The sequence below is a fragment of the Sceloporus occidentalis genome, unplaced genomic scaffold (assembly GCF_023333645.1).
Source record: "Sceloporus occidentalis isolate IW3139 unplaced genomic scaffold, rSceOcc1.0.p SCAF_44, whole genome shotgun sequence".
NCBI classification, from domain to species: domain Eukaryota; kingdom Metazoa; phylum Chordata; class Lepidosauria; order Squamata; family Phrynosomatidae; genus Sceloporus; species Sceloporus occidentalis.
In genome coordinates this window covers 391,203-463,291 of record NW_028317024.1, presented here as the reverse complement: position 1 = coordinate 463,291, position 72,089 = coordinate 391,203, and the positions used below count along the sequence as shown (strand labels likewise).

At 38.9% G+C, this 72,089-nt stretch overlaps 2 protein-coding genes across 5 annotated transcripts; both read right to left on the bottom strand.

Moving 5' to 3' along the window:
* Positions 1 to 2,766: 2,766 nt before the first annotated feature.
* Positions 2,767 to 11,582, bottom strand: LOC149289558 (protein FAM8A1-like). Its single transcript, XM_089490386.1, has 5 exons — positions 11,234 to 11,582; positions 10,571 to 10,763; positions 9,468 to 9,591; positions 4,670 to 4,809; positions 2,767 to 2,908 (listed from the first exon to the last, which is right to left on the bottom strand). Exons 1-5 carry the CDS (start codon positions 11,580 to 11,582, stop codon positions 2,767 to 2,769), a joined length of 948 nt encoding a protein of 315 aa, XP_089346512.1.
* A 7,993-nt stretch (positions 11,583 to 19,575) lies between these two features.
* On the bottom strand, positions 19,576 to 50,840 carry LOC149289557 (adenylyl cyclase-associated protein 2-like). 4 transcript variants are annotated; one of them, XM_089490439.1, is made up of 13 exons: positions 50,717 to 50,840; positions 48,055 to 48,155; positions 43,272 to 43,349; positions 30,504 to 30,647; positions 30,165 to 30,250; positions 28,926 to 29,032; positions 25,060 to 25,086; positions 24,206 to 24,373; positions 23,823 to 23,998; positions 21,978 to 22,101; positions 21,527 to 21,609; positions 21,003 to 21,143; positions 19,576 to 19,659 (listed from the first exon to the last, which is right to left on the bottom strand). In XM_089490439.1, exons 1-13 carry the CDS (start codon positions 50,838 to 50,840, stop codon positions 19,576 to 19,578), a joined length of 1,443 nt encoding a protein of 480 aa, XP_089346565.1. The 4 variants fall into 4 exon arrangements, with proteins under 4 accessions (XP_089346565.1, XP_089346564.1, XP_089346566.1 ...); XM_089490438.1 differs by lacking the exon at positions 25,060 to 25,086 and having other exon boundaries at positions 24,206 to 24,413; positions 28,927 to 29,032; XM_089490440.1 differs by lacking the exon at positions 43,272 to 43,349.
* Positions 50,841 to 72,089: the final 21,249 nt, after the last annotated feature.

The following is a 72,089-nucleotide window of genomic DNA, read 5'->3' as shown; positions in this document are numbered from 1 at the left end:
TAAATTTATTAAGGAGCTTAGTTTACATTTGTTTAATAATATTTGGTTAAACGCTAAGCATATCCCAGGGAAGAAGAATGTTATAGCTGACGCTTTATAGTGCTTTGATTTCAAGCTTTTTCCATTTGTCTTTGGCTCAAGTCAGTCACTTGCTACTTTAACTTTACCGGCAGCAGCAGCTCCATACCTGGAACTTTGGTTTTAACCAGACTCCAACCTTCAACATGGGGTAAGAGTCTGTTTGCTTGTTTTCCCCCAGAACAATGTGACATGAGATTCTGTGGGGGTCCGGATATCTCTTGTAACTACCAGATACCGCTACAGATGTAATTGTGTTGTCAAAAGGGTCCTATAATTTTGTGTAATTTATTCCTACATCACATATATATCAATCTCTTTGGCGAGAAAATATTTGTGTAAGGGTGTTTTTGTTTGTTGAGAGGGTTGTAGAAACCTTACCGCAGGTGTGGTAGAGGTAAATACAGTGAGGCTAAAGCAAAGCAGAAATTTGACATTGGAGCAGTTTTGGGTATTTTTGTATAGATTCTTCTTGACTTTTACTGGTCTGACTCTGTTGTAGATATTTATGTTTTGTATATTTTTTTCCTTTAGTGCTACTTTTGTAAAACTGAAACTCTCAACTTGTCCAAATTAGTTAACGTGTGTCATGGTGGACACACCACATAGAAAGGGCACCTGTCTAGATAGGGTGATACTTGAATATTATATGTTATTAGTTAAGGGAGAATTTGGTGAACTTCAGGGACCATAACATGGTGGCCCCTGGGATTAACGGGATTCTATACACACAAACCGGCTTCAGCATAGAGAGGCAGAGTAGCTACCACAAGTACCGTGTTAATTGCAGCAATATTTCCTATTTGAGCAAGTACCATTGGAGACAAAAAAACTAAAATCTGTTGTAAACATTTGTAAACTTCAATAAAACATGTAGCAAATATAAAAATAAATTAGTTTATTAGCCAAATCAAAAATGAATACAATTCTGAGATGATATAAATAGTTGGGGCCCTATATGATGTTTTAACTGTAAATATTTTTTTTTTTTATATAAATTGTGCTATGTTCAATAACATTTACATACAAATGTGAATTACTGACAATACTGCAAATACAGCAGATTTTTGCTGTAAGAAATCACAAGAAGATTAAAAAGTACACTACATGTGCAAGACCACAAAGACCAACAAAGTTTAAAAAAAAAAAAAAAAAAAAAAAAAAAAAAGCAACCTTAGAGATTCAGTTAATAAAAACTATACAAAAAAAATTAAAATATAGTGCTGTTCTTAGCGGTCATTAAGATGGCAATGCTTCTTAGGCTGGTATGGTCATTCCACATTTCCAAGTACCCAATAGTTTATGCACAGCAATATTAACATAAATGTCGCAATAACAAATCATTTGTCTGGAAACCCAATTTTATTACATATGTTGTGTACTAATCCACTCAATTTATAGCGTTGCAATATAGCCAACAGATGTATATACCATTTTATTGGGTGATCAACTAGTCAAAGCCTGGTATTGTTAAACTTTTGGAGTGAAATTGAGAGCAATCCCGAAGCACACAACAAATGCAGGTAACCTTGGAGTGTGTGGGAAACAAGTGTGTGGCACATTATCAGCAAAAGTATTAAACCCAATAGAGATAAATTGTATTTATCTAATCTGCCCTAATAAAAAACAGCGGTTCACAATTTTTGTTTGATTTCTAGCAAACAAACTAAGCTTTGATTGGCTGTTGCAAAAACAGAAAAAGGGGGTGTTGTATAAAATTATGTAAAGATAAACACGCATTCACTGCTTCTCTGTCAATGTCTGCTCCATAGTTTCTTTCTTGCACTTTATATCAGTATATTAGGCAAAGTGAACAAATGGTATTCACAGATACCTGTATTTTGCCTCTGCACCTATGGATTAAGATGCCTGATTCGCATTCATACAAAAACTATTCTTACCTCTGCACTTATCTTCTCCTTACCACCTTCCACCCTCAGGGACATTGTGGCAGAGAATTTGAGCGCAATAATGTGATCTGAATTATTTTCCAAGTGAATTTGCCCAGTGCTGATTTCGGCAGGACTATAGCGGCTCGATTTCACCATTCTGTTTAAGGACCAGTTTAGAAGCAGCGGTGGCTGAAGCACATCACAGTCCTATTCCATAAAATCTGCACCTGCTGCAGAATTACTTCACATGCACCTTGAAACACAGAGCTCAAGGTAGCCCAGAATGTGGGCATCTGGCACCATCCATTAATACCAAATGACACAAAACTGATTTACAAGAGGGCAGGATTAGTCAAAACTCATATTCCTGCACCCATTTACTGTAGTAACTTGTGATTGAACTAGACCGGTAAAAGTGTATTTACATGCTTGTAAGTGTTAAAACCGTGGGATAGATAAGACTGCCCCGGCAACATCTGCCCATCTGTTTATGAATATATATATAAATATAAGCAATTTAGTTAAGTAGGCAACTACAAGTGGCAGACAAAAATTCCATGTGGAAAACAAAAGTTATTATACTGTTCAATACTGATTATCTGCAATGATTGCTGGTATTAAAACAGGACTCATACATGCAGTGTATATTAGGGCCGATATCTGAGATATTGTAAGCTGTAGGGCACCACGTAGAAGACTCATCAGCTGTAAACTCCTTTGTTATCGCTGACTAAGACAAGTATCATTCGCCTCCAAGAAATGATGAAGTGTTCTGTCAACTTAGATACAAATTGGGTCATCTTGTGTTCCGTCGTACAACTATTGTGCCTGCTACAATGTCATAAGCTGTTCTGTTATGTTGGAAAAACAGCAGTGTAATAAATGCTGGGAAGAAGAATGCTATGGAAAAGTTCTTGATCACCGCTCGTATTGTTGACCTAGGGAGGGAAAAAAAATAAAAAACTGTTCAAGAAGTATTAAATCTTACCTTTACTCTTACCAAAAGTTAGATATCCTTCCCAGAATTGCCATCATAAAAGTGACCCACTTCATGTTAAATACAAAGCATTTCATGTCCGATTAAAAATTTCACATTCCTCTATACCCAATAAAAAAAAAAAAGGTTTGTCTCCCGATGAGAATTTAAAAAACGTATAACAAGTATTTTTCTAAAATCCAACTGTAGGTACAGATACACCGAACACATACACACTTTAGAATATGAAATACTAAGCATGAGCATGTATATACACACACACACACTATGACCAACAGTATTCCATCACGGTCTCTACTCTTCCAGGAAGGCGTCTCACAAGATATTTGAGAGGATCTGTGGGAATTTGTGAGGTCAGGCACAGATGTTCGATGAGGCAGCCTGCTCTCAAGTGATGATTCAAATGATGCTAAAGTTAGGGCCCTGTGGAGGCCGATTGAGCTCCTTCACACCAAACTTGTCAAAGGTCGTAATGAACTTTGCTTTGTGCACAGGGGTACAAAGGGCTTTCCCAAACCGAGTGGCACAAAGTTGGAAGCATACAACTGTCTTTGTATGTTGTAACATTTCTGCGGTGCTGGTGTTTAGCTGTAATTTTCTTCTTTCCCCCATTTATTTTGATTGTATCATATAATTTACTATAAAAGTTAAATCGAGGGGAAAAATCTTTTACTCATCAATAAAAAACGTATTATTATTATGGGGCAATAATTACAAGCAGTGTTTTGCTATTTCAAAACCATTTTTTCAAAATCTGGTAATTCTGTCCCCACGTGCTATTTGGAACATCTTTAAAGCCGGCCAATACCCCAGGGTATTTCAAATACTAGTATTTTCACTATTTCCATGTGAGAATAGTTTGAAGATACAGCGCTAATTTTAGGACTTGCTTATAAAAATAAACACATTTATTTTTGTAAAATTTTGGGGGGGGGGGGGTTTAATTTAAGGTTTTTTTTTCTTATTAATATCTTTAATTTTTGTTTTACTAATCACATTGTGATTAGAAAGCTGGGCTCCATTGACTTGCATTACAGCAATACTGGTTAGGTTAAGGAAGCGGGCGTAGAGCGCTTTCTACACCCGTTTAAAGTCATGATGGCCCATTGTTGTCAAGGGGTTAAAGTCACTGAGCTCTGTTTGTGTATGTAGATGGCGGCCTATGTGCATGATTTTATACACCTGTTAACAATAAGTCTGGCTGAAACATCCAAACTCAATAATTAGGAGGGGTATCCACATACCTCTGGTCATATAGTGTATTTCCACCTTATTGTCACAGAGATGCAAAGCATACTCCAATAGTCAAATTTAAGGACTTTAAATTTAATGTTTTTCTGTGCTAAGAAAAATAAGTTATGTGCTTATTTCATCCCAAACAGTGGCTAGAAGGTTCCATGTCTTCCCCAAACTGTCAAATAAATTGTGCCTAAAATAAGGAACTGCAATCTCACTTTCTCCAGCAGACAAATTATAAATCCCATAATTTGGTGAATTGGCGAACTGAAGGTTAGGCCTAAACAGGGTTTGGTAAACTGATGCTCCACCTCTGCTACATGGGCACGGCTCACTTTTATATGAGGAGTACTACTTTAATAATTACCGGTACATCTCAGTGTTTCTAATATTTATGAAACACACTGGCAGGATTTGTCTAGGGACTATAAAACATTTCAGATGAAAAACCAGGATGATTACTTACGCAGTCATATTAACATTAGTGGACGGAATCACTAGGACTCTGTTTGGAGCGATTAGCACAGAACTATCACAGGTGACCACTCGCAGCCCGAGCAGGAACTTTCCCGGGGTTGCTCCACCTGCTCCCCAAATGCAAATAATCTGATATACAGAAAAAAAAAAAAAGAATAAATGGGACAAAGATCAGTTGAAACAAAATGTACATGTTTTACTTTTGAGTGACAAGCATGTAATTCACAAAACGCAGTTACAGATCTCACATCTACAAGCAATCAACTAGCTTGATCACATGAAACAAAGCTTACAAAATGCTGGAGAGGTAAAATGATATCTTACAACAGGCTAGCAGCCACAGAAAGAACCTCATCACCCTAAAATCTATGCACACATCTAAGCCTTTGGTACCAAGTGGATTAAGCAATGTCATGCTACATGAGTGAATTTATTTGACATGTCTTTTCTAGGAACGCATAAGTATTAATATTAGGGCTGAAACAACGAATCGATAAAATAGATAATAATCGATAACAGAAATCGTTGTCGACGATTTCCGTTATCGATTAATCGAGTGATCGATTCGTTGTTTACTTACCTCCGCGAGCGTTCCCCGCTTCTGCAGTCTCCGCCTTCTTTTAGTTACGTGACGCGTTCCGGAGGTAAGTATTCTTCATGTCTGTGCGAATCGCTCTGTGCGAGTGGCTCCACTCGCACAGAGCGATTCGCGGGGGTGGGGGTGGGGTTTCAGGGGATGCAGGGCAGGGTGTGAGTGTGGGTGCAGGGCAGAGTGGGGGTGGGGATGCAGGGCAGGGTGTGAGTGTGGGGGCAGGGCAGGAGACTGGGTGCAGGGCAGGGTGTGAGTGTGGGTGCAGGGTGTGAGTGTGGGTGCAGGGCAGAGTGGGTGCAGGGCAGAGTGGGTGCAGGGTGTGAGTGTGGGGGCAGGGTGTGAGTGTGGGGGCAGGTCTGGGTGCAGGGCAGAGTTGGAGACTGGGTGCAGGGGCACAGTGCAAAGTGCCAGGGCTGGGTGCAAAGTGCCAGGGCTGGGTGCAAAGTGCCAGGGCTGAGGCAAAGTACTGAGTGCTGGGTGCAAAGTGCTGGGTGCAAAGGGCTGGGCGCAAAGTGCCAGGGCTGGGCGCAAAGTGCCAGGGCTGGGCGCAAAGTGCCAGGGCTGGGCGCAAAGTGCCAGGGCTGGGCGCAAAGTGCTGGGTGCAAAGTGCCAGGGCTGGGTGCAAAGTGCTGGGTGCAAAGTGCCAGGGCTGGGGCAAAGTTTCTTTAACAGTAATAGTCCACCTCTTTTCAGAATGTTTGGGGTTATTTTGTTTCATAAATATTGTGTTTGGGTTCTTGTACTTTGAAAATATTGTTTTTTATTACATCATAACAAAATAAGAATGTTAATGTAAATTTTAAGTTGTTTTTTAACATCCAGTTCATTAAATTATTTTAAATAAACGAAAAATTTGCATATTGTTTTTTTTTATCCGATTAATCGATTAATCGAAAAAATAATCGGCCAACTAATCGATTAAAATAATCGTTAGTTGCAGCCCTAATTAATATATGGCCATCTGATCTTTGTATATGTATCCAAAAGGTATTGCAAGTGATAAGGATTGAGCAATAAAACAGAACAAGAAAATTGCAGATTAACACAGAGGTCGACAAACCCGTGTCATGTACAAATTGATACATCACCTAGGAATACATATTCCAAAGGCAACCTGGGCCCAGATTATAACACAGAGATAACGCCATTCTTAGCAACCATATAATGCAATAGAAGTGGCCTCTGATTTTCAGCTCTCAGTGAAGCGGTATGGCCATAAACTTTTGTCCAAGACTATTTCACACCCAGTCTTGGAGCATAAATATCTATAAGTAGACACGCCATGTTCATTTAAAGGGATACAGTTACTTAACAATACCCTCGGATTCCAAACTTGGCTCCCTTAAGCAAAAAAAAAAAGAAAAAAAAAAAGTACACAAACACTTGGTCCACTCAAACCCTATTTTCATGTTGAAAGAATACTGGTGCCCATTTTGCATGGATTCCAGTATATGTTACTGGATTAGAATTGATTTATTGGAGTTTGAAAAGGAGAATTGCCCCCTGTCTCCCTCTGCTGAAAGCAGTGAGCATTCAGCTGTATGCTTATTGCACACGCAGAAGTCCTGAATAGAAGTCCTACTGAAATCAAGAGGCGTAGCAGCAGACAATCACATGTATGCCACCTGATCACGGACATCCATGCAAGCCATCAGCGGCTGCCTCAGCGCTACCGAGCATATGCAGTAGGATTACACAGTAATGCTTCCTGGTATCTGTAGACGCAGCCAGGAGAGGACAGGGCCATGTTCTAACTTCAGTAACTAAAGAATGCATCAATGTAATGTAAAATCAACTAAAACATGCACTCAAAAATAAAAACACTCCTGGATCTATCTTTTGATGCTGTTCATCACCACCTCCAACTTGACTCACCTTGTTCTATAGATATACGGGATTCAGCTCTCTGTTGGATCTCGTCTAACTAATCCATTTATTTGGCTTCCAGTATCACCTATATGCAGGTAACTCCAATCAAATCTGCCTCGCATGATTTTTCTCATATCCCACATTACTAACGGCCCGTCTGCTACCTGAAACTTAATCCGTACTATATTGTCTTATATTCAGTGCTGAGGTCTTCCTAACTGCACCATGTTTAACGAGCAACTCACATTAATGAGGCTGGTTTAATTTACACAGCAGTGCTCCCGACAAGGGATCCTAAAAACGTGCACGTTTTCAACAGTTTGTTTATCTGAGGTTCAGATTCGTTTAACCCCTTTTAAAACATACGCCCGCAAAAGCTGTACTGTTATATAAGGAATGCCTGATCACGAAAAACGCTATAGGATACTATGCAAGGGATGAACTTAGCCCTCTAGAACACAAAAAATACATGCTGCTGAACATAAATTGGGTTATTGTTCATTAGTGGCACCTACTGTGTTAGAAGATATCCTAAGCAAAATTTATTTTAGTTGAGTACTAATTCTATTACTCACAAGTAGGGCTGAAACAACGAATCGATAAAATCGATAATAATCGATAATGGAAATCGTTGTCGACGATTTCCGTTATCGATTAATCGAGTGATCGATTCGTTGTTGGAGCACTCGGCTCCTTTTACTTACCTCCGCGAGCGTTCCCCGCTTCCGCTGCACTCTCCGCCTTCTTTTAGTTGCGTGTGGCTCCGTTCGCTCTGTGCGAGTGGCTCCGTTCGCACAGAGCGGTTCGCCCTGTGCGAGTGGCTCCGTTCGCACAGAGCGGTTCGCCCTGTGCGAGTGGCTCCGTTCGCACAGAGCGATTCGCGGGGGTGGGGGTGGGGTTTCAGGGGATGCAGGGCAGAGTGGGGGTGGGGGGGCAGGCCAGGGTAGGAGACTGAGTGCAGGGCAGGAGACTGGGTGCAGGGCAGAGTTGGAGACTGGGTGCAGGGCAGAGTTGGAGACTGGGTGTGAGTGTGGGTGCAGGGCAGAGTGGGTGCAGGGCAGAGTGGGTGCAGGGCAGAGTGGGTGCAGGGTGTGAGTGTGGGTGCAGGGTGTGAGTGTGGGTGCAGGGTGTGAGTGTGGGTGCGAGTGTGGGGGCAGGGTGCGAGTGTGGGTGCGAGTGTGGGGGCAGGGTGCGAGTGTGGGGGCAGGGTGCGAGTGTGGGGGCAGGGTGCGAGTGTGGGGGCAGGGTGCGAGTGTGGGGGCAGGGCTGGGTGCAGGGCAGAGTTGGAGACTTGGTGCAGGGGCACAGTGCAAAGTGCTGGGTGCAAAGTGCCAGGGCTGGGTGCAAAGTGCCAGGGTGCAAAGTTGTGGGTGCAAAGTGCCAGGGCTGGGGCAAAGTGCTGGGTGCAAAGTGCCAGGGCTGGGTGCAAAGTGCTGGGTGCAAAGTGCTGGGTGCAAAGTGCCAGGGCTGGGTGCAAAGTGCCGGGTGCAAAGTGCCGGGTGCAAAGTGCCGGGTGCAAAGTGCCAGGGGTGGGGCAAAGTGCTGGGTGCAAAGTGCCAGGGCTGGGTGCAAAGTGCCAGGGCTGGGGCAAAGTTTCTTGAACAGTAATAGTCCACCTCTTTTCAGAATGTTTGGGGTTATTTTGTTTCATAAATATTGTGTTTGGGTTTTTTTACTTTGAACATAGTTTTTTATTACATCATAACAAAATAAGAATGTTAATGTAAATTTTAAGTTGTTTTTTAACATCCAGTTCATTAAATTTTAAATAAACAAAAAATTTGCATATTGTTTTTTTTTATCTGATTAATCGAAAAAATAATCGGGCAACTAATCGATTATTAAAATAATCGTTAGTTGCAGCCCTACTCACAAGTATCAATTTTGGTATGGTTTCAGATGAAAACCCCTTTTTTTTGGGGGGGGGGGAGAAGTATACTTGTTTTTACATCAAACACGAAAAAGGGGAATCTTGATTAAACCAACGTATGGTAAAAATGGCAAAAAACGTACAGTACTTGGGGTACTAAAAAAAATAAAACCCTATCAAAAATGTGTAAAAAGGTACGTATTATACCTTGTTTCAGAATGAGCGCTTTGCTTCCAATGTAAATCTCTGGTAGTCGGATTTAAAGTTCCAGAGGGACCTCAAAGCTGCATAATCAGACTCCTCTGTCACAGCACGCTGCCCCTGATAATACTGATAATGGCAGCGTGAGGGACAATTATCACCCTCTCGGAGACAAAGCCTGCTTAATTAATACCCAGCTAATTAGGTCATACAGTTCTACAAAAAAAGTATAGCTTTCAAGCAGCGTGATCCTACCTCGTAGAAGCAAACCAGCAATCTATATAAAAGCGCCACCACCATCATTTTCTGCAAGTCTTCCATCGATGTATCTTCATCTACTTCTTCAATTATATAATGCATTGCAAACTTTGATATATCTCTGGGAAAGACAAAAAACAAACAAACATACACATATATATATATATATATATATATATAACTACAGATGGAATAGATGAATAGACGTTTACTCCCTACCGAGTTAGACGCAAGCATCCTCTACAACAAGACCCGGGTTGGTCCTGAATAGTTAAATCTTTAAAGAAATCTCACTATTTAGCAAAGTATAACAATTATTCATTGCAACGCACCTTGAAAAATGTGTGCGAGAAAAGTCACACTTTCTCTGATGAGGAGTTGCATTTTGTTGACTCGACAGGGCTTTAGCCGCCAAGGATCCAAAGTTTAATGGTGTTTCCGGTCTATGATTTCTGGGTAACAAGCATGCATTTGCCCAATTTTTACAGATCTACTGTTTCCAGGTCAGTTATCTCTACTAAAACATCTGCACTCCAGTATATAAAGGAGCAATGCTGCTTTTATAAACTTATGCCACAAAAACAAAGAAAAAACAAAAAAACCCCCAAAAAACGGAAGCCCCCATCCCAACAGTACATTCGAAAGGGAACACGCATATTATGATGTATGTTCATGAAATCTGCAGACAGAACTAACATGATGCAACAGGCAGTAACACTTAAACATCCGCCTGCCGGCATTGCACAAGTTTACGTGAAGCCTTTCATTAGACCTGTGCAATTAATTGCCACTGGGAAAACACGATGGTTTGACAAGCGCATTAAAAGTTCTTACGGTATCCAAGACGGCACATTATGGACAATACACAAATAATGCGTTTGTCACGCTCTTAAACACAATTCACTTTATTCATTAATGAGAAAGAAAAAAAAAAACCAGAGGAAAAAGCTGTACGTCAATCTTCTTCACAGGACTGTCACATTCGGCTCGCCCCGAACAACACCTATATTGTTTTTGGGGATATTTGGGAGGGAGCGCCTGGATGGCTTCCTGATTGGAAAGAGCAAAATGTGTATCGCCGTTTTCCGGCAGCTACTTACTTTATTCCGCTGAAATGCATTATAGTTAAAATAACGGCTGCTTTAATGAAAAACAGGATGAAGAAATCCACCATCTCAGCGCGGAATCTTTGTGCCAGGGTTGGAATAACGTACTCACGACCTGCAGAAGAATAGCGGTTATCAGGTTGTCCTGTCCAGTCGCAAAGCTGCCCCACCAACAAGGACAGAAAATCTACCTTAATCGTCAAGATTACACAAGCACCAGAACTCGATGCCACATGAGAACCATTTCGGCCCATTCGGACTGCCCGTGTTTCCTGAAGGAACGGCTCAGTCAGTAGATGCAGGATAGACTGATGCCTACCCCAGGCATGTTTAAATTCCCTTAATGTGACTTCTGCTGGGAGGCTGTTCCACTTATCTGCCACCCTCTCAGTAAAGCTTCCTTACGTTATATCTTTTAGACTATGGATTCTTGTTCCAACATTTCTCCCCCTTTGAGATAAACCTCTCTGCATTTTGTTTAACCCATTATGTATTTCACGGATTCTATCAATCTCCTCCAAGATATACATATAGGGATCCCTCAGTCCGTTTACATCCTGCATTCACCCCTTGTTGTAACTGCGCTATGGAATCTGTTGGGGCTCTATATACAACATGCAATGCTACTGTTATCATTAAAGAGTTATAGTGTGTCACCTGCAGCACTGGCCGCCGGGGCTGTAGTCGCCGTCCCTGCCTGAGTTGTGTTGGCAGTTGCCGGGGAGGTCCCTCTCCCTGCACCGCCGCCGCTGCCCGTTCTGGCCAGGTCCTCGGTGCTGCCCGAGGCCGTATTCATCATGACGAGCGCCGCAGCAGTGGCGCAGCTGCTCTGCCAACAAATGGAACCGCAGTAACACTGCCACAGCCATTCCTGCAGCCGCCGGGTATACTCGGCCGCGCTAATGGAGGGGTTCACCCCGGTAGTGTCCGCTCCTCGCGTAGCCTTCTCACTACTGCATGTCTTCCTTTCCCTGACACCTCCAGAACTCTCCGAAGCTTCCGCCATGTCTGACCCTTCTGATAGTCTGAGAGCCAGAGCTATAAACACAAGAGACACACTCGTCTTTATCCACCCCGGGATCCACTTCAGTATAACCTGGTGGAGAGTTGTAAGTACAGCACGGTCTTCACCTTTATAGCGCGAACATTGTGTCTCTGGTGTATACAGCTTTGTGCCTCTTCAGTGGGATCGTCATTCTTGCGGTAGTCTCCAATAATCCCTAGAAGCACAATCTGGATCCATGTAATTGGTGACGATCCGTTGTGACGCGTTACCTGGCTGTGGTAGCCAATTAAAATGCAGCGTGGCTAGGAAGCCATGTGCCCCCTTGTGGCAGGAAAGTAGAAATTGTACAGACATAATAAGTGGCAGTATGTGGCATCTTTTTAAGGCAGCAAAACGTCATAACAACAATAACTACGTGTTACAATGCAATACACGTACACACGTGCTCTGTAACATCATCAGATGTCATTGTTATTAAATGGAATACGTTTTTTGTTTTTTTTTTATTATTTTTTTCAACTTCTTTTTATTTGCATTTTAACATTAATACAATCATATACACGATTGTGATGATTCCTGGTATTAATGTTTCAGTCTAAACAACAGTAATATAACCATGGGAGATTACAGAGTTTTCACAATATAGACAATGTAAAAGGATTTACCCTCTGGGAGATTACAGAGTGCTCCCAATAAAGACCATGTAAAAGTATTTACCCCTCTGGGAGATTACAGAGTGCTCCCAATAAAGACCATGTAAAAGTATTTACCCCTCTGGGAGATTACAGAGTGCTCCCAATAAAGACCATGTAAAAGTATTTACCCCTCTGGGAGATTACAGAGTGTTTGATATATAGACCATGTAAAAGTATTTACCCCTCGGGTGTACAAAGCATTTGCAATATGGAGCTTGCAGCTGAAATGTCTGCACGAAAATAAATGTATGTGGTATACATTTCCAAGTCTCTATATTCCCCACTTACATCTTTACATGTGTTTTCAGAAACCTGTAATATTGAATCCCGACTCTTAGTTGAATGTTATCCCGGACATGAGTCTTCTTGGGTGTGAACCTTAGTAACTCTAGATCCAACTGATTTTAATATAAGACAAAGACACTGTGAGTAAACACAAAATGCAGCTATTATATGATAATTGCTTTATTTGAGCCACATTGGAGGCACAAACTGCCTTTTTAAGGTCATGTCACAGCATCTCAATCGCACTCAAGTCAGGGCTTTGACTAGGTCACTCCAAAACCTTCATTTGATTTCTTTTGAGCCATTCAGAGGTGGACTTGCTTGTGTTCTTCGAATCATTGTCCTGTTGCATAACCCAACTGCACTTGAGCTTTAGGTCACAAACTGACATTCTCCTTCAGGATTTTCTAGTAGAGAGCAGAATTCATGGTTCCATCATTCAGTAAGTCGGCCAGGTCCTGAAGAAGCACAGCAGCCCCAGACCATCACACTTCCACCACTCTGTTTGACTGTTCTTATTGTGGAATGCTGTATTAGCTTTATGCCAGATGTAACGGGGCCCATGAATACTATCCCAAAATTCTTGGGGGTCATCAAGATGTTTTTCTGGAAACATGAGACTAGCTTTTGTTTTCTTTTTGGTCAGCAGTGGTTTTTAGCCTTGTAACTCATCCATAGATGCAATTTTTGCACATAATCTCTTATTATTCTGGAATTGTAAATTCTGATCTTAACCGAGACAAGTGAGGTCCGGAAGGGGACAAATAGTTTTTCACAGGATTGTGTAATATATTGTTAGTGCAAACAGAAAACTGACATATTAAAAAAAGACCAAAATCTATTTTATATATTCAAGTGCTTTCCTAAATATGGTAACACTGTTTTTGCAATATATACTTTTCAAATATTTTTTTTCATAATTTGAGGTCAAGAGAACATTATCTGTTCTGACTCTTCGCCTAATATCTAGATAAAACATGTCCCACACTTTCTGGTATATTTACAAATGTAAAAATATAGTGTACAAGTTTGAACACTTAAAACAATAAGTGTACATTTAACACATTTGCAGGTGTAAATAAAAACAAGTTAATTATCTAAGACAAGTGGTTTGCAAATAGGGTAACATATTGGACCTCCTATGTTAACGTTATTCCCCATATACAAGATAGTAAATGTGAAAGTGTACAGCAGGGCTATCCCTAATTGACCTCCATCCTTATAAATTGTCATTAACGAAGAGGAGGAATTTAAGATCAAAGAAGAATTTAAATGATCAAAAAACATATGGTAACATTATTTTTTGACCATTTCTGCTGTGTCCAAAATTACAATGTGAAGCCATCTTGTGGATGAATACTACAATAACAGTCACTTCCTTTGGCCAACAACACCACAAAATGTTTTATTTATTTTGAGTATTTCAAATGAGATCGTTTTTAAAATCACCATAGGGTTCTATGTTAGCTAAGGGACGATCAGGTTTGTTTACACAGGACACCCAACTGTCCTTTTTTAAGCAGCACAGCCCCAATTTTTAGAAGCTGTCCAGCTTTTGCAGGATATCATTGGTCAGTAAGGGAGATCCGAAGGTCTCGCCTCTCTGTCCACGGAGCTGTGCAATCAATCAATGTTTGTGCTATGGCAGTACAGACCTCAATGTCAGCTCTGACAGGGTCACTTTGCGATGTATTGAAACACATCATCACTATTTGATGTCATATCCCAAAGTTCTGCTAAAGTATATTGTAAGGTGTTTAAGGCAGGTCGATGGTCTCCCCACCTCTAATGGCACGTCCAAACTTTGGACATCTGAAATGTCATCACCTTGATTATTTAAAGAGAATAGATCCTAATTCTATGTGTAAAATCACCAAAAACAAATAGGGATACTATATATTTGTATCATTCACCCCTGTGACAGGCAAAACGCATTGAAGAAATAGGCATAATAACAAACTTACGATTTTAATTGTGTTTTATATATACCTTATTTATTGGAAATAACATTGCAATCTTACATTCTGAACTTATTTCTGGCACCTATTATATCTACTGCTGTACTGTTACTTTGGGCGCATCTGAGCCCTAATTAGGTTCTTTTCAGCAGCCTTCTATCTCTCTCTCCTTTTGTTTTTTTTTCCTTCTTCTTCTCTTTTGTCCTCCTCTTCTCTCTTTGTATTCACTAAACCCACTCCAGGCGCAGGCCTAAACACATTATCTTATTCATCAGTATATAGAGCAAGAAAGCAAAATGCTGGTGTTGGTCAGCAATACAAAGTATCTTCCCTGTCCAGATCACCCTGAACTGTTTTGTATAAATGCTAATATTGTAGGATTAATAGTACATAAAGCACGTTTCTAGAAACCACATGGAAGAGAATATACTTATTTAAGAGCATAAAAGATTTACCTTTATTAATAAATGTGCTGCATGGTAAGGTCTATGTAGACATGCTTGATTCTGAACACAGAACATCTGCAGGATCAGATACACACCCAGTCCAAATACACTGAAGGCCTGTGCGCATAGAGGAAGTACCGCGCATGTCTATTCTTCATGTGTAGAATGCCAGCTTTATGTGGTTCATCTATATGTTTTAAAGGGCGCAGTTCACTATTTTAATTGGGATCTATTTTAGTACATTTTGTAGGCCTGCTCCATTTCATCATCCGTCATATCTGGACTTATTTTTAGATCCCTAGTTTGATGACGTCCAATACCCTTTTTAGTCCCCATCTAAATTGTCTTCAAACACATTTTCTACGTACTATAATGAGAGTGATAGCTTGTTGCAAGCAAGGTATGCTGGATCTTCAAAACACTAAATCATTTTAATATTTCAATCACTAGGGGAGGAATCATGGCCATGTACAGTGGACCTCACAGTGCCATTTGCGAGGAGGTAGCAACAGTACGGTAAATCAGCAACACTGTTTAGATCACAGTGGGAAAAACGTGTTAATCTCCCTTTACAATTCATTATGTACCAAACAGAAAACAGCCCAAGAAAAACAGGAATTCACAAAAATCTTTATTCAGCAAGTCATTTTCAATCCAGATTTAAAAAACAAACATTCTGAAATATTGACTTGGTGTGTATGTGCTACATTGCCATACTTTCAATAGCCAGATCATATGCCAGTCACTTAAATCTATTTTGTGCATGGTGGGCAAGGCAGTCTTTATGTTACCTTTTGCCATCATGGTAAAGGCTCGACTGTTTACATGATTGATTCTGCCAAACCTAGAATTTAGCTAATTACATGCAAGTCCAAAGCATTGCAGTGCATAATAAACGCATAAACCAACATCAAGCCATTGCAAATATTGATGTACGTAATGTATTTACCGCCCCTGACAATTTAAAAGGTTAATCCCCCAACTCTTTGATAGAATGTGAAAAATGAAGGTTGATGTCCTTACCATCCACAAATAGCATAGTGAACACCTATACAACTTACATGTGCTTTCCATACATTTTACTTCACAGCGCAGAAACACAGAAACTCTTATTTTCCCTTTACAATAACATTTTACCAACATAAAGAAACCCCACCTCAATTCACATGGACACTTATTTTAAGGTGATTACTGTTTGTATACAGTATTCCAGGTCCAGTTTGCCATATAATATATTGGCTTTGTTGTAAGATTAGACTACCCTTCCATTTCTGTTTCTTACATGGTCAATTCCCTTTGTAATCTGAAGATTCTACAATTGTAAATTGTAAAATTACTTAATTTGATTATGTCATAGAGTAAACTGGATTAATTCAATATCACTTTCCTTCCACTACCAGAAAGATTTGGAATTTGCATACACATGACAAGCAAATTTTGTGATGATTATACCTTCAAATGCCTTTAAACTGTATTAGATTGCAAGCTTTTGAGAACATGTACGTTTCTTCTTCAGGTATTATGAAAAGCGCTAAGTAGTCTCACAAGTTTACAATCTAATGTAATTAGTTAGCTAATAAAGGTATCATCTTCACCAGCTTTTCTTATTTCCATTCTACAGCTACAATAGCACTTTACACCGCTATATACGCAACAAGAGAGTTATAACAGTAATACTACTCAGTGTTTTACATTTACAATAAATTCAATTGGCCGCTATGTCTCCAATCTGCATAATACTGAATGGTTCACAATGATAAAAAGATGTACTGGACATGTTTTCATTCATATAGTGACCGATATTCTTTAAAACCACATATTGCACATTTATTTGTGCTTTCTGGACTTTTAAGTATCTTTATCTTCCTATAATCCCCAATAATTTTGAATATTGTATATTTACCATATCTAAGAAAAGCCAGAGCCATTAGCCAGGGCCATTAGTACAAAAAAAAAAATTACATGTTTGAAATTCATTTTAAGGTGACTAATCTAATCTTACAAAATGTATCAAAGTTACGTGTTTTTTATTAACAATCTACATGGATTACATTATACTTTTAAGTAAATCATTTGATTTCAGACTATAATATGTTATGCAGAAAAAAAACCCCACATGGAATGGCTTGAATTTATAAAAAAAAAAAAAAAAATATTGACCTTGCACAGTATGTAAATAGTTTATTATTACATTTCAGGGCAAGATAAACTTCAGAAGACTCTTAATTAGTGATTTGATTTTGTTGCTTCCGTTGAAACCATTTCATAAGCATGCTGTCAATGAGCAAACTTTACCCTGTTTAGTATTCTTTACATTTGGCGCTGTTGAAAGTAACTGCTCAAAATTCTATATTTTTCAAAACATTATAGAAATACAGAATCACACAAAAATGTAATTTTTGAAGTTCCAGAAGTGCTGGCCAATAAAGGCCAACGTTTTGGACCAGAGGGGTCTTAAAAATAATTTTCTGATCACAGACTAACTCAATAACAATTGGTGATCATTCAAGACCCTTGTCATCTCCAAAATAAGAAGAAAACAAAAACGGAATGCAGTTAAAATTAGAAAATTTAACAAAACATACAATATTTTGGCATGATAAACAAAAGCAATTCTAATTAAAGTGCTATCGAGTATTTTTCATTATTTCATTATTGATGAGTGTTTACTAATGGAAGTGAAAGACAAGTGAAAGACAAAATAGTAAGGAAAAAAAAAAAGGGAGAAGCTATAAAAAACCTCTTGGTTGTTCTTGTTTTACATCTGTCAATTAAAAATGTTCTCTCAGAATAAAAAAACCCTTCAAAATAGGTTTAAATAATGTTTAAATAACATTATAACTAATGATTTTTTTTTCTTACAAGGTAATGTTTTATTGACCTAGTGAATCCAACCCCAGGCCATGGTAATACCAAAGTTAAAGACTACTGTATTGTTTGTGGGTGCATAAAGCTCTTAGAACACCCGACTGTTGGGGTAAAATATACATAAATGTCATGAGGAGGCACAAACGGAAAGGACAATACATGTGCTTTTGTGCGGTCCTTTTATCATGGTATGTATCAAATTTTAATATTAGGGATTAACCTTCATATTTGTAAGGAAGTCTATGTCCACTGTCTGGGTACCAACAAGCTATCTCATCACTTTACATTTTGAGGCAACTGAAATGTCCCCCCCCCATCATGGGGATCTGTAAGTCCCTGTAGAATATACAGTAGATAGTACATATGATAACAGATCTTAGTCACAACTCAAGTTCTAGTGTCTTAGACCAAGGTTCTTCCAATTTGGGTCTCCGACTTTGCGAGAGCTTTGTAACTGGGTCATACCAAGGCCTAATAGTGGCCGTTCCTCTCATATTGTTACAGTTCCCTCACTTGGTTATGTCACTAGGGTGTGACATCATGCACAATCACATATGCAAGTGCATTAGGCAGATACAATGGAATTCTTATTTACATTGCTTATAGTAACGTGTAAATAACATTATGGCTTTAGTATAGCATAGTATACAACATGTCATGGAAAGCCTGCATTATTTGTGATATTTCTGATGAATGATTTCAGCTAAGTTGCACATTAAACAAATGTATTTGTGGATTTAGTGCTATTGTGTGATAAATGAATGCTGAAGTTAATTAGTGACTGCACTGGGAATCAAAATATCTTTTCGCCTTATGAGTTCACAGTGTCCATGTATCTTTATACTTCCAGATCCAAAGCATCAATGTGTTTCTATGCTCCCAGAAGGGCTGTTTCACAAACTAATGGAACTTATTGATTAAACTTTTTTTATTAAAATGATTGATTCTGTTTTGGAATTTAAATCAGCATGTAAGTTGAACAGAGATATACATGGAAAACTACACACTACATATATATGTATGTGCTATTTACTGGGGGTTTGGAAAACTACTATTCCCTATTGTCTGCCTTCTCAATAATCTCAGTTAAAAAAACTTTCAGATATGACAACAAGCATTTTAAAGCTGTCAGATACATAATACTATGATTTTCCTTTGCCAAACATTTGGGGTTGTAGGTAAGTTAAGTTTGAACATTCCTTCAACTAATTGATTTCAGTTTGCATTAAGAGCCCATTTTTTGAGCCTTTCCTGCAAGAATGACCAAGATTCCCTTGCATTATACAAAGAATCTCCTCACATATAGCTTATATAGTGCTTATCTTATCCCCTAGTGCTTTATAATTAAAAGCAGTATAATTATACCCAAATAATATGAAACGTTATAAAAAATGTGTTGTCTTCTCTTGTCCATATTATTGTGTTGTATGTAACTTCCTAAAGCATCATTGTACTTCATTTTACTAATTTTATTTTAATTTTTATAATAATAATTATGTCTAATATACTGATTGGGTTTATTTTGACCTTATTATTGATTGTCTGTGTAGCCACTTACATTCAAATGGTCAGGTGTACCGACTACTTTCAGGGTCTGATGCTTTAATAAATGCCCATGACCACAATTCAGTGTAATTTCTATTCTTGATCACAGAGCATATTCCACTTGAAGAAATTCAGGCAAGAGGGAGTTAAAAGCAACCAGGGGGGCTGGCGCACATATAAAAAATACAGTATCAGATTAGCCCATCATTTCTGCTGGTTCAGTGACCAGCTTGGATCCATCCCATGATGTCTTAAACTGTTCAGGAACAGGAAATTCTTTCTGTAGAGAGACAAAATAAACAAACGAGATTAGATGAACTCCAGGGATAAGATACAAACACAGCGTAGAATGTGCTCAAAGATGCATGAATGGTGTGGTCTTTCAAACACAGAGCACCGGGGATTATGAGCTATTGGCTGTAAAAACTCCCAGGAAGCATTTGTGAGATCGCTCTCATCGAGATCACCCTGAGGTCGCTCCTGTTACACGTATTTGCTGACTTTTCCCTTTCTCTCTCTATGTACAGAAATGTTCTATTGCTTTCTAGCTGGCTACTTGATCTTTAATAATCTGCATTTAGCACCGACATCTTAAAATGTTTGTAATACCTTTTAGTGTGCCAAAGTTTATAAAGCAGGATGTAACACAAGCCGTCAAGAGTCCAGTGGTCCCTTGTACAAAGCATTAAGACTAGCGAATAAAATTTGTTCTCTAGTGAAGATACAGTTATAGTCTAATTGACTCACAATGTATACTAAATAGGTAAGGGAAATATATACGTACATATACACACAGACAATATAGGGACAAAAGTATTGGGACACCTGACCATTACACCCACAGGGACTTTTATGACATCACATTCTAAATACGTAGACATAAATATGTAGTTGATCCCCCTTTTGCAACCACAATAGCTTCAACTCTCCTGGGAAGGCTTTCCACAAGATTTTGGAGGGATTTTTGCCCATTCCTCCAGTAGAGCATTTGTGAGGCCAGGCAATGATGTTGTCCTTTTCAGTATACCAAGACATTTTAGACAATGCTATGCTATCAACTTTGTGGGAACAGTTTGGGGCAGGTCCTTTTCTATTCCAGCATGACTGTGCCCCAGCGCACAAAGCAAGGTACATAAAGACATGGAGGTTTGGTGTGGAAGAAACTCACTGACCCGCACAGAGTCCTCACCTCAACCTCATCGAACACCTTTTGTGATGAACTGGAATGCGAGCCAGGCCTTCTCTCATCCAACATTAGTGCCAGACTTTATAAATGCTCTACTGGATGAATGTTCAAAAATATCCAGAGACTCTCCAAAATATTGTGAAAAGCATTACTAGAAGAGTGGAAGCTGTTATAGCAAAGGGGGGCCAACTACATATTAATGTCTATAAATTTAGAATGCGATGCCAATACTTTTGTCTATATATATATATATATATATATATATATATATATATATATATATATATACACTTAATGTATATAATAGCACATTGGTGTTCCTAAAAAGCACTATTCAACAATGTGTTTTAGGACATGAACAAAAAGGACCTTCTTGTTGCACCTATATGTCCTTTAACAATAATTTCATTGTAGTGCAAAATCAACTTTCAACCTACATAATCTCCATCTTGTGGGACAAGGATGTTCATCTCGGATGATTTGGCGCTCACAATCTCGCAGTCTATTGAATTTTCACTCAGGTATACATGACAGCCATCGGTCTTGTTGATTGAAATGGTTGGCACTTTTCCCATAACCTTTGGAAGGGCACAAAATGCATTATCATACACAATTATCAAAATAAATGTATACACAGAATGAACAGGGAATACAAACATAGGCAGTTAATGAATTTTATCAGTAGAAACCTATAATCTACTCTTAACATTTAGCTGTTAGTAGAGATTATGGTCTAGAAGAAATCCATTGTTCCTCTTTCTTCCGCTAACCATTTGCTCTTCTCCCACCTACCTCCTAACAGTTACGCTTTTTTACATTTTAAAATCCATTATTTAACCCCCCCCCCAAAAAAAAACCACCATGATGATTTGCAGTCTCATAAGGGACTAGGGGATAAAAATAATAATAATAATTAACGTGCACAGTCAGTTGTCTGTGAAGACAATAGTAAGGTACTTGCCTGGATCTGAACATCTTTTGAATTAATAACTTCTACAATTCCGACAACATCATCAAAAACAAGGCCGAGCTTTGTGCAGTTGTCTGAAATGGAGAAAATTAAAATATAACTTTTCTAAAAAATAAATACTCATTTGAAAGACAACAATCCGACTTTACCAAACATAAAGGTATCTCCAGCTTGCATCTGAGTCGGGGAGTCGGCCTACTGGGTAAACTCCCAGTCAATTAAATGCTTATGTATTGAAAACTGAGGTTACAGATATACTAAGTGTAAAAAAACCCCCACAGTAGCTCAAATAAACATATGGAATTTTTCTTTCCACGTCTTACGAGAAATGGTTGTCACCTTTTCAAAGACTAAATAGAAACATACGGGTTGTACAGCTGTATTGCCTAGCTATAACGAACCGGCCATCAAAGACAGCATGTTCCACCCAATGTTCACCCACCTATTATGATTGAATTTATTTTTCCTTTTATCTGCAGTGTTGTCTTCTTGCACTTAAAAATGTAAGCAACTTGCTTCAACTCAGTCTCAGAGATCACAAGGTCATTCACTCCCTCCTGGAATTCCTAAAATATATTATGGAAATAAGCAAGATCGGGTTAAAATTATGTCAAATATATTTATATACTGAATTCCAGCAAACACCATGAATGTTTGTATTGCTTTTTAAAACTAAGTTTACTTTGGAAATACTGAGGCCAGGTGGATGTGAAAAGAAAGGAAAATTATTGTGACTGAAGGATGCCTTTTTTCAAGCACTAACCTGTGCATGGATATTGTTAATGCCATCTAAAATTGGCTACAAAAAATAAAATAAAAAATTATATATATATATATATATATATATATATATATAAGATGAAAGACATGGACCAAAAAAAATGATGACCACTGTGGACTGATCCACATCCCATCACAACTGCTAAGGCTTTAATTAGAAAAATAAGTAGATAATAAAACTAATATAATTTAAAGTACATTGCAGAATATCCAAAATCAAAGAACAAGAGTGTAAACGTTTATGTTAGAGTATTTAAATGGCCCAGTGTCAGGATAACCTTTGATTTGTACATTTAAAATGCAGCTATAGTGCCTCCTAGTGGAGAATACAATGTATTACCGCAAAATGTGTAAGTTACTTTTTAAAAACATTAACATTTCGCAAACATACATTTTATTTAATGCTCACATACTAAAGTTGTAGGTTACCCATAGACATATTGTATTGAAGGACACTTGGCAACAAATGAACTGGAACGGATATTATTAACCCAATCTTTACTTATGTGTATAAACAGCAACATGTGCCTACTGTTTATTCTAGTAAGTATAAGTCATAATTGCAGGCAAAGCTGGCAGAAGGTACAGGGGGCTGCTTTGATTTATAGATTTTAGGACATGAATAGAAGCCTTTTCAATTGCTGTTCACATATAGTCACCAAGATATCTACAAAAACAAGGGCTTTAAGCTGTAGTTAAAGGTGATAGCTTTTATTGGGCCAAAACCCAATAAAATGTAAGCCGTCATAACATACAATGTCTCTTCTTCAGATATAATTCACTATTTTACGGGGCTGAATTGTGTGATTAGTTAAATGTACACTATCCTTTCTCATTGTTTAAGTTCACTATAACCTAATCTATAACCCTTAAAACACGAACAAGGGAAACCATTTTCAACCTTGAGTCTTTCCATTATGTATATAAACAAACATATTTATCTATATGCTGTATCTACTGTAAAATACTAACAAAGTTTGGTGCATGTTCAGATTTAAATAAAATGCAGACTTACAAACAAAAAAGTATAAATATAGAGAGACAGTGTGAGAGAGAACAAGTAAAATCCTGGCAATTATTCGCTAAATTCAGATTTTAGCATTTTCACTGTTACTCAAGAGTAAGTCATCATGGACTCACAAGAGCTACTAATGAGAGCATGACTAACTGCCAGCCACTTGTTTCATTAGCCAACCTTGTAGGGAGTGCAGACACTGATGTCCCAAGATGGATAACTCATGGAAGCTGAAAAAGTTTTTTCGGTCTCCACTAGGGAATTAGGATCTTAATGGCCTCACACTAACACTAAGTTTGTGCTATGAATAGCTAGGGATGAGAATTATCAGGCCTTATAAAAGGGACTGAAATGTATTTATCTCAGGGCCCATAATAACATAACCATGATTTGGTTGGCACAGAACCTGTCAAATAACTAATTGGAGTGGAATATGACTATGGGCGGGTCTACAAGTGTGAATGGATTGCATGAGAATATAATAAACCTTACCACTCGCCACTTCTTTCCTTCCAGCTCCAGCAGAGGGCAATAGGTCTGATGAGGAAGAGGTTTTGGAGAAGTGGGGCTTGGAGTGTGACGTTTTGATGGTGATCGGTTTTGTCCTCCTTGACCACGTAGTTTAGGATTCTTATGTGTTTTCTCATCATCAGTAACATGTTTAAGACCTATAAAAGTGTCATCAGCAGATATATGAGATATAAAGGAAAACTGCAAGGTGCCCCACCCCTCATGCTTTAGAACTATTTAAAGAGAAGGGCCAGTTTCCAATAGAGTGCTATATAAACTCCTGACCCCCAAAACCCCCCAGAATATTTTAGTAATCCAAGGACAGTTAATCAGGAATTACAATATAATGTACCCACTTTTCTAACCTTTTGTTATTTGTTCTCCTTGATTAAGCTGGGCAAACAAGGCAGAACGATCTTGAGAGGCATCATCTTTCGACTTGGAAGCCTGAGAGTCTAGCATTGGTGGAAAGCATGGAGGTGGAGGAGGAGGAGGTGGTGGTGGATGACATGATCCAGATGATATATTTTGCACTTGTGGGTCTCCTTCAACAGCCGGTGGCGTTGAAAGTACCTGTAATAACATTCCAATATTATGAGCAGGTATACATAATCCAATAAAACTTTGCCTGTAACTGCCACGCACTCATCCATTAGTCCAATTACTCTCAATCATTGTAATTTAGCTTGATTGAAAAAAGGCATACCCTACCTGTGTGACTGGTAAAATCCCTAATAAAAATATCAATGAAATCAGGCCCCAGTACGGAAACATGACGTTTCTCTGAATATTTCCCACACTAAAAACATTTGAACAGAACCATTGTAGCATGATAATCCAAGCAATACATTTTACTGTCTTCAAGTTCAGTGTCACGTGGCATACTGAAATCTAGGTAAATGGTAATGTATAAACGAATTCTGGCTTGTAGATACCAGGCTCTTCTCTGTTACCCTCCTTGTGAATCAATACAAGTTGCTAATGTTCTATTGTCTGGAAATACAGTGGCTGATCAAATAATTCTAGACTTGCAGATTACTATGGTTCTTGGAAGATATATAATGAATCAATGTTTTATGGGTTCAGGTCTATGATACATTATATAACATTATTTCTGTATGGGGATGGATATAGTATGAGACGTCTTTAACGCAGGGCAAAAGAGGACATCTAATATGCCTATATATTTACCATATGACCCTTCTACAGTAAGTTTTACTCACAGAGAGACGGTTGCTAACTGGGCACATCTCTCTTGCCAGATATTGTCATTACAATTCAGCACAGAAGGACTAGAACAGCAGGTTCCCCACTACTGAACAAAAGTTACTAGCTGCTAATGTATTTTTAAAAGTGAATAAGTTCCCTCATGCAGAGGAAAATTTGTCTTGCATGGAGGCACTTGTGGGTCTGAAATGTTGATGGAGTTTTTTCATCTATAAAGGCTCACCTGTTTGTAAATGTCATGTTAGGGGGATGCTTCTCTTCAGCAGATTCTAAGATGAGAACAATGCAGATTTTCTAAAGTAAGAGTTTAAGGTCATGCGACAAGTGGCGTATTCTTGCCTGGGCCAACTAGGGCAGCCTGAGCTGACTAGGGCAGCAGGTCCAGGGTGCTGGCAGCCCCTCTGCCAAAGCCATACGTCAATGGGCTGATTAAAAGGGAAGTCACTGATCTTTCCAACCGTTCCATAAACACAATGGAGGGCTGTTCTAATGCAGCACAGTCCTTTATAGTTTCCTTCTGTGCCACGCTTCCTTTAAAATTGGAGTGTTATGATACCGGACACTGTCGCACTGAATCCAGGCTTTTTAGTGAGAGAGACAGTTGATGCCTTGTTGCTCTCAACTCTTCCTGAAGGTTACAGTGGTCCTCCTCCTTGCATTAGGAGGAGGATCAAGAAGATCCGGCCCACCTTCAGGCTAGTGATATAAAGATGTTGGGGCTCTAGCTTCCGTTTCGGCCCTTGGGCTTCAAAAGAAAGAAAAAAGTTGGGATATGACATCATATCCCACTACAAAGGAGTGTGGCGCAGAGGGGATGGCAGGTGGTACTGCCCAGGGTTAGGTTAGGGCAGAACCAAAGGTAATTACGGGGGGGAAAAAGGGGGAAAATGAATGTATTAAAGTACAAGCACATTTTGGAAAAAACTTGCTTGAACCCATACACTGGATTGAGTTAAATTCATATGAACCCGAAACACAGATGAAACACATCATGCAAGAGGACACCCACTCAGAGCCAGTTACTGCAATTATCGCTCCGTTTGCATAAAAATGTAAACGAGATTTTTTTGCCTGCAATGAATGAGTAAAGTTGTTATCTTAATGTGCAGTTTGGGAGATATTAAATAGTTAACGTAAGAAGGTCTCAGGCAAGTAAAAAATGAATGTACTTCAACAATCAGATATCAGATTGGAGACAGATGAGGTTTGGTGGGAGCCACAAACTAAATTTAACATATTAAGGGCAGATTTTATCAGTTTTCCTTTAGCTTTGCCAGAGATTATTTATTCCCTTTTATAACTTGGTTTCATTAAGGCACATTTCTTGGACAAAATAAACAGGAAGGATCCTTGATATGTAGAAAACAGGGACTGGATGTATGTGCATATTGAACACTTTATTAATATACACAGTATTTATTGAAACAATAAATAGGTTGAACTAGAAGAATTTGCAATTATCATTTAAATCAATCTGAATTATTGCGTTTTCCAAAGAAAGAATTAATACAGAACCATCTACCTAGAGACTGTTATAAGTAGGGGCCCTAAAGAACATTGTGATCTGCAATGAGGAGATGGCCCTGGGCTTCAGGTGGGAATCAGAAGTTAATGGGGGAGAATTCCTTATTCACATGACAATTCTGACAACACGAGTCTCCACTAGTACAAATCATAATTCCACTGTTCATTCCCATATGTGGGCTCCGTAAAGGATAGCTAACAGACGTAGGTCCATCACATCCTTAAAGAAGAACTGTCTGCTTATTACCTGTTTATTGTTTTTTTTTTTTAAATAAAATAATTTAAATAAAAAAATATCAATCTTTGGCAATTAAAATAAATAAATAAATAAAAATCAGTCATTAACAAATTATGTCTACTTTTTACTACAGTGAAATGATTGCAACTGTTTTCTAATTTTCTCCGTAACAGCACATGGTGAAGCCAAGAGAACATTATATATCAGATTACAGCTCGGGGAGCAGGTGGATGGTGACATAGACATAGATCCTTTGTTAAGGTGCTCCTGTAAATGTAGTTGCTTGTTCTATTCAGCGTGTTATTACAGCCACCTGTTTGCATGCACTCCTGATGTGCAATGATGTATACATTACAAGAAGGAACAGCTGATGTTCAGGCACTTCTGTTATTGTCATTGAACAAGAGGCCTCTGCTTTTCTTCGGTGTTTGAGTAAACGTATTTGTTTACACAGACCTCATTCACTGTGCTTCAGTTTTGAGACACTGCAGTTTGTCACCTGCCAGTTCCCGGATTGCTGATATGGCCATGTGTCAAGCTGTCTTCAAAACCAACAGCTTGAACGTTGACATGGCCAGACTCTTCTAAGCATCAGAAAAATAATTATGGTGGCTAATTGTAATTCAACTGCTGGGTTTATTTGTTAAAATTAGTAAGATTAGTTACTATTTTGGGTTTCTCAATGCAATGCAGCACCAAATGTTTGGCAAATTCACTACAGGCCGTTGCATCAGGTTTCCTGAGTACTTGTGACTTCTGCTCTTGCTCACTTTTATAGTGATTAAGGTTCACCTAGCACAGAGGATAAATCTCTGTATCTCTTCTATCTAGTGGCATGAACAGCTTAATAGTTTCAAAATGTAACATTATATATCTATAGCCATAAAGGTAAATATTGTACTCTGGTCTCAATTCTATCTTTCTCTACCAGCTATTGCTTCTTCTGGAGGTTGGTTGTGACAGATGGCTTTTCCTCTTTTTGTGCCAGTAAACAAACAGATGCCACGACGCAGAGATCAGACACCTTCTCCTTCTTACCAGCGCATAGGGATTTATACTAACTGCGGAACAATTACTATACCTTCTCAAGGGACAGGAGTTTATGATGAGCCAGTTGGAATCATGTTTTTCACAAGGTACCCCATACCATACATATTACCTTCTTATTATATATATATATATATATATATATGAAATAAACTATGTTTTAGATTATACATTTTGTGAAGAATTGTCCTCAAACGTTCTTTTTGATATGTTTGTGCTGTTGACCTTTTTAGCACTGGGGCACTGAAACAGGATGCAATTTTGTCCTAGACATAATCTTTTAGCTGATAAGAAAGTTTTATCCCATCTGCTACTTGGTGCAAAACTTGAAACCATATTTGGTTGTTGGCCTTGTCTTATTTTCTTTTTATGTATTCCAGTTCAGGGTAAATACTTACTATGGCAGGAGATCTTTCCTGCGCATATGTTTTAGATTCTGGATTTGAATACAACTAAACATGTAAAAAAAAATATGTTAACATGCACATTGCTGCTTTACAGTATCTATTACTTAGCTTAAATGGGACATTTTTTTAATTTTAGCCAAATCCATTACTAAATAATTGAATTCAATATAAAGTAGTTGCTCACACATGTTCCAAGGAATCATACATCACCATTTGTTCTGGCATTTAAGAGATACACAGAGTAAGTGTATTCCTATAAGCCTGATGATAGTCTGTACTTTAATCGCAAATTCTTCTAAACCCTCACAGCTGTTGCCAGGTCTCCTTGCACTTAGCAGCCCCGATAGTTCAATAGCGTCACTCAATGAAGACACAATTTGGCATACACCACCAAAATAAAAGGAACAGTTGCTCGGTACAGCTGTTGGTTTGAAAGGTTAACTGATGTAGCTATATGACTTCAATACATTACTGAACTTCTGCAAATACCACATGGGGGTGACTGACTTCTAGGAATAAAATAAAATAACGAAAGTCGACAAAATTAAAACAAAGATTTTTACACAAGAAAGAGTAATAAATTCAAATATACACTAGTTTGTTTCCAAATGTTAACCTAAAGGATGAAAACTTCAGGTCTTACCGTATTACCCCATGAAATACCCGTAGTATGATATTCCTTGATATATGCTTGCAGCTCACTCCAAATGGTTAAGTACGACTTGACCCAATCCACATGGTGAGCATCACTATACAAACAAAAAGCATAAGCCTCAGTATTCTGATGCAACTGGGCTAAAAGAACCAACAGATGGCACCATGGTTAGTTGTGTAGGGACTGGCATTTCTGCTTATTCTGTTAAGCAACACTTATGACATTATCCTTTCAATTCTAGCCGCGGGGCTTGGAATATTAAATTCCAAGTTCAATTTTGAGTAGCTTTAGAGAAGAAGAGTTAGAATTATGTGTAATTTCAGTGGAGAGTTAAAGTAGATGTTGAAGGTAAAATACATACCCTTCTCTGATATCAGAGCCCAAGCAGAAGTACACAGTTATGCCTAGGAGGGCTTCTTGATAGTGGTAAGGGTTTGTCTAGAGAAATTAATTACTGTTCACACTGCTACAGGACAAACTGATCTCCCGATTGTGCATAACTACTGTTGATATAAAGAGCTGCATCAAGTAGAGAAAAGTTTTGTTGAACCAGTATCTGCTATTTCCAAAGAAGACATAAATATATAATATGAAGTATACACGGGGCAGGTGGAATATAAATGAATATCATCAATCAATGAGAAAACCCCTCAAATGAAGCTGCAGGTCATATACTGTGAAATGTGAGTTGGCACATGTGTTTAAATCATGTTAATTCATACATGCATTTATAGCTGTATTTTTGCATTACCTTAGCTACCCCCTCAGCAAAGCACAGTGAGTCCTTTAGTCTCATATATTAATATTATCTTTGCTTTATATAGCGCCAACAATTTACGCAGCGCTTCTTACAATACAAGTATTCAAAGGGTATGACAAGATGAGAACGGACAAACTGGGGAATGGGGTTTGGACAAATATAAGGAATATAAGGCACAGAGAAAGGGTGAGAGGTAGTGTGGAGGTTGTATCAGTGACAGGGAAGTTCTAGCAACTAAGATGGTGCAGCTTTTCTGAAGAAGTGGGTTTTGAGATTTTTCTTGAATGTTGGGAGGGATATAATTGAGTTTTCACACCTTTGCCACTCTTTAGTTCATATTAGTACTTTTCTAACAAAAAGCTCAGGATTTTATTTTTCATAGTGCAATTTACAATACAGCAGAGCTGTCCATTTGACATTAGAGTAAATAGTAGAAAAAGGATGGAAGCAGGCAAACAGCACTTACGTGGTTTTATAATCTTTTAATACCCGGTTGGTATAAAAGGTGGCAGCATCAGCCATCTCCTTGACATAGGGACCTGGTTTGGGGGCCTAAAGGTAAATCATGATTAGCCTTCTCATGAGATTCAACATTTTCCAAATTACAAAAACTGGCATAAAAACAGATGTGTGCTACAGGAAAAATATATCTATTCAAAGTTAAGGTTATCTCATTTTTTTGTACACAGTGATGTCCACTATGACTGGTGTTACATTTATCTTCTAGGTATGCCTTACGATGGCCCTAGTTTTCCAAAGAGCTGAAAAACAAGCAGTAAACAACATTTTCAAATATTTAGCTTACCATTGCAATCCACCCAAGGGCCGGAATACTTTCACTGATAGCTGAAAGGTGGTTAAACATTTTGCTTCCTCGATTCTTCTCTCTAAATGTCTGGATTTCAAGGATTCTTTCAGATATGGGCTTCAAGATCAAGGTTTCTTCAGCCTATAGAGAAAACATAAATACATAAATTAATGTTACATACCCACACAATGTATTCTTTAGAATGTGCAGTTGGAAGAAGTACTATATGTATAGAATATGTATATTTAATCATGAGAGAAGTGACTTGTATTACTATGTCCCACTAGCGTTGATAAGTATTTCGGTACAAACTAAAATGTTGCCATTAGAGAAAATAATGCACAAGGATTAGCTTTCCAGAGGTAACAGAGTCTACTGTCCTGTGTTCAAGTAATGTGAAATCAGGCGCCCTAAACCAGGGTCATGGGCTTGCTCATAGTGCACCTTTTGAAGAAGTTCTTCACTGCATAGATAATTGATAGAACATGTGACAAAATCAATTAAAGAACTTTAAGAAAAATCTATTTTGAAATCTTTTTTGCTGATTTATTTGACAAAATTTCATTCCTGTGGATGTTTCACATAATTCTGCACCATTGTGTGCAGAATTGAATAAGCAAGCATCATTTAATCAGTTTCCAAATGTAAATGTAATAAAAATATCAGTAATTAAAGATTGACCGTAATGCACATTAGTATAGAGGTTCGCTTGAATGATAATCAACTGGCAAGATGTATTTTGATTGAAATCTTTTCTGTTTTCACATCTGTATGCCTCCTGACCAGAATCTCTAATTATGGACAGTACTAAAAAGCTGTAAAATCACGTTTGTTTAAAAAAATGTTTTAAAGAACTCTAGCCTCAGCATAAATTAATTTTGCGACGTAGTCTTTAGTGTGAATCAGGATGTGTCTGTGTTGGTATGTATACAAAACTACAATGCTCTTTTGGAAAATACTGAAACAATTTCACACTTTTCTTCAGTTAATATAGCTAGCGTTATTAGTGTTATTAAAGCAGACATTAATAATAATAAAAAAACATACTTGATTTTACTCTCTATAGTATCAGGAAATGACTGTAGTACACAATTTGTGCTAGGGGTTTCCAAAACTTAAAATCTTTTAAATGCTCTAATGACTGCAATGTTATGACCGGCAATTTATTTTACAAGGATTTTTCATCCTTCTAGCATAAATTCACTTGCACTCGGTACGATTCTCTGTGTATAAGATTAACTAAAAGGGGGGGAGAACAACTTTTGGAGTGAAGAATCAGTTGGGGGCAATAAATCAGTTTGTGTCTAATGTCCCACCGATCCATTTAAAAGGAGTTTATTTGCAAGTTTAACTATGTTAAGGTCTGCCTGCTTTTTAAAGAAATCAAAACGACATACTATTTTGGTATTGTTGTCATTTTGATAAAGACCAAACCCGCTGAAAAGGTGGTGAATTTGGCCTGGAGCCATAGAAACGGAAAGAAAAGCAGTATTTACAGCAGAAGTTATACACTTTAACCCTCACCACTCTTTCCCATGCATGGGGATACAGGAAAGATCCAAAATCCTTCTACGTACATCATTTATTTACAGATGCACAGGCAGAAAGGGTTTACTTTTTCTTAGTGGTTATTTCCCAGATGGCTGTCTTGTAATTTTATTCAACGGTGTTCATTGAGGAAGGTATTTATGGTTATTTATTTTATACCACATGAAGCCAACATTTCTTCCCCATCATTTAGGCTCAATGACATGCCATTGGAATAGAACCGCAAGAGAGTCTTAATCATAGGAAATAAATCCAACTAACAAATTTCCTTGTCCTTTATTATGCTATTCACCAGATCATACAACGGACACAGGCGGCTACTGCAGAAGCTCCAAAACCGATATTAGCCTCTGTTTGTTTCAGCTTCCAGCGTACCTAAATTCATTAATCAAAGTTGCTTATAATTTGTACTTTCTGCTTTTCAGATGGTGTAAATGTTCTGGAGATATTTTGTTTCAAAAGTTACCCTTTAGGAGTCTTAGAATAGTGGCAGAAATTGGCAGAATGAGCATATCTAATCAATTTCCTGCCCTGAAGTTATATCCCTCACTGACCTTTACAAAGGCTTTATGAACCAATAATCAGCAAATTATCATGGAGGGACAAACAATGGGGACCATGCAGATACTTTGAGAATGTTTAGAACTGCTCTATTGGTATAGCCATAATGTAGGTTTTAAACGCATATATTAGATTTTTTATTTTAACTTGTAAACACCATTATATGGGTTTATTGTGTACTGAACTGTCAATGCTAGGATTCAGGGGAAAACAGGTGATATATTACTAAAAATATCTTCAGATTCTGCTATAGTTATATGCACATACCAGATAAATGTTTTTTTTGTCTGTAAAACTCCATGTAGGGATATTTCTGTTAAGAGTGAGATAAACTGAAGAGGGTCTTTATCCTCAACTACATTCACTTAGGAGTGAGTGGAAAATAATAGCTCCCATGCCCCACTATTATCACTATTATCAGGTATATCACTAGCAGACTCTGTAGCACAGTATAATTAAGGACACAAATGACCCATATGTGACTATCAGTGATTGATAGTGAAGTGGTAATTTGGCTGATTAATGACACTACCCAGCTGCTGGTCTCTGTCTTCTGTTGGCTTGCACCTGCTTCCTAGTGTGATGGTTAAAGCCTTACCAGCGTGTCCCCAATCCTAAACCAAGACAGCATGTTAATAAAGGTTACATGTTTCTGCTAATGTATTGGACACATTGAGGTCAAATTTACTCTAGAAGCTTTTGTAACTTTTTTTTCATTATACTTCATGTTCCAGTTATTTATGGAGAAGGAAACCACCGAGACACATGCACTAAACACATAGACCAGCTTGCTTGTGTCATGGAATCTTTTCATTAAGACAAACCAAGTGCAAATCAGATACATTTGTTAGAGCAGTTGCTAAGTTCATAAATCAAAACTCTGCAGGGAATACCAGGCTGAGGATAGACACGTGCTGACTTCTTGTGAGTTCAACTGCTTGTGGTAGTGGATTTGCTAAATTTGGATCCTATTTATTTCCCCGAGTTCATGTCATCCAGTAGCACAGGTGACCATTCTCAGGTTGGAAAAGCTTGAGCAACAGCTTTTAGGCCTTCTTAACAAGGCTTAACAAGGACTACTTTCTACATCATTATGCATTTACAAATTAAAGATATTCACCTATATAACACAAACCAGAACCAGAAGTTCTTTTGGCTGCTGGGACAGAGTCAGAGGTCCCTCCAAGACCAGATGTCACATCAGCCTCTGGAAGCAAAACGAAGCAAAAAAGAGGGGCGAGGGCATTGCTGCTGGGTGGCTTAAATTCACAACACTACCTTGCAGAACTTGGAGGCGTCTTCCCCTCTTTTCCAGTGGAAATTATGGCCTTGTTACAAACAGATTTCCCAGACCTGAGTACATGCATGTGAAGGCTTATAGCAGAGTATGAAAACCTGATGTGATCTGTGCATAGGAAATTTGGGGTTGTTAACAGCTAAAAGTGAGATACTACTGGCACCACAGAATATGTACAGCATCATGATCAATGTTTTATACGTGGCATATTCACAATTATGTACTGTTTATTTAGCACTTCATCTTTTTACCAAAAGTTATATTACATTTCTGACTTTGAATTATATATCTAAAAAGTTGAAAACAAACATTAACTAATTGCAATGCAACATTTTCCTTATTAATGTTTCCACACGGTGCATATACACACTTGTTAAGATACTATACAAACTCCACTGTTTCATTTCTATGAGATGTACTCATCATTAGGATTAGGGTAGACCAAATTCTGATAGTCTTACTTAATGTTACCATGAGTGAAGAGGCAGCCATGAAGCAGAAGATCTATAAGATTATGGTACAAACATTATAATGCTTGCAATAAACATGAAAAAATGGTATTAGGGATTTAGTAATAAAGAGCATTTCTGGTACAAAGTATGAAAAGTGGTCTTATTTCCATAGCAACTAGTGGAATATAGAATCAATTAGTGAGATGATTCTAGGGAGATAAGATCAACTTTGCACTACAACTACACTATATAAACTAAACTAGAACTAGACTTCTACTTTGTTTTTTTCAAATGTATCTTTTTATCTATTTATTTTTAACTGATTGAAATATGTTAAGAGTGTGTCTGATTTTTTCAGATGGCTTAATAATTTACATTTGCGATTGTTAGTATCCCATTATTTTGTGTATGCTACATAGTTTTGTAGGATGCATTTTTGTATGAAAGAACATGCTTGTTGCAGAATCGAGTAAAGGGAACATTGAGAATTCTTATTATTAAGTAAGGACTGAGAACTACTTAGTAGGGCAAGTAAAGCTATATAAATATCATTTATTTTTGGAGTATATAACATTTAATAAAAATGTAGTATTAGTATATTAAACATTGAGTGATTGAGAAGAAAAGAGAGAAAGGGAAAAAGAAAAATCTTTGTAAGAGAAGATGAACAAGACGAGATGGAAACACCTCTAGCATGTCTGTGGCATGTGTTATACAAATTGACTTGTCATTTGAGACAGGATACAGTTCCTTAAGATTACTTTAGGATCCCTTGCATAAACACTTCTGTTTTATTGCAGAGTTCCTTAAGGATTTTTGTTTTAATATATCTGAAGTAAAGCATGACATAAGTGCTACTTTCCTTGATGGCTATCTGAAAATATCCATTCATCTGGTATGTATTAACCCATTCTGGATGTAAAACCCAATTGAAGGCAATACCAGACCATCGACCAAAAATGATTCAGAAAAAAAATTTATTTCGTTTTTTGTACATCCATTTATAGAAATCAGATTTAGTTTTCTGCCCTTTCGGTTTGGATGAAATTAGGAGGGTTTTTTTCAAATTTGGAAATGTCTCTCTACCTTCTCTGCCGCCTCTACTGTGTCCCTATCTCCTTTTCCCCAGCTCCACTTCTTGTCTTGTCGCTTCTTGATCTTTGCCACTTCTATCTTCCGTTTCTTTCTTCTTTCTTGGTCTGCTTCGCCCCTCTGCACACAAGCTTTCCCCAGATCCCATCAGATATTCTCCCTCATCCGCAAATTTCAAAAGCTCTCTGAAAACCCACCCTCAGCCAGCATCCTAATCAAGCCATCTGAACAACCAACCTCTACAGATCAACCTGACCCGACCAACGCATCCCTATCCATGAATGAAAAAAATGAATGTAATATAAGTACTCCAAGAGGTCAGAATAATGTAGATGGATTTGCGGAGGTGCTGAAACACTTCTCTTGCTATGCGGACCTGTCTACGAGGAGTAGTGATGACATCTAAGAATCTATAGTCTTTAAGTATCGAGTCAATGTTCTTATGGAAAGAGTTCTTGGCTCAGTTACTAGTGCCTTTAAAGGGCATTCTGATTTAATAATATTGCTACACACAGAAATATTTAGCTTTCTAATGATTTCTATTTTTTTGTTACTTTCAGGCCTTGTACAATGTGTATGCTGTATTCAGCTTTCATCAGAAAAAGATGATATTATTTGTTAAGCTTTTTTTCCCAGCTAATACCAGGATTCCCGTCAACCCTGAAGAAACACACTGGCTTAGAGCAGAAGCTCTAACAAGACAAAAGAGAGAATCAATGTTACTGCACGTCACCAAAGGGTTAGGTACAAGATGTTTTTGTAGATAATCACAGCTGCAGTATCTGATATTAAACACTCTGCCCCTCTGTCAGAATTAATTATGTCAGCTTGAAAATCTAACATTCTTTCAGGTACAATGCCAAGATCTAGTTTTTTTATTTAGTATTTTTTTAATAAAGGAATCCAACCTGTTCTGGGTGGTCTGCGTTCCAAAAACAGACTTCATTTAGATGGCAGAAGGTATGGTTAATGAAGTGACAACACGTACGGAGTAATCGTTCAAACTCCAAGTCATCTGTACACTTTTAAAAATGAAATCTGTTGTCAGGGCTATGGAGCAACAAATAAAATGTTTGACTTTATACACACATATATGTATTAGCAATGCATCATGAGAGGCCATGAATAAAATGTTTTCAGTAGACTTATTTTGCTTAAAAAAATGTTTATGAAAAATTAAATGACGCCCACCATACGTACGAGTTTCTCCTAAACATAGTTTTAGGACAATGGGTGGTCCCTAAACCCATTGAAAACAATGCATTTTGTGCCTGTACATGTATGGGCTTTGTCATTAAGGAGTTAAAGACATAGATTAATTTTCTTTTTTTTCAAAGGGATTTTTTTTTAACAAAATATAAATTCTGTGACATATGTATAATTACTTTGTGTTTGTGGTTTGCTTTGTTATCCAGCTCCTATCTACTAAACAAACATACTATCTTCTTATGATACCATATTGTGGTCAACAATAGAATGTCTCAATTCAAATCAACTTAAATGTGTAACTTATATATACAAGAAATAAATTAGCATACTGAGGACTTCATCACCACTGCAATGAAGATTCAGGTCAGTTCAAGGCTTGAGTTTGGAATGCAACCAATGCTACCGTGTCCCATGACATATAGTTACATAGTTACATATTTATATAGGCTGAAAAAAGACATGTGTCCATCAAGTTCAGCCTTTCCTATATCTGTTAATTTGTTGCTGTTGATCCAAAAGAAGGCAAAAAAACCCCGGTTTCGCTCTTTCCAATTTTGCACTAACCAGGGAAAAAAATTCCTTCTTGACCCCAAAATGGCAATCGGATTTCTTCTTGGATCAATAAGCTGTTTCCCCATAATTAAAGATTATATCCCCGAATATTATGATTTTCCAGGTATCCATCCAGTTGCAGTTTAAACGTCTGTACAGACTCCGATAAAACTACCTCTGCATGCAGAGAATTCCACATCCTTATTGTCCTTAATGTAAAAACCCTTTCCTCTGCCTTAGACTAAATCTCCTTTCTTGCAGTCTAAACGCATGACCACGTGTCCTATGCATAGTCCTGTTTATGAACAGATTTCCACACAATGGTTTGTATTGGCCCCGAATATATTTATATAATATTATCATATCCCCTCTGAGGCGACATTTTTCTAAACTAAACAGATTTAAATTAGTTAACCTTTCTTCATAACTATAGTGCTCCATTCCTTTTATTAATTTTGTAGCCCGCCTCTGCACCCTTTCTAGTGCTATGATATCCTTCTTTAGAATAGGTGCCCAAAATTGCACAGCATATTCAAGGTGCGGCCTTACCATTGATTTATACAGAGGCAAAATTATATTTTTATCCCGCGACTTGATGCCCCTTTTTATACATGACAATACCTTACTGGCCTTAGCAACCGCAGACTGACATTGCACATTGTTGCCTAGTTTGTTGTCTATAACAATTCCCAAATCCTTCTCATTTGTCGTTACCCCTAATTCACTACCGTTTAGGGTGTAGGTTGGTTGTGCATTCGCTATCTCGAAGTGCATAACTTTACATTTATCTACATTGAATTTCATCTGCCATTTGTGTGCCCAGTCCCCCAGTCTATCTAGATCCCTCTGCAGCACTGTAATATCCTGCTCGCCCTGTATAACTTTACCTAGTTTAGTGTCATCTGCAAACACAGAAACATGACTTTCAATGCCTACTGCCAGGTCATTTATAAATATGTTGAATAAAATTGGTCCCAGAACAGAACCCTGAGGGACATGACTGCATACAATGGTGACCAGTTCTCTTTAGTAGTACGATACATTACCGTATACAACATTTAAAAAAATGAATGAGAATTCCACTTTAAGATACATTAAATGTAGTGCATTATTAGCATACTATAACAATAATCAAATGCAATTATCAGCTAATGATTAAATCCCATGGTTACCACTCAAAAACTCAAAATAGTGAAGAACTGTGCAAACATACAAATTAGGAACATTTTTATAATAACATTTTGTTGTCTAATTTGCACAGGCACACACACACACACACATATATATATATATATATATCTATATCGATATCTATCTATATATATATATATTTATATATATACAATATATGGCTACTAAAATATTGAATGCTTTATAGAATAAAAATATCGGGAACAAAGAATCTAAACATGTATAGTTTGGAGGAGAGAAGAGAGAGGTGTTGTGATATAAAACATTTTAATACAGGTACACAGAGTTATTTAACACATTTCAAGAGGGAAATATATTTCAAAAGAGGGGAAAAATGAGGACAAGGGATCAAAGCCTTTGGGTAGAGGGTCAAAGGCTTAGATGTAATGTAAGGAAGTTTAACCTGACTGACAGAGCGGTACGTAAAGTGGAAGGGGTAGATGTTAATACAATAAGGGAATTTAAACACGCATGGGATATGTATAAAAGCTTTCCTGATTATAAGAGGACCAGGATCTGAGTTTTACAACACAACAAGATTCCTATCTGGTTGTTTATGGGTAGTATGCTAAACCCCTGGCACTCATTGTACTGAGCACCAATCTATTCTGGTCCATATTTCTAGATCGAAAAAGCATTCTATGATTCACTGTCACGCTGCAGCAATACTTGTTGATCACACACCGTTATATAGCACTTTTTTCTCCGGTGAGCACATCATGTAAAGCCTTATACTGCTAACAGTAATAAAACACAAGGTTACTGGCAGGTCACACACGGATCTAAAAAAACTCTCATATCTTTTCATTATTCCTTCTATTTATAAAACCATTTCATTACAGGGCAGCAGGCTAATCATTCTGTTAGACCATTTAATATTAAAATGTACTAAAAAGGAATGTCTGTCCTTAACAATCCTTAATTGCAAGACCCAGAGATTCCGAGTTGTCTTGCACACCAGACAGCCACTAGTGGGTACACATAAACATTTATATCAGGTAGGAAAGCCATCTGACTGTTCCCATCGCTCACACAAATATAGAACATGACCATAAAAAGTAACAGAACAGGCCCTCTGCACGGTAATTTATTACAGTGTCTGTAAGATCGGTATGCCAACTGGAGTCATATTCCCAGCGCAGCCTCAGTTCATGCGGGATGTAGTGTGTGCAAACTGGGTGGGGGGCTGGAAAGATGTGTATTACAAACTTCATCGTACATATCAGGTCCTGGATTCTGTATATTCCCACCAACGAAAAAACAACATTTCTAATAAAAGGATATTAGTACACACAACACGACACTTTTACAAAACGCACAATACAGGAAAAGAAACAAAGCTGTAATCGAACAAATACATTCTCCAAGAAATAAAATATTATAGAATATAACAAAAGCAAACATTTTAATAAAGTACTAATGTTTCTAATGTGTCTCCAATATAGCAACTATGATAAATTGTTCCAAATTTTTTTTCATTTGTGTTAAGTGATGACATTCAGTTTGTAATAACCAAAACTGGATTAAGTTACATTTATTTATTTAGCGCCAGCAGATTCTATAGCGCTGTATCAACAGGGGACAGTGAAAATATTGAACAAATTTAATTTAAAATGACAACAACATATTAAAATATACTGATACAGGAGGAAAAGAGGGCCTTGCTCTTGCAAGCTTACAATCTATTGTATTCATCTAGTTCAGATACAAGGTCAGAAGTTCCTTTTTCAGATTTAATTGGCTCATTTGAGTTTATAGTATCATTAAGTCGAGAAAACACTGAATATTAATATATGCTTGCTTTTATTGCATAGTTCCCAAATGTCCCTATTTGGCAGGGATTCCTTTGTCTTGCTTTCCTCCTCTGAAATATTCATACTGTTTGGGGAGTGTGACAGTATTACAGTGTTCTGCAGCCCTAAAAGTTACAATAATGTGTATAGGAACCACACAAAATGTGTTTCTAAATTAAATTGTGTAAATGGGTCAGGGGCAGGTGGCAGATCCCTGCAGGAAAAAAACTGGGAAGGTGCGGGAGCCCTGGCTGTGTGAGATGGGGGTTTGCAATCAGGAGCTTGGGTGGAAGTTCAGGAGTCAGACAAGAAGCACCAAAAGGACCTATAGTGCAATAATTGAAATGATTTATTTTACTGTACTATTCATTTCTAGTACTGATCTGATTCAGTGTGAAACACTCTAATTGTATGCTCTACTTGATAATAGCTCTGTATGACAATAGCCTTGACATATAGATGGACCATTGCTTAGGGAATTTCAGCAAATATGGGCTTTAGAAACAGACCCCATTACATGCTAACAAGTGTATTATGTGTCAGTAAATTACTGGAATCAGCAAAACTCTTCACTAACAAAGGTGTTTAGATTCCCTCTCTAACACAATCAACTTCCTGACCTTCCCTTAGCAATTGAAAGTGTAAATGCCAATAATGATCAATCTCCCCAGATGACCCTCAGTTCAAAAGGTTTATTGAATATGAGTTCCATTTCAGATGCCTGGTAAACATTCTAAGTTGTTCTAACACTTACAATATATATGTGCTGAATATTCTAAAGTATTCTGAAGTATATTGCCTAATGGACATTGTCATTTATTCTGACGTTTACTGCATCCATGCTATACTAGGTGAACATTCTAAATGTGCTAAACATTAAAAATCAATCAGAGGTCCACTGCATATATGTGGTGAACAATCACATTTATTCCTACATTTGCTGAATTTACCTGGTGAACAATAATTTAGCAATAGATTATACTGTATCCCTTGCTTTCTCAAGTAGTTGAATTATAATTTTATGCATTAGAACAGCCTTCTCTAGTGGGAAAGGAAGATTAGAAATAATTAAAATGTGAATGAAAACATAAAAATACAATATAAAAATAATAATTATTATTATTTTGCAGCATCAAAATGGAAAGTCACCTTTGGCATTAAAATGACAGCAGTAGAGCAAATCCTCTCAGTCTCCTGTCTGCTGTCTATGAATCTCTGCAAAGCTGCTGTGCCTTAGTTGTGACTCAATGGTTCATTCATAGCTTTACATTGCTAAAGCAAACAGTCTAGACAGCTGAATGACAGAATTACTTCTCTCTGGCATTAGCAGATATGCTGTCATCTTCATTTGCTTTTCTCATCCCTGTGCATTTTGATAAACTAATTGTTAACTTTCCTGTTTTGATTCGGCACAGACAGTGTGGATTTAGACATTAGGTACAGGCAGAACCCAACAATATCACTGTGATGTGTATATATATATATATATATATATATATATATTTATTTATTTTTTCCATAGTGGTGCAGGCTGGCGCAGCTATAGCTTATTGTGGTTATGCTACTGTGTAAACTCAAACACAATGTCCCGAAATGCTAAAACCATAAAATCATTCAACTGAAACCATCAGGTAATCTAGGGCACTGCCTAGAACGTATTTGATTTTTTACAGCAAGAGAAAATGAGTTGATCAGGCAAGATAATTTTTTCCTATATGATCGGAGGCCGTAATGTAAAAGCCTTTAAATGCGTAAAGGTTCATGGACTGGATATGTTGATGCTGCAGACTATAACATGATATATAATGTAAGAATTAGCAGTTCTCCTTCACAACATTGTTCTTATGGTCACCACAATCTGCGGCTGCAGTCTCCTACCGTGTAATGGCTTAGACTTTTCTCCCTTGCCCTATGAGATGGACAACATTTGGCATGACAGCTCGGATGAGACCATTCTGAAGTCTGCGGCCAAGTTACTATACTCTCTTTTTTTATGTAACTAGATATTGGTTTTTTTATACATATAACAAATGTTGTGGATCTACCGTATCTTACTCCAAAAATTGTCACAACTATTGTTCCCTCTATGATGGGAATCTTGAGGGCACAGCAATTTTTTTTTATTTTTTTTTATTTTTTTATTATTTGTATCTCCTCTATTACATGTTTTGCTCGATATGGATCTATAGCTTGTTGTATGTATATTGTGTACTACATGCATTTGTGGATGCGCTTGTCCAAAATATCTCAAATTAAACAAGCAGAAGTATTCATAACGGACTGAGTTTCTTCTACAACAGCTTCTTAAAATTGTACATTTTGTGCTGGATTGAACTGGCATATATATGTTTGTCGACGATAAAGAATATTGTAATTTCTTTCCTACATTTTCCTACAAACATGGCTATAATATTAATAGACACAAACACATTTAGGTATCAACTGAAAATAATACACTCCTTTTAAAAGGTATTTAATGACACAAAAACAAAGTATCACATAGGGAGGGAAGAACCAGTAATACCATTGCGTGATATAAATGTAGTTACTACAGGCCTCAGACTGAATTTTTTAACAGTATTAAACATAAACACAAGATTTTATTGCTGTAATGAAATCTTATTTCCATCCCAACTTCCATGCCTAATCACTGACTAAATAGGACAACCACAAAGGAAATGTATTTCAATTTATAAATGATATAAATCACATATTATTGTCACATCATTTAAATAAATACTAAATATAAAAATGCTATCAAAATCAGTTAAAGTTTTTGTGAGAAGTCAAGGGTTTGTTAATTCACTTACAAATTACAGGGTAGCTAATAAGCAAGACAGCCCCTTTCTCCTAATTATTAATTAATATTAATTAGCATTATTTTTGTATGGTGCTTTGCAATAATATATTGCACAAAGTAAAAAGTTGCAGCCTCTTATGTAGTTTTTTATATTTTGTGCTTTATATGATTTCTACTTACTTTGATATGCTTGTATGCCTGTAAAATTATATATATATATATATATATATATGTTTAAATTTCCAATGTGTAAATAAAGAACTACTTTACCTTTGGAGGTTTCTGATGCTGGGCTGCATAAAGCAAGAAAGCTCTTTCTGCCTTGAAGGCTTTTTCCACAAGCGAGGCCTGAAAAGTATGACAATAATTTTATATTTGGATAATTGGTAACTCATTTTTGCAGTTTTATAGTTTGAGGTTCAGTGATAGCCTATAGAGTTCTCTATGTGGCCTACTTTTCTGGCTGTACAAAAGTCAGCGCAAGATAAAGACACTTTGTGTCCGCTACACTACTGTTAGTCTATGCTACAAAATGTGTATAAGTCCCAATAAAAGTATAATACCTAACATTTCACAAATACTAATCACTATCAAAGTGCAGTACTTAGGTGTCACATACAATATAGACGATAACAGTGCAATATTTAACAAGTGATACACCATTGCATTACAAAAAGTTACAATAAATCACTTAATGCACTTAAAAAGTGCGTATAGAGCATACGCATACACATTTAGTATACTGTCCCAAGAACTTTGTTTTACACACACTTTAAGAACTTTTTAGTAGCAGAAACGCAGGGAACTTTTCTTATGTTCATTTACACTCAGTAAATTCTATGGCAGGCAAGTTTAGTACAGTAAGGGGATTTAAAAAAGGATAGGGTAGGCATAGGCGATCCTGAATCTTAGCAAAAAAGGGCCGATCAAGCTTTGAGGCTTTACAGCATGAAAAATAATGGCAGACTAATTGGCAGACTAATTGGGCTGAATGCTGTCAAATTCTATGTTTCCATGTTTAAGCTACTTCTGCTTACTTAGCTTACAACCCTTATTATTTTAGAAAAACGTTAACACAAAAAGTGATCGCTTTATGTCCTACTGATAATGTCCTCATTAGAACGAGATTAAGAAAGCAACTATAAAGAAATAGTTGATGTATGAGAAAAATCTATCCAATAAGCATAAAAGTGTAAAATACTTATTATCTACTGCAGCATCAGCACTGCATTCACGATGAAATATTTTGGGACATCTAAATTCAAGATACCAATCATATCGCCAATAAATTAATTACAAGTTTATTCCCAAGTCATAGAAATAAACTAATATAGTCATACAAATATAATACAACAAATTGTATTTAAAGAAGGCCATGGAAATATCTACATAGGGCAGAGGCTCTGGCACTCCATACATACTTGGCTAAAATCCCTCCAGCAAGAGTGACCGATTGGTTATTGGTGGATTATTTAAAGCCAGTTCGATGTACAAAACTATGGAGGTCTAGATATTCTACGTATCAACAGTCATTACGAGACACTGGTCATGGTCATGTGGTATGGCACTATACATTAATTTGTACACTGTACAACCTAAAAGTATATTTAATTCACTTTGAATTTGAATTAATTAGCCATTAAGATGATAATTTGGCGAACTAAACAGTTCACTGCAGGCCATAAAAACTTTCAGTGGGTTCTACGAGGTGTTCCTGTTAGTTCTGATAAACACCAGAACAGCTACTGGTTCACAGATGAAAAACATAAAAGTAAATTGTCAAGAATATTATTGTTCAGAGCATTAATGCCCAATATATAAATTGTCCTACCTCAGAGAAGGATTGGGCATGGGACATTTAGTGACTGAGCATACCCAGGTCCACTGGCAAGATGATGAGATCATCATTTATTAAATTTCATTTTTTAACTTGATTTATTATATTTCTATGAAGGGACATCACTGAAACACACACCATAATCATACTTTTTATTTATTTTTGAATATTACTTCATGTCGGTTGGCCTGTCCTAAGAAAAGAGTCATCACCTTTACAAGCTTACAACAATCTGGTTATTCCTGTACCTGTGCCTATAAAGTGGTTGCATTGCTTTGGTGCACATAGACAAGATCCTTTTAGGTTAAGACCAAGTTAAGATTTGTATAAATGGGGTTATGAATGGACACCTGGTGCCCTTGTGGCCTGAATATTAAAATCAGCTTGTGGTTTTCTGTAAGTACAATGAGGATGATTTGTATGAAGAAAAATAATTGGATATAATGCTGTTTTTCTATACAATGGTTTATACAGTTTTCACCATTGTTCTCAGTCCATAATGTCATCCCAGGAGGTTCTTTCTGTTTAATAAGGCTGGTCGTGCTTAGTAGGATGGATGATGTTTAACAGAACAAAGAGTAGCAAGCTGGATTTTGGGTTCCATTGTTTACATTTCTGCTGACTGCAAGCTAGTAATTGACTCTTCTATATTCCAGTTCAGCAGATCTTAAGCTCTGTGTGACATAACTACTGGTCAGAGGAGAGAAACAGAAAGCAAGGCAATCCTTAACCCCACTTGTGTCATAAAGCACCATAACAGAGTAAGCGCATCATTTAGCAAACACATCTTTCCCCACTCAGCACAACCTCAGCTGCTTTAATGCATTACTTGATGAGGTAGATAGAGCCAGTCTACATACAGGTCTGTTCGTGACAGCATGTAACCTGGTATGGGTGTACCAGAGACATAAAACCAAAGACCCCCCCCCCGATTTTTTTTATCATGTAGAATAAAATGCACATTGACATCTGAAGTGCTATAGACTGAGACATTAGAATTCCATACCAACAAATGTTTGTCAGCCATAGAAGTATTAAATATATGTACCAGTGTGCAAAACTGATCTTAAAAAGGAATTTTTTTCTCCCCAAAAAAGCAAATTCTATTTGAACTCACTGATTCGCTAAACATGATGAAGGGACATATCTGTAAGGTCAAATTTACAAGGTGACATTTATGAAAATAACATATATACAGGGCCGAATAAGTTCTCAGATATACTGGCCCTTCATATTGTTGAATAACTTGAAGCTGGTGAATTCAAACCACTGCTCTCATTCAAACTCCCAATGTAGCAGACAATCATTATAGGAAGCTTTAGCGGTTAAAATGTGTTTGGAATTCTTCGACTATTTTCTGACATTTTAAGGTTTTCTTGCTAGGGTGCTTGAATCTTTTTCCAGATGAAGTAGGTTGAATATTCTCACCGATACAAGTTCCTTGAGAGAGTCCACATTTAAAGCCATGGGCATTGGGACAATTTTGCGATATAAGTACAAAATATATAAATTGGCTTTGTATTTTCTTGACCCTATGGCCCCTTACAGCTGTGGAAGAAAATGTAACCAACATTGGTGGTCTTTCAGGAAGAACAGGTATGTAGCACATTACAACACAACAGGTGTTTTCTGAAAAAAGCCCTGCAAGCTGTTTGTGACAGCAGATGCTGGGCCAAACACACATTATTCTTTCATTTGCTGGGAAGGGAGGTAGTTAGAGAATGTGCCACATGTTAGCACGGATGTGTAAAGCGCATTTAAATGTACCTTAAAGATATAGAGAGTAAACTGTAGGTGACAAAGTAGTGTGGTAGCACCTGGCTGTTAAAAAAGGAAGAGTTGGAACATCATGCTGTTTTTTTCCTACAATGGATCCCAAAGTTAGCATTTTATTGCTTTTAGAAGATTTATTGAGGGCCACCCACATGGGTGCAAAAATAGCACACAATAATATAAAAGCTGTGCATTCTGCTTGGTTTGGTAGTAGTCTGATAGTGTGACAACCCTTGAGAACAATATCAAAACCTAGTACGCTATTGATCTTGGAGCTAAATTACATGGGTGATTTGTCACAACACTTAAACGGCAAATTAATCCAAGCATAACGTACCAGGAGGAAAAGTTTACATACCTTCCAATATTTCAAATGACACAAGAGTGATGCTTTTATTTAAAGGAGTTTGGTGAGATGTGGAGTTACCATGACTTTTAATGTGAACTTTTAAGAGTTGTTTGTGTAACTCTATAATAATAAGAATACATTATTTAATACATTTTATTTATTTAGTAGAATTTCCAAACAAGTTTTCATACATACCCTGGAACTTTCTGAGCCCCTAGAAAAGAGGTCCATAAGGGGAGAAAAGAGGGGCAGATGATCACTTGAGAGGTATGACTTATTATTCCTGTGTCCGATATATTTGCATATTGTTTGAAAAGCCTTCTTTCATTTTTGCATTCTTGACCACTTGGTTTGTGTCACTTTTATCCAATCGCTATCAGCATGTAAATGCTGCATGTAAAGTGCATTTGTAAAGATAAAGTATGTAATGTATTTTATTTACCAATTTAAATATATATTTTCATAAATACACAGGACACACTTTCAGCTTCTGGGAAAAAAGGGACATTAGAGAGGACACCAAAGTAAGATTTCTCCCTTCTAGAAGGGAACCGAGTAAGCGTCATTGGGTTCATTGATCTTAACTCTCAGTATGCAAAATATTCATTTAATTAAAGTTTTTTTGTTGATTTCACATCCTTTTTATGTGTGTCACATATTTATTGGCTATAATTACCATTGTTGTTAAATCAAAATGTATTGTGACGCATGATATTTTGATGTTATAAGACTGCGATGGATCACAATCACAGGCTTTTCTGATCTTAATCCATCCACAGTGGGCATGTAGATTACCACAGAACACCCCACATACAAAAGAACAATAATGGATCTTTTAAAAAAGTATATTATTTTTGTAGGATATTGGCAGCCAAGGTTCTGGCTTGCTGTGGTTCGACTACCATGAACGGCAGAAGCGGAACTCTCCAACAACTGCTCTGACCATGCAGAAAGCGGAAAATTTTGAATCATAAAGCTTTATTCATCCATCAGTACAGAATACTGAACGAGGGAGGGGATAAACATGCATGATGCGTTTTGTGCCAACAATGAACTTAATCGTAGACATGATTAATACCACTTGTACTACTTACATGTGTCTCTACATCACCACCAAGGACCTTGCTATTCTTTAGATATTCTTCCAAGGGCCCTTTTAGCAGAGCATCAAAAGCTTCCACAAATGGAGCTACATCTGCAAAATATATAAAAACAATGATTTATGAAATCTGACATTTTCTTAAAAATGATGTATGTAATATGATGGGGTTACACATAACAGAATTAAAGGGAAGATTTTTCTACATTTGGTAGGAAAGAAGCTGTCTCTTCCTGACCCAGCAATGTCACCCCCCTCCCCCCCATACAGACATAACAACCCCAGTAATATGATTGTAATATCTCCCCAACCAGCCAATGATCAAGTAGGGGAAGGGGTAATACGATCAGATTATCCATCACTGACTTTGTGTAAGTCATACATCCCAAAGGTTGGCCTTTACTGAGTGCTCCAAGCTCTCAGTGGAGGCTGAGGTGTCCACATTTTCCCCAAGATTTACATTAGATAAACCCTTTAAGCATTCTCTAGACCCACTCTATTTACCATAAAATCTTGGGTATAATACACACAATTTACCACCTTTCAAGAGCCCAGAAAAGGAGGTTATGTTTTGTACCTGAGTAATCGTTCCATGAGAGCCATGGTGAATCATTAACCCCTTCAATTCGGCTTTAAAGGGTTAACAATTGTGACTTCAGTCCCCATAGACTTGTGGGGACTGAGTCACAATGAATGCTGTGCTCCTATGAAGTTAATAATAATAATAATAATAATAATAATAAATCTTCCAGTTTAGCTGCTGTCTGTTACAATCATCGATCAGCCCATCATCAACCAGCGACTGAATCTAGTGGGTGTCTTTTATACAAAAGCACTTACCGTATTGGCTCGGATATAGGCCGCCCCCGTATATAGGCCGCACCCTAGAAGTTTGGTGCTTTTTTAAAGAAAAAGTTTTTTCTTTAAAAAAGCACCAAAAAACATGCTGCCACTCTGTCTCCCCCCCCCCCGAGATATGCTGCCACTCTGTCCTCCCCCCCCGAGATATGCTGCCACTGTCCTCCCCCCCGAGATATGCTGCCACTGTCCCCCCCCCCCGAGATATGCTGCCACTGTCCTCCTCCCCCCTCGAGATATGCTGCCACTGTCCTCCTCCTCCCACCCCGAGATATGCTGCCACTCTGCCCCCCCCGACTTACCAGAGGAGACTCCCGGGTGTCTTGTGGGGCCGGCGGAGGACATCTACGCAATACGCGTACACAACTTCCGGTGCCGGCACTCAGCTGATGTGCCGGCACCGGAAGTTGTATACGCGTATTGCGTAGATGTCCCCCGCCGGCCCCGCAAGACATCCGGGAGTCTCCTCTGGTAAGTCTTGGGGGCAGAGGTAAAACTCATCGTGCGGACAGTCACTGGCTGCGGCGATGCAGGTAAACAACCTCCGCAGCCGGTGACCATCCGCACGATGCGCTTAGACAACCTCCCTTGCCGGCACCACCCCCGTGGAAAGTGCTGGCAGGGGAGGCTGTCTGAGCGTATCGGGGAGTAGGATGCAGGTCCCCTGCACCGCTGCGGGGGATCTGTATCCTAACCCTGACCGTCGGGCGCTAGACCCCGAATATAGGCCGCACCCCCACTTTAAAGATTTAAAGTGGGGGGAAAAAGTGCGGCCTATATTCGAGCCAATACGGTATTTTTTTCCCTACAAAATTAAGTGTAAAGTTATACCTGTGTATCATCCACAGATGCATATTATATCCAAGATTTTACGGTAAGGAAATATCAGTAATTGGAAATTGAACCATTGTATAAATCATATTGTATATATGTATATATCATCTGGATAAATTCTACTTTTTAAATATAGCTTAGGAACAGGTAACAATATTAGGGAACAGCAAAACAAAGTTTCAATACTGAAGCATATAATGAAACAAGCTTTTTCAACATTTCTGATTTATCTGAAATGGCAACTGCCAGTGCTATGAAATTCGGTTTACACTATTATAAAAGAAAACGTCAAAGCTATTTTCTTCCATTTTTCCAGACCTATTGCATTCCAGGATTGCAACATACAGGGCCGACCTTAGGGGTGTGCGACCTGTGCGACCGCACAGGGCGCCATGGTAGCAGGGGCGCCTGCCCGGGACTTAAATTAAAACATCGGTTTTTTTTTAAACCCGATGCTTTAATCTAAGTTCCAGGCAGGGGCGCCGAGCGGTTGCTCGTGAAGTTCTCAGCAACCGCTCGACGCCCCTCACTCTCCGTGACTCCGTCGCGGTGCCGGCATCTCATGAAATGCCGGCACCGCGGCAGAGCGAGAAGACGGATGCCTCCCGCTCTCACCGCAGGACTCCGGCAACAAGGTAAGTGAGGGGGGGTGTAGTTTGAAGGGGCAGAGGGGGGGGTGTAGTTTGAAGGGGCAGAGGGGGGGGTGTAGTTTGAAGGGGCAGAGGGGGGGTGTAGTTTGAAGGGGCAGAGGGGGGTGTAGTTTGAAGGGGCAGAGGGGGGGTGTAGTTTGAAGGGGCAGGGGCGGTGTAGTTTGAAGGGGCAGAGGGGAGGGGTAGTTTGAGGGGGGTAGTTTGAAGGGGCAGAGGGGGTAGTTTGAAGGGGCAGAGGGGGTAGTGAAGGGGGGGCGCCAGAGGAGTAGTCCGCACAGGGCGCCACAACGCCTAAGGCCGGCTCTGGCAACATACCTCCATTGATCCCATTAACGATGTTACTGTCTGTTAAGGTAGAGGGGTAAGACTTTGACAGGGCTGCTTCAAGACGAAGGACGGCGTTCTCTAGTCTGTCCATCAATCCTTGTACAGCTGCCATCCTAAAAAATACAGAAAACGTGCAATAACTTTTTTAATGCTTCAAAATCAGATATTTACTTTATAATTACCAGTACACATTTGGCCCTCCTTACTGAGGAGCGGTCGCTATGACAGCTTTCAGCATAGCTAAATTCATTCATTATAAACAAGTTATAGCTATTTTATACATTAACTCGATTGACTTTTTAGCATATAGACCACTTTGTGTGTTCAGATCACAATCATTCACAAAAACACTGATTGCATTCTTCAGTCAACTACATCTTTGATTAAATCAGAAGAACTACATTGTTGGATAATGTCAGAGCTGATATTTTCTGAGAAAAGGGTCTCCACCAAAATGATTTCTATATCTTAAAAAAGATAACATTGTTGGTTTACTATACCCTTTAAACTTAAAAAAAATGTTTTTTTTTAGTTTCTAATTTATACATTTGGTTCTATGAATAAATGGTGTGTGACTACAAAGAAGAAACATACTAAATGTATTATATTGTCATAAACATTAACTGTCTACAGATCCTTGAAGATAACCATCATTGTCAGCTATGTCTTTTTTTTACATAAAATATTTAGTAGAGTTTTACATAAATTGAGGTGAGACGAAATCTCACCAGCCGAACTGTACCAGAAGAACCCTTTAGGGTGGCCCACAAGGAGTAATATGCTACACGTCCATCGAAACGTGTGTGCTCACAAAAAATAAATTGGTTCCATTATTTCTTTGAAAAACTATTTTAAATCTACATTGTTATAAAAATGTCTTATAAGATATTCACTTATTTATAAAACACTGTTATATGGATTTCGTTCAGTAGTGGGACTCTGCAGTCCCATAACCATAACCACTGCTTTACTCTGTATGTAAAAAAACAGATCAAAAGAACATTATGGCACCTTGTCACCCTGTAAGATTGTTCCAGAGGCTTTTCGTTGTCTACTCTGAGACATATATAACATTAACAATATGTAGAAACTGTGTTATTAGCTTAGTTCAAAGATTAAATAGAAACATCTGTAAGAACTGCTGCCCCCTGAGCAGGTTTCCAGAACAGTGCCCCATTATTTCCATAGTTAATTTTATTGATGCACCAAGCCTCCCAAGTCTCCCTCCTTAGGAAAGACAATCCCTCTTTAAAAACCAAATTTCTCTGTCCCTCTTTTCTCCATGATGTCCCTTGTGAGCTTAGAATGTTTGCTTTGTCTCAGTATATCGTTTTTTTCTCTAATTCTGACTCTGGCCTCGCTTGAACTGCTCCCTGTTGTCTCATTTAAGTACATTCCCACCCGGCTTCACTATATGGACTGACCCTCTAGTACTGATCCTTTTCTTGCTTGAATTTCTTCCTGTTGTCTCCTTCAAGTGCTGTTGCATCTGGCTTTACTATTTGGACTGAGTCTCTGGGTTTTACCCTAGCCTGCGTTGACAAGCTTCCTATTGTTTCCTTCAAGTAACATCTCCCTCGTCTGCCTTATTTGGACTGACTCCCTGGTTCTCACCTCAGCTTTGGCTTAACCGACTTCCTATTGTCTTCACCCTCCGGCTCCTTTCCGTATAAGTTTCACCCTTGGTTTCTTCTGCTACTTGCATTTAATAATTCTCCTGTCTTCATGTATCCTGAGGACCTGCACCTTCAACTTCCCAAGCTCTGCCTATCCTTAGGTGACAGTCGTCATTACCGCTGCCTCCTTGGGGTAGTGCCTCAGACTATTCTACTAGAGACTCCATCCTCCAATCTCGGACTTTGTGTAAGTCCACAACAGTTACATAAATGCAACAGCACCCAAAGTTCCATAAAAAGTCTTGTTCGTTGTGCCGCCTCCTAGCTATAGACCGCTAACTGCCCCTCTTTGGCTATTTCAGATGTTGGGATATTTGCCCTTACCCTCCTCGTACTACTCCGCACCCCCGATAGTATAAGGGTGCCCCCTTAATACATGAATAGAATGTGTCAGATATGTGAATGTTAAACTGAACCATCCTACATCTCGTGTAAGCATTTGCAGAATATATCTGTTGCATCTAGACGGTTTTCCTATGGAGGAATAAATCCATTCTGAATCGTTTTAGGCTGTCTTTGTTCTGTCTTTGTTGAAGGATAATTAAATGTGCATCATGAAATCTTAACATGCAAAAAAAAATTTAATGATATACTTCCCAAGACTCCCTTTTTAATTACAGAGTGTTTGCATTTCAAATTTATTTTTAACTCACTTCTGACATTTAGAAAGGAACGGGGAGCGATTATCAGCTTTAAATGAAGTTCTGTGGTTTCTTTCTGCATTTGGCTTCTTAATCAACTTACATTTATGACTGTGTTCAGTCTATCCAGCATCATATGCATCTGTGCTAAGTTATAACCTAGGTTCAGTATGGCAGAAAATAATTGGTGATTAGTCTTTAAATGAACTCCTTTGATGCAATTTATAAAATCCAAAAGTGGGTAACATTACCACATTTACTGCTGGTTATACCTATGATACATAGGTATGTATGTCTGTAGAACACTGCAATGCACTCAAACTTACTAATCATTCTCCCCACCAGGGTATCACACCAACACCAACAAAGCTACAGTGGGGTAAATGTGATGGAAAACCCCTCCACTTAAAATTAAGGGGGTAGCAGAGGCATTATTAAACACTAGTCTACACCAACCAAAAAATCGTGTAGTGCTGCCACAACTGAAAGGGGTTCTGTGTAGATGGGTGCAAAGAAGGTTAATAATGGTCAACTTGGACGACTTGGAGCAAATGTCCGTTGTACTAGACAGCTTTTAAATAGAAGTGCAAAAGTCAGATCACCCCTCATGGACAGCTATTGATGCTGTTTTGAAGGCCACCAAATATTGATTTGATTTAGATTTTTCTAGAGTAACACTTTGAGTTTTGTTTAATTATAAAAATAAACTTAACATATATATACATATATATACATACATACAGTAGAAGTTAAGCTTAGGATATCTTAAGGTAAAGGTTGTGTTACAGGTAATCATGTTATTATGGTTAAAAGCTCGCCCCCCCCTTAGTAAATGTATCCACTATGACGGTATATGATTATACATAAAGCCCTTACAGGTGATGGTATACAACATATTGCAGGGTAGGCACAAAAAAGATACTAAAATTACCTAAAACATTTAAACATATACTTCTCCATTTATGCCACCCCTTTAAATATATACAATACTGTATGTTTGTCACTAAAGAGGGGAGAGAAAAGGAGATTTTTTGGGAGAGTTCTGGTTCAGCTCATTCGACTCACTGTGAATCATGAAAGTTTAACTCCAGTGAGCTTCTGCTTTGCCCTGTATAATGTAAAATTAATTAGAAAGATGTCCTCAAAGTCTCCCTACACACAAAATGAAGCATTTTACAGGGAAAGCTAAACGCTGGAGAAACTAGTGTTGGCTCTTCATGCTGAACAGTTAAAGAGTGAATACCACAACTCTCTCGTTAGTGAATAAGCCCTTTTGTCAGTAGACACTCTACACTAGAGAAAGATAATTTAGATTTTGCTTTTACAAAGGGAGGTAAGGGAGGAGGGAGGAATAACACAAAATTTTGGGTTCCCCTGCGAGCAGTGTTGAGCCTCCCACTCCTTGTATTTATCCTTCTTTGGACATGAGTGCTCATTACCTCTGAATATGACGTTCCACATTTGTGAAAGCAGAACTCAATTAGGTGCAGTTACATTATGGGGCTAAAAAACCAGTTACATGGTAACAAACACCTTGCAATGCTTGGCAATACATGATCACAACATTCATTAGCAGAAGATGTCATTAGTACCAGAATCAAGGAATCCACATGTGCACCAGGAAGCCTTTAGGGACACCACTAACACCTGGGGGGCTCCTTACTCTGCAGGAGCCTTTATTGTGTGCACGAAGGGAGGATTAGAGTGCCACAGCGAATGGCAAACGTAATTATTCTGAGGCCATTTTGAAACCCACATATCTTTCATACATCACTGTAACAGTTAAGGCAAAGGGATAGCCTTTAGGGTTAATAATGACAAATAACACACGAGGATAACACAGCTTTGGTGACCAAAAACTGATTTCAGACACAAATGTATGCCCATGTGCCCAGTGCTCACTGGTCTGTTTTATCATTTAAATGATTATCTATCTTTAACTGAAAATATGAGAGCTGAACAGCAAAGACTGTGTAAAACCAAGTCTAACTGAAATCGCCTAATACACTAAAAAACGTGCATGTTTAATAAAAGAAAGCTAGTATGCTTGCTTTCCTCCTTCTCTACTCTTTTGTCTGCAAGCTGTCATTTCTCCTGTGCTACACGAACATATTCCTTAGGGGGACTGCTATAATTTATGTGTCAATCATAGTTTATGCTGCATTCACAGCATCACTTCTGCACTGCCTGTACTATTCATTTCCATATTCCATTAAATGCAATCTCCTTTGCTAAAGTGGTCTCCAAACCCTACAATTATATACCGATTCAGCTGAGTCTTACGCAATCATTCCACATATGGTGGGTTGTATGCAAAAATGCTAGCCATAGGTTGTTAGCCCAAATTGCACTGCACACTCTATTTAGATAGATAGATAGATAGATAGATAGATAGATACACAGTATATACAGCATATGATAGAGAGAAAGGGAGAGATAGAGGGATTAAACCATGTGCATACATTTGTTTCTCCCCTCTCCGAAGAGGCAAGCGGGCATGACAAAGATGATTCTCATGATAAACTGACATCTAAGTATTTGGAGTATATATTATGTTTTTTGACAAGTCACAAAAATTACCCATATGCTAGGTTTTTGTATAAATTAGGTGAAAATTCACATTTGTTTCTGAATTATTTTTCTGTGAATACCAACTTAAATCTGTGGGGAGACTTTAAAAATATGCTATACAGCAGCATATGAGCGATCAGTACCCACACGTATGCAGATGTATGCGTTAATTTGGTTTTTTGTGTACCCCGGTGAAGAAGCAGTCTGACAGAGGGTCATGACTATTAAGCCTTTTTTAGAGGTTTTTCCTTTTCCAAATAAGGAATACAAGGTGAAAGACAACAGTAGATTAGTCAGTTTTGTTAAAAAGCGGGGGACATTACATTTTCACACTAAAAGGACAAGGTGTTTGTAGACTGTCTGGCATAACTAAGCTGTTTCAACAACCTGAACCAAAACCCTTCAGTAAATCCCCATCACCATAGATGGATATCATTTTGCAGCAATAATTCAGAAGGCTTTAGGGCATATACATGAAATCCACACATTCCAACTCATGTACAAAATTTGCCAGCACAGGACAATTCTTAAAAAAAGAACTGGTTTTATGTATCTCAAATTGAAGAACTATTCTCTTTATACAATCAGATTATATTTACAGTATGTGTTTTGATTCAAATACATCTAGGCTTGAAGTGTCATATTTGTGTATTTGCCAGTTGTACAGTGTTGTGGTATTTGTTGGTGCTTTATTAATACACTAGTGTCCAAAGTCTATGTATAAATTTTGATTTTGGTGCAAAGTTTGAAAAATGGTCTTATCATCATTGGAACCAAATAAAGGATCCTTCTGATTAGACTATTCCATCAGTTCCTATGGCATTAAGACCACATTTAAATTTTGCATGAAACTTGTGATATTGTATATGTCCCCACTGTCTGGCTGATCATTTAGCGATAAGAATCACTGCAGGAGGAGACCTATAAACACAATATTTTCTATAACTGGAAAAAGCCCAGGCACCCAGCCCTGACTCTCTTAGTCAGAACCAAAAAGCTCTGGAATGTACTACAGAGTTCAAGCCCAACATAATAACAGGAACCCTTTATCTTCCAAAATATTAAACTATGGGGCCCCCATTAATACCGTATTTGCCAGAATATAGGCCGCACCCCCCCCCCCCACTGTAAGTCTTTAAAGTGGGGATGCGGCCTATAATCGGGGTTTAGAGCAGGGATACGCAACTCGTATAGCCCGACGCCCAGGACATGCAGAGTGGCATATCTGGGGGGGGGCAGACTGGTATTTCTAGGGGGCATAAAGCATAATGGGGGGCAGAGTGGCATATCTGGGGGCAGAGCGGAATATCTATAAGTAAGGTGCATTATGAATTGAAGGGGACCTTAAAATGGTATTGGTTTTCCAAATTTCTGTTTATATAAAACATATGCTGACCAACTGCATAATAGATACCAAAAATGATAAAATACATGTATTCCAATGGGCCCTGACGAAGCTCATTGCACGAAACGTAGGTTGGGGTTGGTACGTTTGGACTTGGCACCATTCATCACCAGGCTTTTTGCTGTTTTCAGCCTTTCTTCTAGGTTGGTTAGTAACTTGAGCACTGATGTACCATTGCTGTATGTTATTTAATTTGTTCCTTTTCACTTTATCGCTGTGGTCATCCTTGTGTTTCTTTTTTGTGCCTTCATATACATATGTATTTCCATCCTAGTTCCTGTAGTTCCTGTAGTGCCCTTGTTCATAGGTACCTTCCTATATGTGTCTTGGTGCAGAGATGCTTTTATATTATATATATTTTTGATATGTATTTAAATCATATTGTTTAATAAAGATTTACTTTGTATATACCTTTTTTCCCTTACGTGCTCTCCTTGCAATAGGTTTTGGTGTTTATATATGTACAGTGCACGTACCTCTACCATTATTGGTAGTTTGTTCGTTTTTGGTGATTATTATTCCTGTGTATTAGGTAAAATACTGTGTTACCATTCCACTAATGTGTATTTTTTCTTTAAAAAAAAAAATGTTTTCTTTAAAATAGCACCAAACTTTTAGGGTGCGGCCTATAATCGAGCCAATACGGTATATTAATCATATGGCTTTAAAATCAAAAGCAGACAGTGACAGGTTTGGTTTGGCACAGTCCTCATCTCTGGAAGAGAGGTTTTAAATATGTTCTTTAGAGAATCCATAGACTGCATGCTTCATGACATAACATGGCCTAGTAGAGGTCAATCCTAAATACAGAAACAACTTCCCCCAAAAAGATCAACTTAGAGGAAACGTGTATCTACACCATTCACCCCAAGCTGAGCTCTGGTGATCTTAATGAAATCTAAGGGGACTCAGGAGAACTAGGTAGGGGTGGAAACTGAGTAGACTGGTACATGGAAATTTCCGGGCTTAGTGAACAAACCAGAAAACACAGTCCAGCTCCAATACCCCAGACATTTCTCCTACACACATACACATTGCATGCATCTTCAGGTTTTCAGGAAGTATAAAATGGGTTAAAAAATAAAATAAACCACAACATTTCCCAACTCTCCCCATTGGAGTTGATTTTCTAGTGATGTCTCTTGAAGAACATAAAATTATATATAACAAATACAATACAACATGGACTTACTTACAATAATCAAATCTATTAAAAGGTTTTCATTTTTAAATTAAACAAATTATCAGAATATTAACTTATTGTCTTCAAAGCACCAGGACTATCATTTTATCCAGGACATAGATATACAACAAGAAATCTGCCTTTATGTACGCACTATAGACAAAGTCCGGTCTGTCAACCCCAGTATTGATATTCTAAGGCCAAGATGCACAAGGCCAAGTCTTTCCAATAACAGAATGTTCCATAGCTACTATGAATGCTATACACCAAGATCCTTCCAACTTGAACAGGCTCCATAAAAGTAATGTAAACTTCATAAGAGGGCTCTCTCTCACCGTAGTGTATCTAGGTCTAAAAATTCCGATAACTTTGTCCAGTTTTACACACATTTCAGTCTCACAGACAATGTCTTGCCTTCGGTCTTCACTTGGAGATTGAATCTGTACACAGAGGCCACTGAATTCAGTATGTATTATCTGACCCTGCATTATTCATTGAGGCATGAACATTGCTCCCCTTACAGCTCTTGGAAGAATGTATTCTTCACACACATTATGTAAAGAATGCATGGCTCTGTTTACTGGCGTTTAAATAAACTAAAAGGAACATTCCCTCCAAGGTTAAATGGGATGCAGCAGATATTTCAAAATATATATATGGCTTTACCATAAAATGACTCCATAAAACAGATAAAATAATATTGCCACTTTCTGCTTCGCAATATGCAAGATTTACAGACTAGTTGTAATGGTTATCATCTGTTGTCAAATTCTATGTTGATATACAAGCAATAATGTTTCATCCATTGAAACCACAATTAGAATATGTGATAAAGCAATTTACTGAACTGTACACAACCATAACTATTTAGAAATGTAGCTTTTAAACAAAAAGAGATTGTTTAACACAGGAATCAGCATCTACATGATCAGGGCCGGCCCGACAATGGAGCCAAGTGGGGCAACCGCCCCAGGCGGCACTTTTGAAGCACTTTTTTTTTTTAAAAAAAGCGAAAGAGAGAAAGGGGCGCCGAGTGGTTTTCGCTTACCAAGCTGTCAGTACTCGCTCGGCGCCCCTCTCTCCTCTGCGGCGAGTCTCCCTGTTCGGTCTCAGTAATCAGAAGATTTCCGGCGCTCAGCATTACAAGCCGGCACCGAGACCGAACAGGGAGACTCGCCGCAGGACTGCTGAAAGGTAAGTACAAGGGGGGGGGGGGGGGGGGGGGGGAGGAAGGGTAGCTAATGGGGGGGGCAGCAGGGACGGCATTTTAAAATTCGCCCCAGGCGGCATTTTGCCTTGGGCCGGCCCTGTACATGATAACACAGACCAGAACATGTGTCCAATCACAAAGTCGAGATCCTACAACTTATCCACATATCTAATGCTGTCACTGGCAGAACACACTACCATTTGTCTACTAATCTCAGTTCCCAGTACATGGACAGGAAATTATAACATGCTAATCTAAGATCCACTAGCTCTTATTTATACAATAATCATCTAAAGCAACACTACATTTGCCGCATTTACCAAAAACAACCCACAGGTTTCATATGAATGTTTTTGTGACCTCATCACTTTCTATCCTTTTCCTTAACCCCTATACTGATGTCCGTGTCTTACTTAGATGTTTTGTGGTTAGTATTGCTTTGGACTTGATAAAGGGTGGTTAATAGTCTTGGAGGCTAATAATGGAATCTAGAACTGCACGCAACGCCCCCCTCCCATTTTCGGGCCACTGATTGGCTGCTTCAAGCACCCAATCAGTAACAGGAAAGTGTTCTCAATTAAATGAATGGGAGCACTTTCTGCCAATGTGCATGGGGTTCTTTAAGCCCCCAGAAGTATTGTTGAGCCAGAGCTGGAGGTGAGATGCAGTGTCACTTTCCTCTAGAATTCTAGAACATGGATGGTGACCAGCTAAATATTCAACATATCAACTTAAACTTAATGTATAAGAGCTATCATGTACCATGTTCAGTTTCTCAGAGAGTTCTATCCCATGTTACAGTGTTCAAGGTTACTTTACTGAGTACTAATAGTCCATCTTGATCTTGAAGTTTCAACGCCTTGAGGTTGTGTGAAAGATATGTTGAAGTCTAAGAGGTCACCATAGAAACCTGTGTAATTATTGCTCCACTATGAGAACTTTCCACATAAATTCTTATTATAAACATAGCCCATTGAATGAAACATTCAAATTGTGTTTAAACTGTGTAAACAAACATAGCAAATGTTACTTCTCAGAAACATAAATAATCTAATTATGTATCACCCAGGATATCAATTCTAAAAATAAACTATCCATTCTGTAGGTTCTCAAAAAAAAAGAGAAAGAAAAAGCTATTAAGATATCTGGTAGTGAATAAATAAAGTACCGTATTATTTGGAACAAAATCAAGCCATGATCCCTTTGTGCTATGGATTACTGTATGATTTCATTACATTACATAGAGAGCCCCATCATCACATCATTATAAAAAGCTATATACACATGGCTCATCATACCAAAAATAAATACCAGGCCACACACATGAGAGCAGAGGGAGGGAGTGGGTGGATCACTGGAAACAAAGTAATATCAAAGGGTGATCTAAAGTGATCTGTCACCATCCTTAAGATGTCCCTCTGCAATCTAACATACCATTATGATCAGTCACACAGGTTCATGTGCTCTCATTCGACATTGTGATTCTACATTCAGCCCCCAAAAACCCTTCCCCTCCCTAATTCTACCCAATACACAAACCCCATGCTTTGAGAGGCTGATATTACCTGCTTCCTTGTGTTGAGAGTGACACAGATCCAGTAATATAATTGCAAAGGAAAAAGACTGATGCAGAAAAAAAAAAGATGAAGGAGAAAGGCTGAGCAATCACACACACACAGGCTGCTGCTGCTCAATTCCTATGTGTCAGTCATAAAAGAGAGAGGTGGCTCTGGTTTCCGGGATCTCCAAATATAGAGAGGTCTTCTGAAGGATGGAGACGGATGGGAGACGGAAGGGAGACGGAAGAAGGGGTGGGGAGAATGAGAAGGGGATTGAGGGAGATGGACAGAGGCAGCTTGTTACAGAAAGAGCTGTGGCTGCTGCCCCTGCGAGCTGCTGCTGTCTCTGCACTCAGTGTAGCAGTCAGTTGTGAGCAGGTGGGGAGGCAAGCAGAGGCTGGGGCAGTCCACATGCCAAGGAAAGCAATACTGGCACAGCCAGCAAGGCCCTCAAACTACTCAGATTATGGAAAAAGAAGCATAGGGGGAAACTGGTACATGCTTAATGCACAGCATTGATATAATTGTGATCCTTATAATGAGAGCTTGTCAGTATTGTCATCAATGCATACACACCACCTTTCCCAGGAAGACCCCAATACTTAAAAATGCTCATATATATACAAAACATATAACACCAGTACCGATGAAGCCCTTTCGTCCAGAACCATGTTGCCAAATCTTGTAATATTTTTTTTATTGGACTAACACTATTTTGTAATGAGAATCTTTTGAGGGTCTTCAAAAGCATTTGTGACCAGCAAAGTAAAACTCACAGGTTACATTTCACAGGTACATGCCCTGATGCTGGGGGTTGAACCAACAGGGCAGATAATACACAGAGACAGAAAACTTAGCAGGTTCATAAACAGGCATCTGTCCTATAGACTGCAAAGATAGGGGAGAGTGGGAAGGGTGAGAATGTAAATTTGACAGCCATGACTCAAGGGCACTTTACCAAAATGTCCTTTAACCTGTCCTTGATTCATTGCTGTCAACTTTACATGCTCAACCTTCCCACTCTCCCCTATCTTTGCAGTCTATAGGACTGAAGCCTATTTATGACCTTCCTAAGTCTTCTGTCTCTGTGCATTATCTGCCCTGTTGTTTTAACCCCTGTTTCCAACAACCCCTCCAGTATCAGTATATGCACTTGTAAGTCTTAAAATGTGTTTTACTTTGCTGGTCAGAAATGCTTTTGACTTGATAAAGGGAAGACTCCCAAGTGCTTGTCATTACAAAGTACTTTTGATCCAATAAAAAAGGTATATGCCTAACATGCCTACTCCTAACTACATCCAGAACCCTGCAATACAGAAAACTACTCATATATTTAAACACGACAGTGCCATACTTTCCCAGTATTCCCAATTACAGAAAAGTGCATCAATATTGGCCCCAAATAACCCTCTATTCTAATAAATGCTTACACATATATAACAAATATACACGTGCAAGGAAAGAAGACCAGTGTAGCACAACAGTGTCAGTAAGTGGTCAGGATCATCAGCAGACTCTTCTTCCATTATTAAATTACATTTTTAGCTCTCTTGTGACTGTTGTGTTTGTCCACAGAGGGACTGAGCTGCTAAGTGCGCCCTTGACACTTAGTTAATACATACAGTAGCTACATCCTCAGCACCACCAATAGTTTTCTTCCAATTCCTCTGTGTCAGCCACTTTAAGATGAATTGAATAAGAATCGTCATTGAATATTCTTATTCGGTTAATGTGAAATAAAATTGTATTATTTTCTAATAAACAATTAAATAGTACTACCTGATGAATGATCAGTGGCTTAAAGTATCACTGATAAGTGATCATTTTCACTGCTCAATGTCAGTTGCCTTAACTTCTCACTTACAAGTGATTATTATTAGGTAAAATTATTAACCTAGCAAATTCCTATGTGATCACTGAACAGTCTCACAGATGAATAGCTAGTGACCTAATCTGATCGTCATCCCTATCGCTAACACTATACAGTAACTGCAACCTAACCATATCTAACAATACCTCTATCCACTAACAGTATCCCAGCCCTACCCCTTACGCTATCCCCTAAGCCTTAACCTAACTGCTAGATTTAATCACTAAACTGTTTATGTAATAAGTATTTGCACTTTACTTTTTTTTTTTGAGGCACCAAAAGAAACATTTCCACCAATCACAGTTTAGTGACAGACACTAAAAACTTTTTTTTTTTTTTAAATGCCCCAAGACCAAGGGAAGAAGCTCCATCAAAAAATATGCCAGGAGTTCAAGAAAAAGGGAAAAGACTCCAATATGTAGCTTTCATTCTGATATGTGCAAGAAACATGTAAAGATTGGATACTGAAGTTTTTTCTCCTGTGTTCAAGTTCTATATATTGTTGTGATGGTCTACTTGAAAGGTAACTGTAGTGCAGCGTGCAACATCCACCCAAAAAAACATGCCTGACATATAAAAAGGTACAAGAAACCCCCCAAAACTCTGTGTCCCCATTTATGTTTCTTATGGGTTACACAGAAAGGTTAGTGGGGTGTCTTTGAAATACTCAGGTGGTGTGTTCTCAGGGAACATATAGTTTGTTGGTGTTATTTTGTGTTTTTGGAGTAGTTTTGATATATGGGACCTCTACTGTCCCTTAAGTAACATATAGACCTAGCAAGGTGATACGTCAAAAGTCCAAGTTTGAAATCTAATGCACATGTTCCAATGTTTACCATGTATGTGGGATATTGTTCTTGCATATATCCTGAGAAAAAAAATCTACTGAAATACAGTAATAAAAATGACATTTACTGCAATGTATCGCACAGACTGGTGCTTAAATGGTTACATAAAAAAATGTTAAAATGCCCCAGTAGAATACTTTGGATTGCAAACTTTCAAAAAAGATATACTTTGGTTCAGCACTTTTTCTAGCGACTATAAGGGCCCATCTGCTCATATATCATATTTTTATAAAATCTAGTTTGGAAGCAGTGATGCACATGTAATTACAAATATAGATGAAAATACCAGGTATATGTGGTATTTCCAAAATATACTTTTTTTTTTTTTATTTTATAGATATTTTATCTATGTATATTTGTATAGGTGAATATGTGAAAACTATGTGTGTGTGGGGGTTTCTTATATGTTTTTAAACTAAATGTTTATATATAACTAATTATGAATTCAAAATAAACCCCTATGTGTCTTGAAAAAAAAACCAATATGTCAGGGCACTCGGTGCCGGATCAGGTAGGAGTCTCAATTCAGGGGCAGGTTCAGAAAATGGATGTAGGCCGGCTGATGTGTCCAGTTCAGGGCTGTGCGCTACTTTAGCTTTAGATTTTCTATTAGGCGCCATCTTTAGGTGTTCAGAGAGAGCAGGAGAAAAACAGGCAGGAAACTGGAAGCCCACGGGCAGGGCAGACGGCTGGGAAGCCCACGGGCAGGGCAGGCGGCTGGGAAGCCCACGGGCAGGGCAGGCGGCTGGGAAGCCCACGGGCAGGGCAGGCGGCTGGGAAGCCCACGGGCAGGGCAGGCGGCTGGGAAGCCCACGGGCAGGGCACGCGGCTAGACAGCTCTCTTGCAGGGCACACGGCTGGAAGCCCACTTGCGGGGCACACGGCTGGTTCTGGAACAAGGCAGGTACTGGAACAAGGCAGGTAATGGAACACGCCGGGGTCTGGTACACAAAACTGGATCGTTGACATAGCCAAGAGTCATACACAGGAGACAGCTCAAATGCAGCAAAGCAGTAGCTCAGTATACGGGGCCAGGAACACAATGCTCTAGCAATGAGGCTAGGCTGATGCCTGGTTTATATTAAGCCTTAATTGACCAAACGAGGGGCAGGTGTTTCAAGAGCATCAGGGAACAGCATGGTCCAAGGAGAGGCAGAAGGACACTGCAGTCCAAGATCCACCTGGTGGAGTAGCGGAGAGGTGATAAACCCAGAATCCACAGGGTTGCAGGTTCGCATCCTGGTGGTGCCTGACATAACCCCTCCCTTAAAGGCTGGCCTCTGGACAGCCTCTTGTTTCAGATTTGTTACTTTTTGTGGCCTTGTGTCTGGGCACAAAGGGCCTGCTCAAAAATAGCCTGGTCTTTCCTCCGTATGATGGTCCCATTGGAGGCCACCATGAGATCAGGTGATAATTGAAGAGGTTCTGCGTAAGCTGAGGTCACAGGAGTGGATGGATATCGCCGTATAGCGTTGCTGGGTTTACTGTGGGTTGCAGTGAGGACACCATGTTGTAGAGGCGAAGTCAGAACGGTACCAGTTAGTAGACCATGCTTGACACGGGGTGCATCCTCTACTGGGGATGTATAGGACCCAAGGTCCTGATGAACAGAGGATGAATAGACACAGTCCATACTTGAAGGTGGCTTGGTAATGCAGGTACCTGAGGAGTCCTTCTGGTTCGGGACTAAGAGTGTTCTCTGTGGATCTGATTCCTGTGGAGATGTATTCCTCCTTTCAGGGTTAGGCTGAGCTCTTGGGGGCCGAATAGGACAAAAGCTAATATAATGATTCTGCTCCCCACAATAGAAACAAAGGTTTTGCTCCCGCCTTCGGGTCCACTCGTCAACAGACAGGGGTGCTCTGGGCCAGGAAATATGGGTCCTTGTAGAGACGGATGCCAAAGCGGGCACGGGACAAACTTGTGGCTTAGAGTTCATGGTTGCCACCACAGAGGGCTTAGTGGCCCTAATAGTGGTACAACCCTCTGGAGCTGAGGCCACCCTGTGTGTAGGCTGCTGTGTGGGACACAAAACAGGCAATAACATAGTCTTCAACGTTTTTAGCTCATTTAGGAGTACTTTAAAGTTCTTTTGCTGGACTAGCATTTGTTCAGTGAATAGTCCAGGACCGTGGGTGGTTTTTTCAAAAGCAGGTGCAGAAGGTTGTGCCACGTACCTCAATTCAGGGGTGGAAGCAGATCTAGGAAGCTTGTCTTTGCTAGGTTTTACTGTGGACGTAATCATGGACTTTAGGAGTTGGAAGTCCTTGAAAATCAATACAAAAAAATAGTGTTGCTCCTTTATGCAGTTTGCCATTAGCATGATCTGTTCGGTTAACTGGGTTAAAGCTGATAGCACCCCTGAGGACTCCATAGTATGGCTAGAGCATTCTGTCAGGGCACTCGGTGCTTAGCAGTTACATTGTCTTTAGGTTATACCGATGGAAGGCTGTCAGAAGGTTAATGGAGAAGATCAGAAAAGCTTTGCCAAAATCCTGCCAGAAATAATCATCTCTAAGTAAGGCGAGCGGGCGGCAGGGCTGCGTTGTGTAATGTGCTGGTGTACGGAGAGTGTAATATGCCGATGGTCTCTCTGCAGGGAACTTACCGTGATAAGTGAAGGTACAGATAATAATACTAGTGGCTTCTTCAAACTTGACTCATGACTAAATCTTATTTGCATTTGTCAGACACCACTGGGTGTCTGTGTTCAGTTCAGAGAAGGAGCCCAATATGCAGGACGACCAAAGGAATAGGGACGCAAAAACAGGTGTAGTGCAGACTCACTTTACTAGGTAAAGTCCAGGGTCTGGATCCAGCACAGGTACAGGTGACAGTACAGGCGCAGGCACAGGTGCAGGTGACGGTACAGGCACAGGTATAGGCGCAGGCAGGGCACGCGGCTAGACAGCTCTCTTGCGGGGCACACGGCTGGTTCTGGAACAAGGCAGGTACTGGAACAAGGCAGGTAATGGAACACGCCGGGGTCTGGTACACAAAACTGGATCGTTGACATAGCCAAGAGTCATACACAGGAGACAGCTCAAATGCAGCAAAGCAGTAGCTCAGTATACGGGGCCAGGAACACAATGCTCTAGCAATGAGGCTAGGCTGATGCCTGGTTTATATTAAGCCTTAATTGACCAAACGAGGGGCAGGTGTTTCAAGAGCATCAGGGAACAGCATGGTCCAAGGAGAGGCAGAAGGACACTGCAGTCCAAGATCCACCTGGTGGAGTAGCGGAGAGGTGATAAACCCAGAATCCACAGGGTTGCAGGTTCGCATCCCGGTGGTGCCTGACATAACCCCTCCCTTAAAGGCTGGCCTCTGGACAGCCTCTTGTTTCAGATTTGTTACTTTTTGTGGCCTTGTGTCTGGGCACAAAGGGCCTGTTCAAAAATAGCCTGGTCTTTCCTCCGTATGATGGTCCCATTGGAGGCCACCATGAGATCAGGTGATAATTGAAGAGGTTCTGCGTAAGCTGAGGTCACAGGAGTGGATGGATATCGCCGTATAGCGTTGCTGGGTTTACTGTGGGTTGCAGTGAGGACACCATGTTGTAGAGGCGAAGTCAGAACGGTACCAGTTAGTAGACCATGCTTGACACGGGGTGCATCCTCTACTGGGGATGTATAGGACCCAAGGTCCTGATGAACAGAGGATGAATAGACACAGTCCATACTTGAAGGTGGCTTGGTAATGCAGGTACCTGAGGAGTCCTTCTGGTTCGGGACTAAGAGTGTTCTCTGTGGATCTGATTCCTGTGGAGATGTATTCCTCCTTTCAGGGTTAGGCTGAGCTCTTGGGGGCCGAATAGGACAAAAGCTAATATAATGATTCTGCTCCCCACAATAGAAACAAAGGTTTTGCTCCCGCCTTCGGGTCCACTCGTCAACAGACAGGGGTGCTCTGGGCCAGGAAATATGGGTCCTTGTAGAGACGGATGCCAAAGCGGGCACGGGACAAACTTGTGGCTTAGAGTTCATGGTTGCCACCACAGAGGGCTTAGTGGCCCTAATAGTGGTACAACCCTCTGGAGCTGAGGCCACCCTGTGTGTAGGCTGCTGTGTGGGACACAAAACAGGCAATAACAGTCTTCAACGTTTTTAGCTCATTTAGGAGTACTTTAAAGTTCTTTTGCTGGACTAGCATTTGTTCAGTGAATAGTCCAGGACCGTGGGTGGTTTTTTCAAAAGCAGGTGCAGAAGGTTGTGCCACGTACCTCAATTCAGGGGTGGAAGCAGATCTAGGAAGCTTGTCTTTGCTAGGTTTTACTGTGGACGTAATCATGGACTTTAGGAGTTGGAAGTCCTTGAAAATCAATACAAAAAAATAGTGTTGCTCCTTTATGCAGTTTGCCATTAGCATGATCTGTTCGGTTAACTGGGTTAAAGCTGATAGCACCCCTGAGGACTCCATAGTATGGCTAGAGCATTCTGTCAGGGCACTCGGTGCTTAGCAGTTACATTGTCTTTAGGTTATACCGATGGAAGGCTGTCAGAAGGTTAATGGAGAAGATCAGAAAAGCTTTGCCAAAATCCTGCCAGAAATAATCATCTCTAAGTAAGGCGAGCGGGCGGCAGGGCTGCGTTGTGTAATGTGCTGGTGTACGGAGAGTGTAATATGCCGATGGTCTCTCTGCAGGGAACTTAGCGTGATAAGTGAAGGTACAGATAATAATACTAGTGGCTTCTTCAAACTTGACTCATGAGTAAATCTTATTTGCATTTGTCAGACACCACTGGGTGTCTGTGTTCAGTTCAGAGAAGGAGCCCAATATGCAAGACGACCAAAGGAATAGGGACGCAAAAACAGGTGTAGTGCAGACTCACTTTACTAGGTAAAGTCCAGGGTCTGGATCCAGCACAGGTACAGGTGACAGTACAGGCGCAGGCACAGGTGCAGGTGACGGTACAGGCACAGGTATAGGCGCAGGCAGGGCACGCGGCTAGACAGCTCTCTTGCGGGGCACACGGCTGGAAGCCCACTTGCGGGGCACACGGCTGGAAGCCCACTTGCGGGGCACACGGCTGGTTCTGGAACAAGGCAGGTACTGGAACAAGGCAGGTACTGGAACAAGGCAGGTACTGGAACACGCTGGGGTCTGGTACACAAAACTGGATCGTTGACATAGCCAAGAGTCATACACAGGAGACAGCTCAAATGCAGCAAAGCAGTAGCTCAGTATACGGGGCCAGGAACACAATGCTCTAGCAATGAGGCTAGGCTGATGCCTGGTTTATATTAAGCCTTAATTGACCAAACGAGGGGCAGGTGTTTCAAGAGCATCAGGGAACAGCATGGTCCAAGGAGAGGCAGAAGGACACTGCAGTCCAAGATCCACCTGGTGGAGTAGCGGAGAGGTGATAAACCCAGAATCCACAGGGTTGCAGGTTCGCATCCCTGCACAACCTGACACAATATATGATGCTTGAATTGTCTCTTTAACATTTTTATTACAAAATTCAGCCTTATAAACATTATTATTAGTAATGCTGAATGAGCAAACATTTCCCAGAAATAATAATTCTGATCGACACTGATCGAATGTTACATAAAAACTGAAAAAAAGCTTTCCTTGTTATATTTATGAATAAAAGAATAAAGTGGCAGATCTGCTAAGGTTTATTAGCTTAACATACTACAATTAATGGGTTATCTAAGTAGAACAGCATCCTTAATCTGTGTGTGCCCACGCCGGTTTTCGACCCTAGTGTGGAGTCTTTCACTCTATGTAATCTACTGTTCGATAATCGTTCCGGCGGAGGTTCGTGTTACTGTACTTTTAAATAAATAATTTTGAGGCTTGACGTGTATAGGTATCTGGGAAGGAATAGCTAGACAAAGAGGTCATGTTATGACGTTCAATGGGTAACATTAGGAATTTCCTTACAGAAGGGTGAATTGATGCATAGCCAAGGCAGAATTGGTACCATCATTTGTTTAAAGCTTTAAAGAAGGAGAAAGAGATCAACAGGAAATATGGTTGTTACACATATGACAGATTTGCTGCCAGTAAGGGGCTGGCAATTGCCTCAAATGCTGCTTTTAATACTTTTGTGGCAAAGGACATAGTACCAGACGTTTGATGCCCCAAGCTGAGCACCCTGAAATATGTTGGCTCGTTATACATGTAGATTATTAGTAATAATAATTGTAGTACATTTTCATGTAAATCAGCAAATGTGGTTTGTGTTAAAGAAAAGCATCATCATTTAGCGCTAGAGTTCCAGCTAGAAGAAGCATTACATATTATTTAAGAATGAACAGATTTATGAAACCTTGTCCGCCCAGTGTCTACGTTGTGTTATTAAAAGATGGACTTTGTTCAGAAAAAATGCAAAGAAAAAGGATAAATATCAGGTGGATTCACAGTTAAGCAAAGTAAAATTGTTACCAAGTTAGCTGATTTGTATAATCAATTTTACAACTGGACAATGGCTCTGATTGCCATAGACCAAGAAAAGTTAGTGGTTAGATAGGAAAAGGGATGTATTATTGTAGCTCGATTTGCAGTTGTGCAGTCGCCCCTATAAAGATCCAGTGACAGCCAGAGACCCCCATCAGACCCCTGCTTCCCACTACATGGTCTTATCAATAAAACGTATGGTGATTGAACTATTTCATTGGTTGCCATGATCACTTCTCAAGCTGCAATGATTCACTTGTCTTTCTGGCACTCATTTCCATTACATGTTGGATTGTAGTAGGGGAAACGCTGGATTTACTTCACAGATGCCTAAAGACAGAAAAATATTATATTTAATTTTCTACTTTTCCCATTCAAGAAAAAAAAGATGCATGAAATCTACAGCTCTTTTCGTAGAGCAGTAAGCTTTGTTTTGGGCATTAAAATAGTTCTTCCGTCTAGAACCATGTTTTACTTTTCCATTGTAAAACAAGTGAAATTTGTATGTCTTCCCAAACTGATTAATCTACTGTTACCAGAAGGCCATACAGCCTATTTATGAGGACTTTAGCCAGCAGGAATGGTACTTGATATAGTTTATTTTTGGTTAGGAAACCAGACATCCAGTGTATGCTATACTCTAAACTCTGTCTGCATTTATGAGCAATAACAGAAGTATCCATTCTTACATATAAATCATTATGTTAAAAAATCCCTCTATTTACTTTATTATAACTACTGTATAAGCAGCATTTGCATGTGGCGATTGGACCATGTGAATCCATATTCAGAAACAATCTTTTTTATTTCTCAGTAGCTGAGCCCACAATAGGGCTGGCCTTTTTAAGGTATAGTGAAGCCAGAGTAGATAACCACAAACTCCAACTTTAGTGAATAAGTCCTTAGAGAAGTCTTCTTTGTATATAATGACCACCAAATGACTTGAAAGGACGTTAGTATTTAAATTACAATAATGAGAAAGAATGTAGATATATAATTTCCTGTTTTTGAAGGTGGTCCCAATGGTTATGTGGGTATATCATATTCAAGAGCTATCACTAGGTCTCGTTGACAATATAGTTTGCTTGTGTGGCACTTGAGGTTGAGAAACCATTGATTGCTATATCTATTACCGTGTACATAAATCTACTGCTCACAACCTACCCAGGTTTATGCAGACAAACAGATCACGTTTCACTGTACGTGGTCTGTTTCAACCACAGTCTCCTTTATCTGCTTCTGTAAGGCCAGTTACTCTGGGTATTTTAGGTAACAAGTGCTTAAAGCAGTAGAGTTAATTGTAAATGACTCCATTTTATCTAAGAAAGAGAAGAATGTGCAACTGGAAATGTGCTGCCTCCTAAGGGATCACACTGGAGAAAGTACTTGTTTTAGTGATTGCTAGGAAAACACTATCAGGAAATAAGCTGATTTTGTAGTGTATGTCCCAAAGCTTGATGCACCAGATGCATTTTGACTTTCTCCAGAAAATCTTATCTGCAGGTTGATACAGGAGTGGTGAAAGCGTGCAGGCTGGCGGTCAGGGAAAATAAATTATATCTGTTACTAACCTAAGCTTCCTCGGAAAAGGAAGAGAAGTACCCTAAAGACAAAAGAGAATTCCATTTAGGAAGCTAAATTGTGAACATTTATATGTCACCTTTTGCATATAAATATTAGTTTTTCTTTGAATAAAATAATTACAAAAGGAAAGATTCATCCTCTCCGAATGGTTATTTTGCAGTGTTGAGACAGTTATACAGTCTCCTTCCTAGCATGTGCTCAGGAGTGCTCAAAAGATAATTGAAAGATAATTGTGTGAATATTTTGGAATTTTTACGAAATCTTTAAAGTCCGTTGCGGAATTGGAATTTTCCATATATTGCTGTAATATGCTGATAAATATATTAAATAACAACATGAATGAAAATTGTTCCATTTATTCAAACAATATAATGTGACTATGTGTTTTGTGCCACTGGAAAATAG

Bases quoted from the DNA above. Each gene is read 5' to 3' on its own strand.
- LOC149289558 (XM_089490386.1), bottom strand. From the start codon at position 11,582: ATGGCGGAAGCTTCGGAGAGTTCTGGAGGTGTCAGGGAAAGGAAGACA. The intron at 4,810-9,467 runs GTAGGATCACGC...TCTGTATATCAG, and splicing joins TGCTGGTTTGCTTCTACGAG to ATTATTTGCATTTGGGGAGC. The intron at 2,909-4,669 runs GTAAGTAATCAT...TTCCCTCCCTAG, and splicing joins ACTAATGTTAATATGACTGC to GTCAACAATACGAGCGGTGA.
- LOC149289557 (XM_089490438.1), bottom strand. From the start codon at position 50,840: ATGGCAGCTGTACAAGGATTGATGGACAGACTAGAGAACGCCGTCCTT. The intron at 29,033-30,164 runs GTAAGTGCTGTT...TTGTTTGTATAG, and splicing joins TTAAAAGATTATAAAACCAC to TGATGCTCACCATGTGGATT. The intron at 24,414-28,926 runs GTAAGACCTGAA...ATGTTATTACAG, and splicing joins GTATTTCATGGGGTAATACG to GTACTTTCAACGCCACCGGC.